The sequence below is a fragment of the Acinonyx jubatus genome, chromosome B4 (assembly GCF_027475565.1).
Source record: "Acinonyx jubatus isolate Ajub_Pintada_27869175 chromosome B4, VMU_Ajub_asm_v1.0, whole genome shotgun sequence".
Taxonomy (NCBI): Eukaryota; Metazoa; Chordata; class Mammalia; order Carnivora; family Felidae; genus Acinonyx; species Acinonyx jubatus.
This window is the reverse complement of record NC_069387.1, coordinates 77,213,236-77,281,919: the sequence shown is the minus strand read 5'-3', so window position 1 is coordinate 77,281,919 and position 68,684 is coordinate 77,213,236. Positions and strand designations below refer to the sequence as shown.

Below are 68,684 nucleotides of genomic sequence, written 5' to 3'. Positions count from 1 at the left end.
TGTGTCCTTGTCCCCCTTCCCTTCACAACAGTGGTGGAGTCAACCATCTCTGGTGGCCATGGCAGTGCCGGCAGTGTGGGCAATAGCTTAGGCCTGGGTGGAGACAGTGGCTACTCCTATGGCTTGGCTATATGCTAAATAAAATGCAAGAAAAACTTCCACAAGAAAAACAATAACCAATGCTGTTCTAATAATATTTTGCTAATTTGAAGCCATGGCAGAGACCCATCCCCCTGGGTCATGAATCAAATGGCAGTCTAGCCTTATTCCATGGTTGTCCATAGGTGGGTAATGGTCTGGCTGCAGATCATGTTGTTAGGCAGAAGTTTTGTAACTGGGGGAGGCTTCTGAATATCAGTTACCTCCCTACCACTCTATTATGCAGCTCTAGAGTTTGAGGACAAGGACATGGTGGAAGAAAAGCTTAGGAACTGCCATGCTACAGTTCCTGCAAAATCCCAAAAGCTGACAGGGAAACTTCCCAATGAGCCAGGCTCAGACTCTGGTTCTCCCTCCCCACGTGAGCAGTTCCGGGACAGCAGTTACCTACAGGCCTCCTTCACACCCTTGAGTAAAGACCAGATGAGTCCCCGGTTCTATAGAGGCCAACTATATGCTAGCAGGCATTGTTATTCCAGTCGCCTATGAGTGGGCCACGCAGACAAAATATGCAATATACAGTTAAATTTTAATTTCACGTAAACCACATAAGAAATTTAGTATAGGGTGGCTGAGTCGATTGAACTTCTGACTCTTGATTTCAGCTCAGGTCATGATCTCATGGTTTGTGAGACTGAGCCCTGCATCGGGCCCTGTGCTGACAGCATGGAGCCTGCTTGGGATTCTCTCTCCCCTCTCTCTCTCTCTGCCCCTCTCCTGCTCATGTGTTTGCTCACGCTCTGTCTCAAAATAAATAAAATAAACGTTAAAAAAAATGTTATAATTATGTCTCAAATATTACATGGAACATACTTATGCTAAAAAATTGTTTGTCATTTATTTAAAATTCAAATTGAACTGCACATCATGTGTTTTTATTTGCTAAATCTGGCAAACTTACCTGAGAAGTAGATCTGCCATTATATTGAACTATAGACAAGGGCACTCACTAGTGGATGGGTTGCTGTTCTGAATTTCTACTGTAAAAGGGCAAACAGTAGGCAAGAACCAAACTTTAGGCCTTTCCCTCCACCCTACCCTCTCCTTGCCACCTCAGGCTTGGGCTCCAGGCTGCAACTACCCACCTGCCCCTATAATCAGCTCAAGTAACTTCGGACCCTCCCTGGGCTTTCTCACAGTTTTTGCAATTGTCATTGGTAGTTCTTAGTATCCATGCCTTCCATGTGTTTCTATAATTTCTTAGCATTGATCCTGAGGGAGAGAGACAAACCAGGACCAGCTGGTTGGCCATCTTAGCAGGAACTTGAGTCATGAATTGTTTTTAAAGGACACTGCGTTTATTTATTATGTATATGATTTATTAAAAGATGTTAACACGAAGGGCACCTGGGTGGCCCCAGTTGGTTAAGCATCCGACTCTTGATTTTAGCTTAGGTCACGATCTCATGGTTCATGAGATCGAGCTCCGCATCGGGCTCTGTGCTGACAGCACAGAGCCTGCTTCGGATTCTCTTTCCTCCTCTCTCTGCCTCTCCCCCCACTCTCTGTCTGTCTCTCAAAATAAATAAAACACATTAAAAAAAGATGTTAATGTGGAAAAAAGGATGAAAGCAAGTAAGTTAAAATAATAATAGTGATCGATTCTAAAAAGTGGGAATTTGGTAATTGTTCTTTTCCTTTTTGTACTTTTCTGCTACATGAAGATAAACATCCTCATTCCCACTCATGCATATTTTTTAAATAAAGTAAAAATTAAATTTTACTTTGTTTAAAAGTGAAAAATACCATTTTTATTAGATGCTGAATTCATACATTTTCTCTTCTGGTCATTGGTCTCTTTGTATGACCACACCACTGTAATTACTAACGCTTCCTATTCCATGATGCTTTCTAACCCAGCAATTTCTACTCTTTGTGTATTGTTTGATTTTAATGTTTTCTGGTTATTCTTGAGCATTTTGTTTTATTGTAACTGTTACTGTCAGGTAGCCCTAGGTACCTCCGAGTTTTTGTGATGAATGAGAACCCTTTCTTTTCTGTCATATTTTCTAATTACTGAAAGGCAGTGCATGAGAATTACTGATTTCTGTACCCACTTACATCACTAAACTTTATCCTGGTTATAGTGATGAGGTTAAATGAGTAAGAAGTAGAACCAGCATCCAAGGACCGACCTGCCCCCTTTCAGAATCTGTCTCTTCTCTGGTGTTAGGGAGGTTCGTGCAGTCTTGCCCAGGACTCCAGCTCCATCAGTTCCCCCTCTGGCCACAGGGACAGGTGCAGGAAAGGAGGAACCGACCTGGCATTCCCCCACCACTCCAGCCCTTCCTTGCTTTGCTCGCCCTCTGGTGGGGGTGCCACTACCCTGGGGTGCTGCCTCACCTAGTTGGGGCATCTGTCCCCATCTACCATATGATGACATCAGCTGGTGACATACTCACACGCTGAGGGCAAACACCAAGCAGTGCTGCCCTTGAGCTTGAGAATCCCAGCCCACACTGGAAGGAAGAGGAATGACTGCTTTTGCCCAAGCTGGCAAGCTTACTGGTCTCTCCTTCCCCAGCTCTGGACTCCATCCAAGCTTTATTTTGCCTTGCCTTTTCCTGAGAGCCCTTACGAGTCTCTAAAGCATTATGTCCTCTACTCAGACTTTTCATTCATTCTTTAGTGATGAGGGAGTGATGAGTGGAATGTGACTGTCTTTAGCCAGTGCTACCCTTGCCTCAGAAAGTGTCTTCCAAACCGTATATATGTCCCATGTGACTCAGCAACCCAGCAAAGTTACCCAGCAATACAGTTTAAGATGATCTGTGGCATAGCTGGGTTGTAGACACTGCAAATAATTTTTAAAAAGGCGGATACACTATTAAGTTCATGTTGGATTCAATGGAATTGTGTGCTTACCTTTCAAAAAATCCCCTCTTACTCATAAGAGAGAGAACACCTCCCCCCCCCACACACACGTGCACACATGCACACACACACACACAAACCAGAAGGCAAGGACAATGTGTGCAAAGTATGAAGGTGTGTGAGCCATGGCAGATCCACTTTGGAGAGGCCAAGTGGAGGTCAGTTCCATCAAGGGGAATTTTTAAAGATGTAGGAAAATCATATTTTAAAATTAAATCCTTAAATACCATGATGTCTAAAGAACCTTATCAGGGTACAGAGTATAGGTACTCATCTTATAGAAACATCAAATGCTTCGAAAACTAAACAAAACAAACAAAATTCCATTTGTTGCAGAATCACACCTTCTAAATCATTCCAGAAAGAATCTACAGAAACCTCACCCCTTCTCTGGAGAGAGGATTTCCCTGTTTACCATCAAAGCACAGAGGCCCTTTGATTCTGAGTTGAATTCTTCTCACTGAGGTTTAAGTGTATTCACTGGTGGCTCCAACAACAACCAAGAAACTGACTGGTTTCCTACCCTAATGTCCGTCCCTGCTCCCCACACCTCCCATTTCCCAATTCCCTGCTCATATTCATTAGACTCTGGGCTCACTCCAAGTTGGTCAACTCTTGCTTAATAAACCAGTCCTCACGGGGGAAGGGGAGGAGGGAATGAAAAGCACTTTGACACATTCCTTTAAAGGAGTTAGTGTCTCTCATTGGCCCCATGGGAGCATATCCAGAATACCTACTGGAGGAAATCACTTGGAGGCCGCTGAGACACCTGCCTGTGAGGTCACACCCTTTTTCAGTCCTTTTCCAGGAAGGGAGGTGACAGCAGTGTCCTGGCTGCATCACACACGGTGCTGGCCCGTTCAGTGGCACCTGCTTCATCCCATTGGATTCCAGAAATCTGCCTGGTTTTGCACCTGAGAAGCCCCTCTGCAAAGCTACATATCAATCCATTGCTCTTTGAGTGCACACAAAGAGAGCCAGCTAATTCAGAGTCCTCCGCTGAGTGGCTCCTCAAAGAGATGAATTCTTTTGTAATAATGAGTCATTAATTGGGCCTAAATTTTCACCCCCTGCTCTGGGCTTTTGAATGTTTACCCCTCTTAAAACAGAGCACAGAGAGATACCCACTCTCCAGTTTACCTTGAGTCAATCACTCCCAGCTTAATGGCTCTCGGTTTCCTGACATCATCATCATTGTCAGTGTCCTCATCATCCGTGTGTGCTCACGTGGGGCCCACAGGTCAGCTGGGTGTCAGGCAGCCCAGCATGACACATGTCATGAGGCAGGGACTCCTAGGCCACAGATGGATGCACCAAGGGCCCGGCCCTCCAGAGGATAGTGGAAAACACAGTCCCACATCCAGAAGCTCCTGCCCATGGAAAGTCCCAGGTAAATGATGCATCAGAGATGTCTCAGACAGGAACACAGCTTTACAGACAAGGTGGGTGTGTGTTCAACAGATAAATGCAATCCCACCTTAAGTATCCATGGATGGATTCACTCTGTGATTTATCCATGAGAAATGTTAAACCAAGCCAGTTCCCCCAGCCTCTCCCTTCGTGCTCAGGCTGTATCCTCATGTGTGTGTGACAGAAACGTGGCCTTTGGAGCCAACAGGGAGAGTAAGGCACATGTGAAACCCTCAAGGTCCATCCTGCGATCATTCAGGACACTCACTGTCTGGACTGCATTTTTTTCAATATAATTTAATGTCAACTTGGCTAACAAACAAAGTGTACAGTATACTCTTGGTTTTGGGGGTAGATTCCCGTGATTCATCACTTACATACAACACCCAGTGCTCATCCCAACAAGTGCCCTCCTCAATGCCCGTCAGCCATTTTCCCCTCTCCCCCACCCCCCATCAACCCTCAGTTTATTCTCAGTTTTTAAGAGTCTCCTATGGTTTGTTTCCCTCCCTCTCTGTCTGTAACTATTTTTCCCACCCTTTTCCCCCATGGACTGCATATTTTAAATTCTGTTATATGGCATCTAAGACGACTTTCACTGTGCCATATGTGTCCATCTTACCTTTCTCACAGCCCGAATTAAAATATTGTCTCCTGGTTTTGCAAGTTATCCCAAGAGGTCAAAATTTTATTAAAAAAATATAAACAGAATGAAGATATTGTCTCCTGGTTTTGCAAGTTATCCCAAGAGGCTAAAATTTTATTTAAAAAATATAAACAGATTGAAGATATTGTCTCCTAGTTTTGCAAGTCATTCCAAGAGGCTAAAACTTTATAAAAAAATATAAAAAGAATGATCTTCCTTGAAGCCCAGCAGGCCCCTGGGGGTGAGAAGCATACAGAACAAGGACTGTATGTTTGGCACATAGGGAGCATTGTGGCCCAAGCTCTGTGCGGGGGGACAGGAGACAACAGTCCTAGCTCCAGCTTTACTCTCAATTCTTTATGGGACTCTGGGCCTCACTCTCCTCATCCAGAAATAGAGAACCTCTTTAAGGTCCACTTCGTGAGCTTTTCTGGAGCTGAAGGTGAAGAGCAAGGGCCTGGGGTCTCAACCCCAGATCACACCTGGCCTCTGAGGAAGACGTGTCCCTATCAGGTGTCTCTCAGCTCCCCATGCACATGCTGCACCTACTCGTATGCATATGGTAACCCTCTGTCATAATGGTTTATTTCCCTGAAACAGTGCTGATGATGGCACCTCCTTCACGGTCCTTTTCCAGGACTTCATACATCGTGGGTCCCCATGAAGATTTGTTGAAAGAATAAATGAGCAAATGAACAGATGCATGTTGTATGAAGTCTCCAGTCAGCAGTGCCTCCCAGGGATCACTCGGGGTAAGAGAATGACACTAGAAAGCAAGAAGGAGGGAAGAGCTTCTGTAATGTCCAAGTTTATGAGATACAAAGGTGATGCCAAGCCTGGTATGGCTTCTGGTTGCTACTGCCCAGCAGATTACACACACCCCAGACCTCAATGGGCACCCCCGAGCCCTGGAAGGAGCCAGAGGATGGTGTCAACAGCCTCCCACCATGCACCAGTATCACCCAGACCACCCAGCCTATGTCCACAGGCCAAGGCTGCAAGCCATGTCCATCTGGCCGGGGTCTCTAGGTATCGAGTTCTCTGTTCACAGAGGCCCAGGAAGAGCTACGGGGGTATTCCTTTTGTCCCCCACTTTTCTCTCGCAATAGTGTCCCTGTTTGGAGGCTCCTCTTCAGCACCAGCCAGAGAGACTTGGTGAAGCACCCTGATCCTGGGAACAAATGAAGCCATTAAAGTGGTCGGAGGCAGCTGGCCAAGACACACCTGAAGCCGTTCTTGTCTAAATCCCTTCACCTGCTTTCTGCGGGGGCCCACGGCGGGGGTGGGGGGGCCCTTGAGACGCTGGCATCACACCACCCCCTCCCTCCAGGAGGGGCCCCAAGTATGCTTCCCAGGCAACAGGTGCTTTTTGCACTGGCTATGATGTGAGCGAAGCTCCAGGCAAATGTGAGCGTCCAAAGGAATCAGAATTCCAGCCTGGGTACCAAATGGCTGCATGGCTTTTGACAGTTCTTGCCCTGGGTTTCCTTCCTCATCTCTAAGGTTCCTTCAGGCCCCAAATGCCTGACTCTGCCCCTTCATGTCACTTCTCTACCCAGATGCACCCAACTGCCGCCATGTTGCATCTAGACCATTGTTTTGTGAACGTTCTTAAGACATGTGTGTCCATGTGTCCATGCTTTGCATGTCTGTTGGATGTGCCTGAAGAACTTGATTGTGGAGGGAAGGGGGCTGATCCATCTTCTCTCAGCCACAAGCTTGAATGAAAAGAACACCCCATTTTCTTGCTAAAATTGACAGAAGGGGACTTGAGGGCTGCCTGCCCACCTGCACAAGGCTATGCATCTGCCCATCAAACCACAGCCTGGTTATGTTGGCAGAAGGGAGCAGGTCAAACGAGGTTTTGTCCCAAGTGGATGTCCCAAGTCGTGAATCTTGGTGATTTCTTAAGATTGACTGCCACATGCAGTGCCCTTTGGAGAGCAATTATTGCCACTGAATGCAGGAGCAAAGGGAGCCGTGGGGTGGAGGGTCCGACCCCCTTAGAGGCAGGTCAGGTGGTGCCTCTTAGAGGTACCAAACATGAAGGAAGTCAGCTGCCCTGGCATGCATGAATAGCCAAGGTGGGAAAGTATTCCTGCTTGCTTTGTCTCAGGCACTGCGACAACAGAATTATCTTCTCTCCTCTCAGCCCCTGGGGGCTGTAACTGGCAGAGCCACCTGTGACTGCCCCTGAAGCCTCAGCTCCCCTCTCTGCCTCAGTGTATACTCCAGGAAGAAGCGATTGTGTCTGCTTTGTTCACTGATGTACCTCCCATGCATCTGGCACATAGTAGGTACAGGGAGCATCTGGCACGTGGTAGGGACTAATAAATAGTCATTAACTAAAGGTGGGACTCCCCAAGATAGTGGGAGCGGTCCATCCCAGTGTATTGAGCCATGGGGGCTGGGTGGCTTGGGGCCTGGGTACTCTGATACTGTACGCAGGGACTTGGCTCTGTGCATCAAAACAGTCTGCCCTAAGGAATGACTTAATCCTCTCTGTCCCCATGCAGCCTGCCCTTCTCTGACCTTGGCCTGGTTGGAAGTCAAAGCTCCTTGGGGTGCCCCTCTCCCCACTCCTTTGGCCTTGGGAGGCGTGCCTCCATGCCTTCTTCTCCTTCTCTACCCAACTCCACAGCCCTGGTTGCCACCCCAGCCCAGTCTCCTTGAAATTCACCACAGCCAAGGGCCTCCGTGTCACCTAGGGGATGGGAGAGACCACCCTGAGCAGGATGGGCAGGGAACAGGGACATCACAGAGTTTGGCCTCCCAACCTGGGGCACCAGAGCACACACCATAGTTCTTGATCCAGCACTCCCCAAAACTTCAAGAAAATTCCTCCAGACAGACCCAGGAACATTGAGTTGGAGAGACCCTGGAGAATCGCAGAACAGAGACAAATATGTAGCTCTTCTCTAAACTAGAGAACCCAGGGGAGCCTGGGTAGTTCAGCATCCGACTCTTGATTTCGGCTCAGGTCATAGTCTCATGGTCATGAGATCAAGCCCAGTGTCGGGCTCTGTGCTGACAGAGTGGAGCCTGCTTGGGATTCTCTCTACCCGCCCCTCTCAAAATAAACTTTAAAAAATAAAAATAAAAAACTAGACAACCTAGCTTGGGTGAACTTCTGCCACATTCCATTTAGGGTGCTAGGAGGCAAGTTGGGGAGAAAGAAAAATACCCTTAACCCTCAGAGGTAAACCAGCCCCCAGATCACCAGAAAACCATAGCGGTGGAAAAATACACTGACCTGCAAGCCAAGCACAGAAGGTCTCAGGAAACAGGGATAAAGGGGTCAGTACTTGGGTGCAGTTTATCTGAGAAGCCTTCTTGGGGGTGAGTTTTGGGTGGAATTATAAACGAAGTGAAAATCAAAACAGAAAACTTCCCTTGGCAGAAAGGAAAGAAGAAGGTATTAATAATCTCAAGTTCTGAGGCTTTAAAGGGGACGGTGACGCAGGCCGTCAGGGAGTCCGGGGTGTCCTAGGTTATTCATGTCAATGTTGTTCACTTGGGAAAAATGTCACACTGAAGGTCAAAGGTCATAGACAAGGGAGTGAACCAGGAAGAGAAGTGAAAGACTTATCCATTTCCTTCTATGTCACCAAAGTCAGTGAGCGAGACAGTCCAGCTCTGGAAACAACAGTCCGAGTAGAAAAATTAGGGAGAGGAAGAATAGAAAGAAGTGGGCAGCCCTGGATGAGAGGCAAACGGAAACAAAATGTGTGGGCAATGCCTGGGAATAGGGCTCCCAGGAGAGGCCATGGGGAAGAAAGGAATGATCCAGGAAGGAAGGCAGATAGGAGTCAGCTCCCACACAGGAAGCGTGATGGGAAAAAGCGGTGGTGGGACCCGTTCCCATGGGCATGGGCTAGGCACTCCCTAAGCCCTGACCCTCCACCGGCCTTTGTTCCATGGAGAGCTCTGAAGGGCTTACTCAGCACAGGTCAGGAAACAAATGCCTCTTCTCTGGGAGAAAAATTATCATGCAATGAATACAGAAAACAAAGACAATTATTTTTTCCACCCCAGATGCGTGCACCACCCGGCTGGGACCTAGGCACACTGGCAACCAGGTGAGAGAGCGCCTATGCTCCTCTTGCCCTGTATCAACAAAAGCTATGATTCATAGGTTCCCTGTGGAAACTGAGACTCTCAAACAATCTCTCGATGGAGGCGAGCCTCCCCCCCACCCCTCCCGCCTCAGCCCCAAGGAGGAAATAGCTCAGAGAACAGAGAGCCACCGCTCCAAGTGCCAAGCTGCCATTCCAGGCAGGTGAGAGTCTGCCAAGCCATCATCACATGTGTGTCTCTGGAAGGACACCTATGTGGGAAGATCATGGAATCTGGATCTGCTTCTCCATAGCTAGGCACCACAGGTTTTGCTCGATTTACCATTCAGGGGCTCAGTTTCAAGCAGACTGAATGCATTTCGGTTCCTCTCTCACTGTGCTATCTCTCAAAACCACTTCAAGTAGCAAGAAGCCAGCCAGATCAAAGAAAATCGAACAGTTTCTCTGTCTGGCTTCCCCCTGCGGTAGAGGCAGGGAGATGAGGCACAAGAAAGGAGGAGATAAGGAGCTTGGAGACTTCCTATTGGTTTAGACTGACGGGGAGGTGCAGCTCAGTCAACAAGATGAACAGGGGAAACAACACAGGTGTCTTGGGCCCCCTCCACGCTGCAACCACTGGAGCTCTTCTGGTGAAGATTGAGTGCCAGGGAGCAGGGGCCAGTCTGGGAGGCTTCTGGAATAAGGCAGCCTCAGACAGAGCTGGGGGGGGGGGGTAGAGCTTTATAAACACTTTTATTGAAAAAGCACCTTTTTATACATTAATGTGCCTCAGTTCTGTCTTCCCAGCAGGACCACGGGCCTGTTACTAAAGAAAAAGAATGTATATTGTGTTCCTTTTGAATCCCCACCAGAATTGCCATGGGATGGGCTCTCTTCTCATCTGTGCTTGATGGTCCCAGAGGGAGAGAAGCCTCACCAAGCATTCACTCAGCATTTGCACGCCCCTAGGCCTTGCAGAAGCTGTTTTCGCACATGAATCCTCATCACAGACCCCACTTCACAGATACCAGCACTGAGGCTCGGAGGAGGTTCGTGACTGGCCCAGGGTGCCGCAACTAGTAAGTGGCGGGCCGGGATTCAAACCTATCTCGGTCCACCCACAACCTTCCCCAGCAGACAGAGGGTCTGTTCCCCAGAGCACCATAGGGGAACAGACAGGACGTACGTGTGCGTGCACGCACAAGCTCCTGCTGCAGAAGGTCAGGTGTGACCTGCACAACGGAGAGGGCAGCTTCTGAGGAAAAGAAAGGGGCAATCAAAACCGGGTGCTTTCCCAAGAAAGATGTGTGCAGCGGGCCTTTCAGGACCTGGAAGGCCAGCTGCGGGAGGGGGCGCAGGCGGTAATTCCCGAGGAAATGCTCAGGAACAGGACGCCCAGGCCAAGGAAGAAGGCCTGGGAAACGGGGAAGGGGAATCGCAGTCACTTGTTTTGACACACAATGTTTGCACAGGAGGGAGTGGGTCCCAGGCCTAAGAAAGCGGTTTAGAAATGAGGTGGTGTTTTTAAAGCCCATTAGGAGATGCATGATTAGGACATGACTGAAAGCAATTAGCGTGCCTCTCATTCGTCTGCTGATCAAGTTGCGACTGGAAAGCAGTTTCCACGTGGGGGAGGGATGCCAGGGGAACCAACCAGTGGCCTTGCCGGTGTTTCCGAGGGGCGCTGAGGGTGAGCTCAGGGTTGGCGAATGCCTGGGGGATGCCATCAGAGGCCTCCATCAGCAGTGCCCGCCCCTCCCCGAGACCCATAAAAGCCCTGGCGGCCCGGGGCGCCCCAGATGCCCGGTCTCTTCCATCCCCCTTCACGCGCACCCGTGTCGGGAGCTCTCGTTGCCAGCCTCGCTCAGCCACCATGTCCAGGCAGTCCAGCATCACCTTCCAGACCGGCAGCCGCAGGGGCTTCAGCACAGCCTCGGCCACCACCCCTGCCACCGGCCGCTCCCGCTTCAGCTCGGTCTCCGTGGCCCGCTCCACGGGAGGCAGCGCGGGGCTGGGAAGAATGAGCAGCGCTGGGGCAGGCTTCGGGAGCCGCAGCCTCTACAACCTGGGGGGCACCAGGCGGGTCTCCATCGGGGGGTGCGGCGGCAGCTTCCGGAGTGGCTTTGGCGGCAGGGCTGGCAGCGGGTTTGGGGTCGCCAGTGGATTTGGCAATGGGGGCGGAGCCGGAGGAGGCTATGGGTCCTCAGGCTTCCCCGTCTGCCCCCCTGGAGGCATCCAAGAGGTCACCGTCAACCAGAGCCTCCTGACTCCCCTCAACCTACAAATCGACCCCTCCATCCAGCGGGTGCGGAAAGAGGAGCGGGAGCAGATCAAGACCCTCAACAACAAGTTCGCCTCCTTCATCGACAAGGTGAGGCGGGGGCTGCATCTGTGCCATTGGGTCCGGGTAGCAGGAACTCTTGGACAGGCCCCCACCAGGACACCCTATGGAAGAGCCGTCCGCTGGACAGGTCCCTTGCGAGTGGGGCCAGATCACCCCACAGGTCCTTGTGGAAATTTCCCTCATCCTCCCTGGGAGCCACCTGGCTGGTTCAGCCAACTCTGAAGGAAGAGTTAACTTGTTCTCCACAGGAAGTTTCCACTGAGCAAACTAACCTAACCCAGAGCAAGTGTTGTCCAGACCCTCAACCCAAGAGTAGAGTCTCCCCAAAGAGACCTCTGAGCTGAGCACACCAGTTCTATGGAAGCCCCAGAGAACTGTGGGGGTAGCTTCAAGGGCTCTCTCATTTCCATTTGGAGATGTCAATTATATAGCTGACAGATGGGTATCAGGTAAAAAGCATATTTTTCTTCTCCCCCTTATTAACTGGAGGGTCTGGCTCTGCCTCCCCAGTTTCTCAAGATTTCCTGCTCCCTCCCTGCAGGTGCGGTTCCTGGAGCAGCAGAACAAGGTCTTGGAGACCAAGTGGGAGCTCCTCCAAGAGCAGGGCTCCAAGACGGTGAGGCAGAACCTGGAGCCCTTCTTCGAGGCCTACATCAATGACCTCCGCCGGCAGCTGGACAGCGTCACCACTGAGAGGGGCAGGCTGGACGCTGAGCTGAGGAATATGCAGGATATTGTGGAAGATTTCAAAGTCAGGTAAGTGGGAGATGGGCTCCTGGTCACACACAGTCATCCCAGGGCTCCTATTTATAAGGACCAGCTGGGTGCAAAGGAGCCAATGCCAGTGCCAGCAGGGTGATTTGGAACCTGCAGTCAATATCCCGTGAGATGAAGACAGCATGGTGTGGGATAACAAACGGACTCCCATCTCATGCATCACTATTAAGAAGTCTATTTTAATCTGTCCACATGACCTCAAAGGGATGTGTGCATCATCAAACACAACATTGCTACTCTGGAAAGCATAATACTATTTCACAGCCAGCATATTCTTTAGTTCTGCTGGATGTGGGTTCTACTATTGAAAAGGTGCATTTCCAGGGCAAATGCTTTTGAGTGTAAACAAGGCGATCCTCCTGGGGGAGGCAAAATTTCACTGGCCATCATCCAGGCTGCAGTACTTGAGGTATCCAGCAAAAAGGGATGATCCTCCCTAACCCTTTAGCTGGCTTACCCTTGGCTTCTGAGGTGGAGCTACTACTCTACTTACTAAAAGCATACTACTTACACAGCTGCTCTGAGGTTTGGTGAAAAGTCATCAGAATCTTCCAGAACAGTTTCCTGAACAGACAAATTTTACCTCATAAAATTAGTTTTTTTTCTTTCAGAGAGAGAACAAGCAGGGGAGGGGGCAAAGGGAGAGAGGAGAGAGAATCTTAAGCCCGACGCGGGGCTCCATCCCACAACCCTGGGATCGTGATCTGAACTGAAATCAAGAGTCAGATGCTCAACTGACTAAGCCACTCAGGCACCCCTACCCCACAAAATTTTTTTAAATATTGGAATTGTGCATCTCTAAGACGATGGAGTTGCATAAGTACACATTTCTATTCCTATAAGTTCCATGCTCACCTTCTAGTCTTACAAAAGAAAGAAGAAAAAAAACTTCTGGCAGAAGAAATGATTTCCCCTTTTATAGAAGGAGAAATAGAGGTTAAGTGAATCACCCGAAGTCACACACAGGCCAGTGGAAGAGCTGGAAAGGCTTTGAGGTCTCTGAACTCTTGCTACACCAGAAGCAAGGGAAGATTTCAGCCTGGAAGAATTCAACCGAACACTTGCTCAACATCACGCCTCCTCTTCTCTGTGCTTACAGGTACGAGGATGAAATTAACAAGCGCACCACTGCTGAGAATGAGTTTGTGGCCCTGAAGAAGGTAGGTGGAAAAGTCTCTCAAAGGAGAAGATTCGAAACTGAATCTTGGAGTGTGGGGTGACTCAACCCTTGGGACTCCCAAGAAATGTCCCATAACCCTTGACAGTATCTGGAGAGCTCAAACCTGCCAAAAGGCTCCCTCTGGATTTATGGTCCCACTGACCCTGCTTGGGTTTCTGTGAGCTCAGGCAACTCAAGCTCCCATTCTCTGCAGTAGCCCACCCCAACCCCAAACCCCAGACTCAGAGTTTGCTAAAATCCAACCTGGAAGGGCCAGGGAGGAGTCCGTCCAACTTCTTCTGGACTCACTGCTTGGGGCTGTGGTGTCAGAGAAGGATCCTGTGCTGTTGTTCTAGGACGTGGACTCAGCCTACATGAACAAGGTGGAACTGGAGGCCAAGGTCAATTCTCTGACAGACGAGATCAACTTCTTACGGATGCTCTTTGAGGCGGTAAGAGCCTGCAAATGTTTTTGTCCCTCCTAGGTCTGGAGCCTGGAAAGAAAAAGATGCTGCAGACGTTATCTATATAGGGACTCCACCCAGCATCTTGCCCAGATACTCTAAGATGGGGCTGGGGTGATCATGGGGACCTGAGAGAACTGCTCGAAATCTTGCCCCCTTAAACCCTACTCCAGCTCCAAGGCTTCAAACCTCCACCCCATAGCATAGCAAGGAGGGAGTGCCAATTCTCGAATCCCAAGTCCCTGGGTAGCATTCCCACAGAATTAAGACCACCTCTCCCTCTCCCCTCCCAAAAAAGTTCAAAAATGCCAACTGCCCCTCAGCTCATTGGTCAGGGTGCTTCTTGCCCCTGAAGATGCCTCATTCTCAGCACTGCCACTGTGAAGGCAGAGACCTGGGTCTTTAAAGGGGAGAGAGAAGTAGAGAGTGATGAAGTCACATTGTATGGGGGGCAACAGGGTCCTAAACCTCACTCTATCCTAAAGAAACATTTTATGCTGGCATATCAATCAACATGTCATATTCAGCTTAGTATAATTTGGACCAGAGAACACTGAGCCACCCTTCATGCCCAAGGAAAACACACAGGTAGGGGTCTTGGGAAGCTATGCTGGGGGACACACCCCCATCACACTGATCTGTGACCCAGAAGCTTCTCAGCGATTGGCATAGGAGTCCATAAATAGCTGTGAGTGCCCAGAGAAGGGTTGGAAGAACCCCTGCCAGGGATGCCAAAGAAAGGAGTCCTGACCTAGAAGGGTAGTCAATTGTGTGATTTCAAGATCCCTCCTTTTCATGCCTTGGTGACGCTGAGTTTACTGGCTCTGCAGGAGCTGTCCCAGATGCAGACCCAGGTCAGTGACACATCTGTGGTCCTGTCCATGGACAACAACCGCAGCCTTGACCTGGACAGCATCATCGCTGAGGTCAAGGCTCAGTATGAGGACATTGCCAACCGCAGCCGGGCCGAGGCTGAGTCCTGGTACCAGACCAAGGTGAGTGTGGGCACCTCTATGATAGGTTCTGGGACTAGTGTTATCAGAAGCCCCAAATAAGCATGTAACTATTAGCCACAAACCTCGGGAAATACATGAGCATTTCTGTTTATTTCAACATGGCAGATGTGTCTGGTGCTATGCAAAGTCAACCTGAAATGCGTATGGAAACCCAACCATACACATTAATATGTGGTCAGGCAATGTTGAGTGCTCAGGACAGCCATCGTCCCCACGTCACTTATGATTTCGTTGGGGCTGGGTGAGACTCCGAAACAACCAAGAAATAGTCATAAAGCTATTTCTAAATGGCTTATTCATTCGACACATGTATGTCAAGTAGGGTTACAGAGTTGTAACTAAATAAACTGCAAACAGTTTATTTTTGGTGTGAGAGACCATGAAGTAAATGGAAGGGGGGGGGCGTCAAGAAAGGGAAAAGACCATGTTAATAAAAAGCCTCCAAGAAGAGGTGGGTCTTCAGTCCATTTGGAAGCATCCAGGGACAATAGCTTACCAAGGACGGAGATGTTATTTAAGGCTGAAAAAGCAGTCCTGTGGGGCTAGAAGGCAGAAATGGGCACTTAGCCAAGCAAGAGAGGTTGTATCAGGAAGAGGGGTGTGGGGATGACCACGGAGAGCTACTGTCCAAAGTCACAGATGGCCAGAAGAAGGTTTGGCTTTGGAGGGTGTGGTAGACTGGATAGTCCAATCCATGAGATCAGCTCCCTGACAAATCCAGGCCCCTTTCAGACTCAGGAGCTCACTTGCATGTGGCATTCCTTCTTTTGCCACGCTCAGTGTACTGCCTTAGCCCCTATCCCTGCAACGTGGTAGGAAGGAAGGAAGAGGGTGTCAGGTGCCACGTGTGCACAGAGTGGAGGCAGAGACAAGACAGTGAGTGGAGGTGGGATGCGCTTAAGCTGAAATTCACAGTAGCTGATTTACAGTGAACAATTCTCTTTGGGGGCGGGGCCTGTTGTTCCCTTTAACCGTGTATATTTAGAAACAGAGCAGCTGGGCCACTCAGCGCTTTCAAAGCCAGACAGATCTTCCTTCCAGCAGGGACTCTTCTTCCTTGGTAAAGGTGTGGGCAAGAGACAGGGGGCGTTTGTTTCTCCTAAATGAGTGCATCCTGGATATGCACCACCAGATGGAGAGCTCCCTCAGATGCGGGATTTTGTTACAAAGTCTTCAGAACTGTGCCCCCCAGCCCGGCTCCATCCAACACGGATTCCCTGCAGCACACCCCTGCTCCCCCAGCACTGACATCTGGAGGGCTACCAAAATTCATGGTCACATTGGTCTGGATGTATGCCCCTTGACTGAAAGCCCCAAGGACAGTGACCAAGTCACCTTCCCACTCCTACAGTTCACCATGCTCCTTCCTGCTGTAGGGTCTTCACACAGGCTATTTCCCCTGTCTGGAATGTTTTCTCCCCAGCCTGTGACTTAGGTCACCCCTTTCCATCTTTCAACACGAAGCCGGAGCACCCCCATCTTTGGAAGGACTTCCCTGGGCTCATCCCCACAACTTCCATATCTGGGTCAGATTCCTTTGTTACACTCCCCTGTTCACTTCCTAAGAGGAACTTATCCCAATTTGGAAATATCAACTCAATAATATGCTAATTTATTTAAGGTCTATCTCCCCCAATAAACTCTAAGCAAGGGTCTGATTATGCTCTCTTTGATATTCCCAGAGCCTAGCACATGCCTGGCAAGTAGATGTGCCTAAGAAGTAGCACCTCAGTGAATGAGCGAGGGAATGTGTGAATGATCAGTGAATGGGTGGGCCTGCTGGTGGCACTGAGAGCCAGGCTGTGCACACAGGGAGTGCCCAGCCCAGGCGTCTGATGCAGTGACTGAGTCTGCTCTAATTCCATCAGTACGAGGAGCTGCAGGTCACAGCGGGCCGGCACGGGGATGATCTCCGCAACACCAAGCAAGAGATCTCGGAGATGAACCGGATGATCCAGAGGCTGAGAGCCGAGATCGACAGCGTCAAGAAGCAGGTGGAGTTTGGGGAGAGCCGAGAGCTCCTTGCACACTCATTTCTCCTGGGTCGTTCTGCCATGCTTCCAGGACCCCTGCCCAAGAAGCACTGCACCTCCAGGGGCTGTCAGTAAAGCTCACGGCTTCCTCCTTTTCTTACAGTGTTCCAGCCTGCAAACGGCCATTGCTGACGCAGAACAGCGTGGAGAGCTGGCCCTCAAGGATGCGCGAGCCAAGCTAGTAGAGCTGGAGGAGGCCCTGCAAAAGGCCAAGCAAGACATGGCCCGGCTGCTGCGGGAGTACCAGGAGCTCATGAACGTGAAGCTGGCCCTGGATGTGGAGATTGCCACCTACCGCAAGCTGCTGGAGGGCGAGGAATGCAGGTGGGGGGCTATGCACCTGCTCTATTCCAGCTGCCGGACCATTCCTAGGGGCTCGGGTTGCTGTGGCCCCCTTCTCTCCTGGAAAAGGGAGCAGAATGCAGGTGGAACTGGACTATGAGAAAGAAAAAGAAAACAGACATAATTTCTTTCCAGGCCAGTAAATCATTATTTGAAGTACAACTGCTTTGGGCACCCGTAGAAATCTAGGATCTGATCAGGTCCTAGGCAATCAAATTCTATCAAAGGAGAATTTGGGTTATGTGGCAGGTCTGGATATGTGGTATGAAAGGCTCTGGGCTGAGAATAAATTGTCCCGGGATCTGGGCGTACAGACCTACCACAAACTAGCCGCATAACCTTAGGGAAGTCAGTATCCCTTCTCTGGTCCTCAGTTTATTCAGTGATGGAATAAAGAGGCCAAACCATCAGAGCCCCAAAGCTCGGTGGGACCTTTGCGCTCTGCCAATTACCAGCTGTGTGACGGAGGGCAGATTACTTTACCATTCCATTCCTCATCTGTAAAATGACGATAACCATGGTTTCTATTTCTATCTCGTACGTTATTCAGAGGGTTGAAACAAGGAAATGCACATAAAGTTCTTGGAACAATGCATGGTACATAGTAAGTGTTGAGAAAATCTTAGCAATCACTCAGTTTCGTGGCCGGAGATACGGGCTTTGGACTCAAATGAGTCTGGCTTCAAAACTGGGCAACTTTGTCAGCTTCTCTGTGCTTCCATTTCCCTATCCATCAAACTGAGATCATAATACCTACTTAATGGGGTCACTGAGAGAATTAAACAGCATAATGTAGGTAACAGGTCCTTTTAATGTTCTAAGTATGTGTTTATGAATGAATGCCAGTTCTGTCCTTAGCATGGTAAAGCAAAATTACTCTAGTTGCTACAATAATAGGCTGATTATTGTTATTGTTATGTTTATGACTCAGACTCTTCTCCACACCTATAATCACCTCAGCACTGCCCAGTGCATGACAACAGTCCATTGTTGAGAGAGAAATCTCCTTGTTCCTTAACAAGCCCTGCCTTTCCAACTGACCCTAGTGTATGATTAGCTTTAATTTTCTCCAGGTGTCTACCTAGTTTGAACCAAAAAAATGTGTCTTTGAGATTACAGGGTTTACTCCTAAGAACCTCAAACTCCACATTATTTCATTCATTAGATTATTGTTTTCAATACTACTAGTATTTAAATAATTTCAACCTCCATTACTTCTGCAATAAAAATAATAAAGGGTTCTTGAATGCACTTAATTGCAGAAATGTTGTTTCAAATGCCCACAAGCTGCTGGACGTAATAGTAACCTTCCTTCTCCCCCTTCCTCCCAACCAGGCTGAGTGGTGAGGGTGTTTCTCCAGTTAACATCTGTGAGTATGACATCCTCCCACGTCATTTGGTGTGCATGTGGTTGGGAACAGGCATCGTGTGGGAGGGTGGAGGGCGTGCATGTGGCATTGGAAGGGAGCCCACGAATCAGGTTCATTTTGAGGTCTGAGGTCTTAACTTCTTTAAAATGAGAGCCATATTGGGAGTCTTTTTTTTTTTTTTAAGAGAAAGTGTGTGTGAGCATGCAAGGTGGGGAGAGGAGGAGAGAGCAAGACAGAGGGTCCAAAGCGGGCTCCCCACTGACATCAGAGAGCCCAGTGTGGGGCTGAACTCCAGAACCATGAGTTAATGACCTGAGCTGAAACCAAGAGTCAGATACTTAGAGGTCTGAGCCACTCAGGCACCCCTGCAATTTTTTTTTAAGAGAGAATCTTTGATGTCCCAAGTCTAACCTCTTTGCAAGTGAAAGACACCACAGTCTGCTGGAACTCTTCTGCATGGGTTTAGAAAACACACAGCTTCCACCCCCCACCTCCCGGGATTCCACACCTTTCTTGCTGGGGGTGCAGGTCTAGCTCAGAGATGAACATTTAGCACAGACGGGATTTATGAAACCCTGGTCTGCCCTTGGCCCTCAAAGGGAGCTTTTGCACTGGGTCCAAGGTCCTTGCTGTAAGGCAGCCCCTTTCCGGAACAGTGTAGAGAGAAGCCCTACCACTCAGTTATGCTCTGCAGAGCATAAACAACAGAAGGTTACCAAGGTTTTCCAAGGTAGTGAGAGCACATAAGACAGGGCATTTGGGTGCCACTGCTCAGGAACAAGGAAGGGTGTTGGCAAGCTGGAATGGCCCGGCAGTGTGAAGAACACTCATTCACAGAGCTCAGTGCTGGCATCGTGAGGCTAACAGACATGACTTTCACAGTGTATGAGTGAGTTTGGTTTTCATTAATGCGGGATTCACAAAAGCACTGATTATTATAACCGATGATTCTAGAAGCCAGAGCCCTCTGAACTACCCAGGTGTCCTCCCTCGCTGATACCCTTGGCTAGTGGCTCCAGAGACCCTCAAAGCCAGTTTTGGGGATGAATGGTATAACCTCTAAAGATTCTTTTCTCTTGAAAGCAACTGAAAGTCTCTGTTTGTTATCTAGGGCAGCAACACAGTACCACAAACTGAGTGGCTTAAAACAGAAATGTAGGGTCTCACTGTTCTAGAACTAGCAATTCAAAGCGGAGGCGTCGACAAGGCCTTGCTCCCTCTGACACTTGGAGGGGACTCCTTCCTCACCTCTTCCTAGCTTCCAGAGGTGGCTGTCAACTCTTGGTGTTCCTTGCCCTGCATCATTCTGATTGCTGTCTCTGTAATCACCTGGCCCTTTCTCTATGTGTCTGTCTTCACATGGATGCCTTTCCTCTTCTTAGAAGAACACCAGTCATACTGGGGTAGTGCCCTCCCTAATGATTTTCTCTTAACTTGATTCTGTCTGCAAGGTCCCATTTCCATATAAGGTTTCATTCACAGCCATGTGTTAAGGTTTCAACACATTTTTTTGGAAGACACAACTCATTCTATAACAGAGTCCATTTTTATTTTAGTTTCCCTTCTGAAGAGCCCCAGATAGGGTACTGAATATTGAAGGTGATTGGGTGGTTATAAAAGTTAGGAAAAGACAGGTTGGAGGTAGAATGGGAGCAGAGTTGGCCAGCCAGTGGGTCATCTGTCCCTCAGTCTATCAAGATGACTCCAGCCCCACTCTGGGATTCAGGGTGTGGGGGCTGGGAACACTAAGGGAGGCATGTACATGCCATTGAGAAGGAAAGGAGACACCAGAGCCAGGCCCACGGAGAGAGACGGGGACAGAGCCACAGGGGAGTGTGATGGGATAGCGGCCTGGAGGACAGAAGTCTCCATTAAGTTCTGGAGGGAAGCGAGGCACCAAGTAGCAGAGGGGAGGCAGGAAGACATTCCAGACTGGAAGGCTGCCTGGCATTACAGCCCAGGGAAAACGAAGCTGAGCACAGGACAGAGATCTCACCAAGTGGGCAGGGAATAAAGCAGCCGCCTGACCAGACAACCCTATCCCCACCCCCACCCCCACCCCCCACCCACAGACTTAAGGGCACAAGCCCTGACACCCTGGGTGTCTTCTCTCCTGCCCTTGATTCTGACTATGTCTCCTCTCCTCTGGCAGCTGTGGTCACCTCCACCGTTTCCAGCGGCTACGGCGGTGGTAGCAGCACTGGAGGTGGAAGCCTGGGTCTAGGCGGGGGCAGCGGCTACTCCTTCACCACCAGCACCGGGCACAACTTGGGTGCAGGCCTGGGTGGCTCCAGCTTCAGTGCCAGTAGCAGCCGGGGCCTCGGGGGCAGTGGCTCCAGTGTCAAGTTTGTCTCCACCACATCCTCCAGCCGGAAGAGCTACAAGCATTAAGTGCGGCCACCTCGCTTCCTCACCCCTGCCCTGAAGCCTGCCTGCTTGCAGACCTGGCCTGCCTGCACTCCCAGACAGGATACCTGGGTCCTTCTCCTTCTTCTCCCCTTCCACAAGGCCTGCCTGTGCTGCTGGGAAGGAAGCCCGGTGCCCTGGCTAAACCCCATTCCCCAACTTAAGCCAGCCTCTGCCCTCCTGGCAGTCCCCACAGTGCCCCTGTCCCCTCCCTGTGCCACTGCCGCCCTCCTTCAAGATTCACATTCAGCTTATCGTGCAGAGACCTCCCCCGCTTCAGCTCCTCCTTCCTTCTCCCCACCTTCCAGTTGCAGAGTTAGGGAGTTAGTGTTTTCCAGGCCATCTCAATGCCAGGTTGTCAGCCCCACCTGTCTCATGGTGCTTATGAGCTGCCTGCTGGGAGTGAGACACATTCCCTCCCTGGAATGTGTCTATTAAATGCATGTGGAATGTGTTCGGTGTCCATCCCTCTGTTTGGAATGGGGATGCAGTCCCCAGTGCACATCAGACCCTCCCCATTTCCCTCAGAACGGAGAATGCTGGACTCGGGAGATGGGAGGGATGGAGGGGGCACCAACTGCTGGCTAGACTCCTTCCTGGTCTTTCTGCCCATTTCCTCTGGCCTCATGCTGGGATGCCTTCCTTGAGAAGCCCAAGCCCCTGGGCAGAAGCTGTGTCCATCCTCCCTACTCTGTATGTCATTCAAGGCGATACCATCTCCTCCCAAAACCAGACTGTTTTCTGAGGACACTGACGTAGGGTGGGCGGCCCAGCCCTCCTCCAGCAAAGGGGCTGATTGTTCCCTGACAGCTTCAAACTTGCAGACCTGAGCAGAGAAATAACAGGCCAGGAGAGGAGTTAAAAGTCAGCCCTGGGGGCAATGCTTTCACCAAGCAGGGGAGCCATTTAGGCCCATAATTGCAGGCAGCAGTGAGACATCCAGGATGTCTAACCCACATTCCTGAGTTTAGTCTGCTGAACCCCTCCCATAAGGCCTGAGCCCGGCATCACCCAGACTAGGGACAGCCCATGTGGGCTCAGAGGAAGTGGGCTCCAGGCTGAGGACCACGCTAAGGACTGGTGGGAGCTAGGAACTGGGAGTCTGAACCACAATCAATGAGGGTGCTGTGCAAGAAGCTAAGTGGCAGGGGGGAGAGGCCATGAACCAAGACAACAGAAGACGAGTCTAAAACCAGGGGCTAAAATCAGGAAGGGCTGGGAGGGATGGCAGGAAGAAGAGAAATGACTCTGAGGGCAATTGTTAAATGTCCCTGGTCCTCACGGACGAGAGAAGACGAGGGGACAGGAATGTGGCAAGAAATCCTGTGCCTGCCACCCTCAGATAAGCCATCTCTCTTCCACCAGTGTCAGGTGCAAAGATCCAGAGTAACCTGCCGTCAGACCACTGCGCCCTAACATCGGCTCAGCAGGCATGAGCCACGTGACCTCAGCCAAGTTTCTCAATGACTCTATGCCTCAGTAGCTTCATGAGCAAAACAAGAATAATAACGGCTACCCCTGGTGTTGCATGGTGATTAAATGAGAAGACAGGTGTAAAGCAGCCACCTCTAGCAGCTGCTCAATACACATTGGCAATTACTATTGTCATCCACACTCACAAGGTTATTATGAGAATCAAGTGACATAACACTGGCAATAACCAACCACATGGCCTGGCACAAATGGAATCCTCAGTAAAGGAGGTTTCTTTTCCTTTCCCGCTGACAGGAAGGGCCTAATCAAGTTCAGAGTCTAAGACCTGGGAATCCAAAGAGAGGAGCAGCTGGGAAAGAGTGGGAGTGTCTGCAGCGTGAGCCTGAGAACCTGGGTGGGTGGGGGGCTCGGGACCTGGTCCTGAGCAGGACCTGGACCAGGCCTGGTCCTGCCCTGGGTAGGGTGTTCCCCATGATGATTAGGGGGCAGGAAGATGGGCTGTGACCAGACATGCCATTGAGATGAACTCAACAGAGTGGTCTTTGATGTTCTCCGGCCAAGCCCAGTTCTCGAAAGGCATAAAAGTGAAGGAGAGCCTGGGACAGCTAGACTTGGAAGGCTCCTCGTTCCTTTGATACTTTCGCTCCTCTGCCTCTTTGGCACCAGCTCCCACCATGACCCAACGATCTTCTGTCACCATCAAGTCAGGAGGCACTCGGAACTTCAGTGCTTCCTCGGCCAGCCTCCTCCCAGGCTGCCGGCCCAGCTTCAGCTCTGTCTCCGTCTCCCAGGGTGGAAAGAGCTTCGGGGGTGGCTTTGGGGGTGTCTTCGGGACCAGGAGCCTCCACAACTTTGGAGGCAGCAAGAGAATCTCCATCAGTGGAGGCTACCGCTCCAACCGGGCCAGCGGTGGGGGCTCTGGCTATGGGCTGGGTCTCGGAGGCATGGGCTACAGGGTTGGGGGAGCCTTCGGTGGGTATGGATTTGGAGCTGGGATGATGCCTGGCTCTGGGGGCATCCAGGAGGTCACCGTCAACCAAAGCCTCCTGACCCCCCTCCACCTGGAGATAGATCCCTCTCTCCAGCGGGTACGAAAGGAGGAGAGGGAACAGATCAAGACCCTCAACAACAAGTTTGCCTCCTTCATTGACAAGGTGAGAGGCAAGTGGTCCCCACTGGGAAAGTTGCTGGTGCCCAGGGTATGTGTCCTTTCTGTGCTTTTCTGAGGTCTACTGTGACTTGCCCAGGACCTGTGATCCTGGGGGCTGGGGAGACTGCCGGCCAGATGAAGGAGGGAGTGATTTCCCACCCTGTTGCGGTGGAAGCAGAAAAATGTTCATCTCTACACTCTAGAGCTGTCTGACCTACTGCAAGGACATTGTTCTTTTGATGGATAATGAATGTGTACTTGGCTTAAAATTAGACAGCAAAAATGGATCGTTTTGAAGGGAAAAGGACGAAGGAAAGAAAGGTTATGAGTTCAGTTCATGGAAGTGGGCTGGGGTCACTTCATCCTGTGCAGTTAATAGAGGCAGTTCCTCCTGTGGTGGCCTCCCTGGTGATTTGGGTATGTCTGTGACTGGCGAGGGGCCGGCTTTCCCACTTTTCTTCCGGTGAGAGCTAAGCTGTGATGTCAGCCCTGAGTGCACCCTGCTGGATGCCTGGACTCTTAGGGGTTTCCCCATGTCCAGGGAAAGAAGCTATTTTGTTTTGCACCACCACCGGTTTACATCTGAGCTGGTTGCTTTTGTTTGGGAAGAAGCTGTTCAAGGGTCTGGAAAGAAGAGTGCCAGACTCTTCCAGCCCAGGCTCTACTGCTAGGAAAACATTCCCTAACTTCTTGGGCCTTGGTTGGGTTGGACAGACAGACTCCAAGGTGACTGTGCAGGTCTAACAGGCTATGAAATGCTTCATCATATGGTCCCATATCTAACCAAAGGGACTGTTGAAGCAGTGCTTCTTGAGTTTTATCACCCATGCCAGCCCACTTGGCCTGGGGTTTGTACCAACAGATGTGAGATTTCCAGGAGGCCGGCTCTGAGGGGAACCGTGGGCCCTCCTTTTCTTGGTTTATCTGGAGGATAGTGGAGAAAAGGGGATGTGCTATGGAGGGACTTGGAGTCAGGATTGCCCTCCGGCCTGTGACAAAGGAAGAGACAAAGGTGGGAAGGGGGAGTAGGGTGTTTGTTAGAGGCTCTCTGTAGGCACACTGCCATCTTCTCTGTTTGGGAGGCTCCTCTGTTCCTTCATTCTGAGACTGCGTGTCATTCCAGCTGCTCCCAAAGGAAGGACTTTGTTTAGCGAGAAAGTATTCACATATTCACAGGACTGCCTCCCAGACAAAGGAGCAGATGAGTGCAACTTAAGAAAACCAAATAAGTAGCACAAGACCACAAGGGACCTGGGTGCAGAGGGGGCTTGGCAAGGCCACACAGTTGGCTGTCGACATGGCTGGGATCGTGCCCAGTTCCCCTCAACGCGACGTTAGAGTGACCCATTTCAGCATTCTTGGACTGTATGGGCAACTGAGTTCAGATTCTAGATCTAGAGAAATCACGTAAGAAAGGAAGCGGACAGATTTCATTTTCTGCCAAGAACCTCCTGCCCATTTAAGGGGAATCAAAATCCCACCCAGGAACATGGTGGTGGAGTGTTCTTTCCTTCAGCTACCACACATCAGCATGATTTGGTGTATATGGATGATTTCTAGCCTCTCTGGTCCTGGTCTTACTTCTCCCATCTCCAAACCAAGCCACCACCTGCCTCCCAGGCCATTGCACCAACATTTGGGTGGCTCTTGACATTCCAGGCTCCTTCCAGGATGAAGGAGAGGAGCCTGCTACCTGGACTCCAAGGTCTTTCAGGGCCTCTCTGCACTGCTGGGGGGTCCTGTAGCCCAGAGCCCTCTGGGGAGGCTGCACAGGGCAGCCCTCACAGTTTCTCTCCTCTGGCTGGGACAGGTGCGGTTCCTGGAGCAGCAGAACAAGGTCCTGGAGACCAAATGGAGCCTCCTGCAGGAGCATAAAACCACCAGGGCCAATATCGAGCCCATGTTTGAAGCCTACATCAGCAACCTGAGGCGGCAGCTGGACTGCCTGGGTGGAGAGCGGGCACGGCTAGAGACAGAGCTCAAGAACATGCAGGACGTGGTGGAAGACTTCAAGAACAAGTGAGTGGACCCTCCACCAGCTTCTGGGAGGTCCCTGCCCTGAGGCTCCTGGGAGGCCCTGCTCTCTAGAAGTGTCCAGTCCAGCGGAGAAAGGGGACACAGGCTCAGGGCAGTGAGATGGAATCAGAAAAAGCAAGGGGACCCTGTGGTCAAGATTGTTGAGGCTCTGGGGAGGGGTGGGGCTATAGAGGGTGGTAACTGACATGATCACAAACAGCAGGATTTGAACAACAATCTGGTAAAGTCTGCAGACAGGAAAGTAAGGCTCTGAGATAGCAACTATTGTATCCAATGTGATACAAGGGGCAACTCATGAGTTAGGACTGAAACCTCTAGAATCTCACCATCACATTTGTTCCCACTCAGTCCCACGGCTAATTTGCACAATGTTTGGGCATCCACCCCAACCCTGGCCAAGGCCACGATCAAAGCAAGAGGAGACCTATCTTCTGCCTCCTCCATGGAACCACACACACACACACACACCCCACTAAACGTGATGGCATGTTCATGCCTGTACATTCAAGCAGCTCCTTATTTTTATTGATTTCATTTATTTCTGATGTTCTTGGTCCAAACAAAATAAGTAATTTCCTAAGCAGTTTTGGTTATGCTTTGAATAATGTAATGAGAGTTCAGGTCTGAACTGAGTTGAAATGGTAGCCACTACCCACATGCAGCTATTTTAATTTAAATTAATTAAAATTAAATAAAATTTGAATTTAGCTCCTCAGTCACACTAGCCACATCTCAAGTGCTCAGTTGCCACACGTGGCTAACGGGCCCCATAGCCGATGCAGATAGAGAGCATCTCTATTGTCGCAGGAAGTTCTACTGGACAACACTATAGACTCTAGAGTCAGTGGATTTAGAATCTTGGCTCAACTGCTTACTAACTGAATGATCTCAGACTCTCTGAACCCAGGTCCTTTGTCTGTTAGGTTAAGTGACCTGCCCCTGGTGACTCAGCTGGTAGGTGGAGGAGATAAAGCCCCAACCCCAGCTGCCCAGAGCTGCTAAAAAGGGTGGGGTTCACTGATGCTCAGGAGGGTTGGGAGGAAAAGGATCACCTAGAGCAGAAGGGGAGCTTCCTTCCCAGAGGCCAGTGTCCCCTAGGGGTGGGGCGAGTGGGGCTGCTCTCGAGGGCCAAACTGAAGAATGAGAAACCTGGGCAGCTGCTGGTGGGAGGGACTGCTTCCTCTCCATGGTTCAGTGCAACTAAGAACAGAGCGGCAAGGCCACATGAGGGCAACACAGGCCGCAGGAGCCAGCCAAGGCCTGGGACTGTCTGCCCTGGGTCAGACCATCCTCTCTGTTCTTCTCTTCTGTTTGGCTTGGGGCGATACCAAGGGGGTGAAAAAGGAGGCATTCTGGCCCCTTTATGCAGCCTCAGCCCTCTAAAGATCAGAGCCCTGAGAAATGCAATCTCAGGAGGAATGAGGGGGTGACTTTGCTTCATTGTTGTTTTGGGTTTGAGTTTTGTTCGGGCAGAGGTGGTTGTGTGATTGATTTGGGATGGGAGTGGGGCATGTGTAACAGGGGAGCTATGCTCCAGTAGCACGTCCTCTGTGTCCGTTCTGGAGACCCACACTATCTACCCACCTACAGCACCCACTGTTTGACCTCACTCCCAGAACCCTGCTCCTAACACCAATCCACTTTTTAAAAATTGATTTATAATTAGTATACAATATTATATTAGTTTCAGGTATACAACATGTTAATTCCATATTTTTATATGTTACAAAATGGTCACCGTTGACAACCCACTTCTTGATCCTTCCCACAGGTATGAAGAAGAAATCAACAGGCGCACGGTAGCAGAGAACGAGTTTGTGGTGCTCAAGAAGGTACGGGGACAGGGTTTCTCCCTCCTGATGCTGAAGCCCAGGTAGCCCCTTCTGGGAGTGACAGCTGCCACTGAAGCCAGTGGCCTTACAAGTTTAATCTGTGCAACTAATTTTTGAAGCAGGTTTTACTTCATTTTTTAATGTTTTTTAACGAGAGGGAGAGATTGTGTGTGGTGTGCACACTCATGGTTGCATGTGCACGCACGTGCACGTGTGGGTGAGGGAGAGACAGAGAGAAAGGGAGAGAGATCTCAAACAGGCTCCATGCTGTCAGCGCAGAGCCAGATGTAGGGATCAATCCAACCAACTGTGAGATCATGACCTGAGCCAAAATTAAGAGCCAGACCCTTAACCAACTGAGCCACCCAGGGGCCCCAAAGCAGGTCTTACTTTAGAAGTGAGAAAACTCAGGCTCAGGCAGGTTAAGTAAATTGCCCAAGTTTACCCAGATCATCAGCAGTGAGTCAGGATCTGGGACTCCAAAGTCCCAGCTGTAAATCATGACACCAGCTCCTCCCCATGTGGAGTCCCTGTGGGGAGAAACAAGCAAAATGGACCCTGTGCTGAGCTGAGTCTCCAGGACATCAAGTCAGGCTCAGGAGGACAGGGGCAGGACAGGGATCAGCTCCATGGAGTTATGGATCCTTCTGCTCAGCGGGGGCAGGCAGAGGGAAGGGACACCAGCCAGAGCGGGGAGAATGGAGCAGCGGTGTGTAAGGTGCAGGGAGCTGCTGAGAGTGTGAGGAAGGGGGGAGGCCACGGAAGGCGTGGGGAGAGGCTGAGAGAGCCCAGAGGCAGCAGAGGCCCAAGGAGCCAGGATGGGGTTGACCTGATCACATGCAGGTGACAAAAGACATCTGTTCATGTGGCACCAGCTGATGAGTGAGTGGGCATTCCCCAAGAGCCCTGGTCCCCACAGAGTATGGGCCCTCCTGCAAGTTCCACTCCATATCCTGGAACAAAGAAGCACCCTCATCCCCGGGAGATGAACTTCTCCAGCCTAACTCCCAGTCAGAGAGGCTGGCTGACCCATGAAGGATGGGATTCAGAGTGACAGCATGTTCTGTGCCCAGGACGTGGATGCTGCCTACATGAACAAGGTGGAGTTGGAGGCCAAGGTGGATGCCTTAATGGATGAAATCAACTTCCTGAGAGCTTTCTATGATGCGGTAAGCAGTGCCAGGTGCTCTCCCCACAAGCGTTGGAGGCTGGGGTCCTGGGCTGGGCACAGAGACTGACAACTCCTTCCTTCATCTTCTCTCTGCCCTCCACCCCATCCCTGGGCTGGAATTCATGGAACAGATGCTGCCTTCCCTACTAAGGAACAAAATGAGGTTCCCTCGGGCAGCTGGGGGCTCAGATGAGGTGAGAAATTCCACCTTGACCATTTGGACCAAACATGTCTGTTGGTCAGACAAAAAATCCCTATCGTTGAATTATACGTGATTTCCACAGACATAGCTGAGCAGCCAGGCTCACCCAGTCCAGCTCAGACTTATCAGCTACTCTTCCTAGAGAGGCTGTAGGGTGATGCAATTTCACAAACCAGGTCGCCATCAATGAGCCCTTGGGTGCTTCTAGAAGCACACAGCACAACTGCCTGGCTCTTCTGAAGACACATGCTGTCATGCACTGCTGTATGCCAGATACTGTGCTAGGGGCCACAGGGGCAGGGCTGAGCAGACACAACAAGGCGCCTACGTTTTTGGAGCTTCTGTGACAGTAAGGGAGACAGGCAGCACAGGGAGGATCGGAAACTATACCATTTAAGGCATAGCAGGGGCAATGGAAAGAAACAACAAGGAACCGTAGCAGGTAGGAGGTGGGTGATAGTTGAAGAGAAGCTGAAGAACTGAGGATCAAAGAATGCCAAGAGGAGGCCATGGTGGCTGGAGGAGAGTGAGTGAGGTAGAGTGGTAGAGATGGGGTCAGTGATGTCAAGGCAGGGGTGCAGGGTGCATTGTGTGCCTCCAAGTGGGCCTGGTAAGGACCCGTGATATGCCTGTGCATTGCATATGTTTGGTGTCCAACAGAAGTTGGTCATGTTCTGGGAGCAGAAGCATGGGCTCCAGGTAGTTGGACGGGCTCAATGACCACCCTGCAGCCCACATAAGGCACAAAGGCATCATCTTTCTCTTTTTTTTACTCGCTTCAATGCTGACAGCTGCAAGCATGTGGGCTGAGACCCCCTGAGCTAGGTCAGCCATCTGTTGGGAAAAACAGATTGTGAAACAACAATGAAATAATAATTTCCTAAAGCAGGAAATACATGAGCGGGGAGAATGGAGCAGCAGCGCTGTTTAATTAAACAAAGGAAAGGGATAGCTTCACTTAAATTTCTGCTTTGGACCGATGACTCTCAGGTTTCAAAGTGTGTCAGAATCTTCTAGACATCTTGTTAAAACACCAGTTCTGATTCAGTAAGTCTAGGGTGGGACCCAAAATGTTGTACTTCGAGCAAGTTCCCAGGTGATGCTGCTGCTGCTGGTCTGAGGATCCCATTTTGGGAACCACCACCTTAGATGATCCTGGAACGTGATCATTAACAAACTGATTGTGGTTTACCTTTTCAAAAATCGTGTTATGTGGATATGAGTTGATTTAATCCTCACGGAAAGCATATGAAGCAATTCTAGGATGAGCCCCTCTGAGACTCAGAGAAGCCATTTAACCTGCTTGGCAGACCTGAGACTCGAATGTGTTGTTCCGGTGCCCTTTCAGCTGTCTCGAGCTGATTTCCATTTCCCATCCCTGAAGGGAGGAAGGAGCCAAGTTGGGAAACAGGATTGAGATGCAGCAGAGTTTCTGGCTCCTCCTGACTCAGTGTTCTGTCATGAGAGGATTTCTTTTTCTGGTGTGAAAGGCTGTGTTTTCTCAGAACATGAGACATCCTGGCACTGACAGGTCACAGCAAGGTGCACTCCCTTGATAGTGGGAGTGACTTCTGGAGGATGCTAGCTAGAGTTACTGTGAGGCTGCTCTCTGCCTGCAGATGAGGTGATGATAAGGCTATGGCATAAACTCAGCCATCTTCCTAATGTGCCTCCCATCCCTTCGGGCCTAAACAAGGTGCTGCACCCCAACAGTGCAAGTGAGGTCCTTGATGCCGGGGTCTGTTCCCCTGGCCACCATCTCCCAACACACACACCCTGCTTCAGCTCTTTATTTTGGCCCCCAACACAGGAACTGGCTCAGCTTCAGGCCCAGATCTCAGAAACCTCCGTGGTGTTGTCCATGGACAACAACCGCAAGCTGGACCTGGACAGCATCATCTCTGAGGTCAAGGCCCAGTATGAGGACATCGCCAACCGCAGCCGGGCCGAGGCCGAGTCCTGGTACCAGATCAAGGTGAGGGGTCAAGGCCAAGTCCATAAAAGAATCTTAGAGAACTGGGATTTCAAAGGCGAATTAGGTCAACAGCCTTGTCCTCTCAGGTGTCCCAGTCTGATGGGGTCAAAGGGATATGCGTTCAGCCTGGGGCTGTCCCTCCATCGGGAGCACCCCTTGGGCAGCACTGTCAGGACCTGAGGGAACAGCCAGATGCAGGCAGGAGGCGGTCAGTCCTCTGCCAGGGAGGAGGATAGACATACCTCCAATGCCCTGTGGAGGACAGCAAGGGACAGCTGGATGGTACCACCCATCAGTGCCAGCAGGAGCAAGACAGGCAAGGTGGGAACAAGAACAAGGCCTAGTCTCCTGGATCCATAGAAGAGAGGTTCAGCTGGCAGTGGCTGAGGGACTGGGAGCAAAGGCTGGACATGGGCTACACAATAAGATCTTCCAGGTTAGAGCTGGGTGGGGGTCACAAATGTGAAAAAAGCTTTAAAATCAGAGAGTGACACGCACGCCTGTATGCTGCTGAGCTTCTGAGGATAAGACCCCTGATGTGGAGGGACTTCCAGGCACAGACAGGAAGGGTCCAGCTGTGGGCTGGAGCCCGCGGACATGGAGAGTGAAGGGCAGAGCCAAGAGACCATGCAGATGGAATTAGATGGAAAGTAGCAGTGGGGGCAAAGGGAGGCACCGCCAAGCAGCGCGCTGGAAGCCTGTTGGGCCCTGAGAAGCCACGGCCATCCTTTCTCTGGCCTGACGGCCCCTGCCTCTTGACTCCCCTGCCCCCAGTACGAGGAGCTGCAGCGGTCTGCGGGCCGCCACGGGGACGACCTCCGCACCACCAAGATGGAGATCTCCGAGCTGAACCGTGTGATGCAGAGGCTGCGCTCTGAGATTGATAACCTGAAGAAACAGGTAAAGCTGAGCTCCCAGAGGACAGTCTATCCATGTACCTGCCCGCCGGCAGACCTGGGCCTGGTCCCAATTCAGCCCATGCACAGAGAAGCCTCCCCAGATACGTGACTGCCCAGGAATGTAACTGTGCAGTCTTCCGCCACTCCAGGGGCATTGGGCCCCCCTCTAGGGAAGAGTCTGTCCTCTGGGGGCATACAAGACAAAACTATCCAGAGAAGCGTGGCATTGGAAAGGACCCCCCCCCCAAATCATTTTATCCATTATAGCTAAGTCTCAGATTATCCAAGGAGGACAGAGATTGCTCTCATTTTTATTTTTTATTTTAATTTTTTAATGTTTATTTATTTTTGAAAGAGAGAGATAGAGCATGAGTGGGGGAGGGGAAGAGAGAGAGAGAGAGAGACACAGAATCCAAAGCAGGTTCCAGGCTCTGAGCTGTCAGTACAGAGCCCAACACGGGGCTCGAACTCACAAACCACAAGATCATGATCTGAGCCAAAGTCGGACGCTCAACCAACTGAGCCACCCAGATGCCCCAATTATTTTTAAAGATGATGAGGCTCCCACCTCCTTTGCATGAAATCCATTTCAGGAAATCCTCCCATATTTTTAACCTAAAACGCACATCTTACTGCACTGTCTGTGGGCGAGCTCACAAACCCCTGTGTGCTCCTGGCAGTGTACCACACTCCAGAACGCAATCGCTGATGCCGAGCAGCGCGGGGAGCTGGCCCTCAAGGACGCCAAGCACAAGCTGGCCGAGCTGGAGGATGCCCTTCAAAAGGCCAAGCAGGACATGGCCCGGCAGCTGCGGGAGTACCAGGAGCTCATGAACGTCAAGCTGGCCCTGGACATCGAGATCGCCACCTACCGCAAGCTGCTGGAGGGCGAGGAGTGCAGGTGAGAGGCTCAAACAGATGCCACTAGGGCAACAAACACCACAGACACCAAGAGCCCTACAGTGTCGGCCCCAGACAGAAAGTACAAGGGCAGAAACGAGGTTAAAACGCAGCTGCTCCCCAGAGGCACCCTGCAGTCTCAGCCATTCCTATAGTTCCTTTTGGACCCACGGCAGAGGGTCAAGGAGACAGGTGTCGGGGAGAGGTGGCCCATGACTACCTAGAAGGCCATAAGCAGAGCCGTTCCAGCCCACACCCATGACAAATGACGCCACACAGTCGTTGAACCTCAGGGGCTCTGTGTTTGCCCAGAGATACCTACAATCTGACTGCCCCTTTCTAGTGAACACATGTCCTTCCCCATTTCTCTATGCACTTTCCCTTGGTCTGTCTTCTAGATTTCCCTCACGGATTCATATTAGCTAGATGAACAAAAGGCTTGCTAAGCACAGGGCCTGGCATACAGAAAGCACTCCGTGCTGACAGCTAGAAATGCAAAGAGCCCAGGGCTCATCAGCTTCTCAGCAAATTAAAATGTCTCTCTCTCTTCCCCCCTGCAACAGACTCACTGGGGAAGGTGTCGGACCTGTGAACATCTGTAAGTAAATGTCTTGGGATAATAGAAAAGTGGGAGTCAAAACAGAAAGCAATAGCATCACTACCAGGGATTTGGTGATAGATGTGGGCAGGGATGCCTTTAAGACCCTCTCAAGGGCTCTGTGAAGACCCCTTTCTTCTTTGGCCTTTCCTTTCTGGGGGGTCAAGAGAGACCTGTGGTGATACCTCACCCCCCAGGGCCTGTCCCAGTGTGGTCACATGTCCACAGGAAGGACTCTACTGTGGTCTCAGAGGACCTGAGCTACAGGACAGGACAGACAACTCGCAGAGTGATGGCTTAGCGAGTTCTGGCAGGAAATCAAACGCACCCAGCTCACAAGAGGCTACCAAGCTGGTTAAATGGAAGGAGGCATATCTAGAATTGAAGCAAATTCACCAAACAAATAGAGCAGTGACTGACCCGGCTCGGCCTCGGCTCGCAGAGGGGAGAGCAGGAAGAATCATCTCACGGAATAGTCCAGCAGGATGAGGGGACATTCAGGGAGCACTGAGTCCTGGGCACGAGAATTAGAGTCTCCTTGGGCCCCGTGTGGCTCAGACCACCAAGGGAGGCCAGAAAGCCAGGCTGGGGAGAGCTCAAACCCAGCTGATAACAGGGACGGGTTTGCTTCACCTGGAGAAATGGACACACAGAGGGGAGGTCAAAGAGGCATCTTCAAATGTTTGACAGGCGGTGGGGAGCCACATCCCAAGGTAGTGAGCTCCCCATCGCTGAACATATTTGAGCAGGTACTACAAACCATTGACTTTCAGTGATGTGGCATAGGTGATTCCAACTGGGGGAGGTTCATCTGGATGGCCTTTGGGCCTGTTCCAGTGGGGAGCTTAGGATCCCGCCTAGGAGAGGAGAACTCGTGCTCCATCCAATAGGAGAGGCCCATGGAGAGGAGGAAGAAGCACAGAGCAGGTGTGACCCTGGGCAGGCTGCCTGATGTCTCTGTGCCTCCGTTTTTCCTCTGTGGCACGGAGGCGATGGGAGTAATAGTGTCCTCTCGGACACGTTGAGATCAACGTGCTCACAGCTGTGAAGGTGCTCTGAAAACTGCGCAGTCCCTCAATTGGAATGCTCAGTGTGGAGCAGTGTGTGACGGGGACAGCGAGTCCATGCCCACCCTCTCTGACCCCTGCCCCGGGTCCGAGGAGATTCCTGTTCCCTAAGAAAGCACCGCAGGAGGGAGCCCACCTGGGCTGAGAGCCAGGGAGGGGATCTTGGGGACTCGGAGGAGAGTGCCAGCGTGCCCTGTGCCTTCTCTCCACAGCCGTGGTCTCCTCCACCGGAGGCACAGGCTACAGTGCAGGTGGCGGTGGCCTCTGTGTGGCCGGAGGCGGCTACAGCAGCAGCCTGGGCTACGGCGGGGGCAGCGGCTTTAGCTCCACCAGTGGCCGCAGCATGAGTGGCAGCAGCTCCAGCATGCGTATCATCTCCAAGACGTCATCCACCAAGAAGAGTTACAGGAGCTAAAGGACCCTGCCAGCCTCGGCTGCCCCCTCAAGGTCCCCAATGCCCAACCCTAAGGCCTGCCGCTTTGCTGATGCTCCATGCACACAATCAACAGCCAGAGGCGAGGGGAGTGGTCTGTGAGTTCTAAGGTCACCTTGCCCATCCCTCTGTCTCAAGGAGGTACCCCCCTTGCTCCTCATCCCAGAGCCCTCCAAAGTCCCCAAGCATCCAATCCAACTAACGCTGACTCAACTGCCCTGTGCCAAGACCCAGGCTAGGACTTTGCCCGTCAGTGGCTTCCAGAGCAAGGGTGAAGAAGTAGGGTCTTCCTCTCCCCATCCGAGCCGAGTCCACTGCACCCATACTCCTTTATGGGGGAGGGGTGAGCTTAGGATTGACCTTGGTACCCCCAAAGAAGTTGAGTGTAATCTCGGCCAGAGTTCACACATGTGTGCTCTCTCACTGCACACAGAACCATCTCCTACATGCCCCCCTCACACCAGGGAATGTTGCCAAACTGGCCGGCGTATTGTGTCCTCACCTCCTGCCTTCTTGTCCCCACCCAGCCACCAGCCACTTCCCCTGACAACTCCCACCATCAGAATATTGGAATAAGAAATCAACACCACACAAAACATTACCAACTCAATTATTCATGCTAGAATAGAATAATTTTATCAAGAACCCAAAAGTTCTCCATGGCCTAGGACTATGTTCCATGATCGTTCATAGCCAAACGCCTTCAAATCAGCCTCATTGAAGCCAATATTAGAATTACCGCCCCACACAGAACCGCCCTGCTGCTGAGTGGGAGGGAGGCAGGCTCACGCCAGGCTGTGGGAAGGCAGCGAGGCAGAAGGTGCACCAGGTAAGGGAGTCCAGTTGGCCTGTGTTAGAACTGCCCTGAGAGAATCCCCCTGCAGAATAATCCTCCGGGCTCAGGAGTCTTTCTCCATCCTCTGTGGTAGCCATGTCCCTTTTCTGGAAAGTTCTCTTTCCTGCTTACTTTTCTCTTTCCATCTTCTCATCCACCCTCCCTCCTTATTCTCCTCCTCCCCCACCATATGTGATTCCTCCCCCGATCCCTCCTCTCCGCCCCTTTATTTCTTTTCTCCCTCTCCCATTCATCCGTTTGGCAATAGATCTCCTGCTCCCTCCTTGCTGACCTTTCTTTCTCTCTCTCCCTGTCTCTGAAATATCTACAGTGTGGATTTTCCTGTCCCCAGCCTTGGCTACAACCACAACTCTTAAGGCAATCCACCAAACCCCCTGCCCCACAGGGAAGACCTAAGAGGGCAGACACGGGAGAGGGGCAGTCCTCCCCCTGTGTCTTTCCTCGCTCTCAGAGGATGCTTGCTCGGCCTGTGAAGGAAGCAGAGGTAGGGGAACAGTGGAAGAGGGGAGCCACGTAGGCACAGAGATCTTCCCCTACTTGAGGAGCTGTGAGCCTTCCCAATGCCTGCCACGTATTCAAGACCAAAATGCATTCCAAAAGCAGGCAGGGACTGGCTGCCAGCTGTAGACATGAAGACAGGAGAGAAAAAAGTCACCCCGCTCTGATGGTCTCAAACCCTTCTGAACTGCCTGCTCCCCATGCCTGCCTATTTCCTAAAATCGCTTCAATAAAGTGTCACCGAGCTCTCTAGGTCTTGGTGGAGTCTGCGTCCTATCTCACATTCTGGGCAACATTGGACCTGGTGTTATCCTGGAGCACTTGCCTTCCACCCACAACAAATCCAGGGAAGTATCCTACTCTCTGTTCCCAAGCTCTAGTCCTGGGCTCCAGGGAACCCAATGCATCATGGCAACATACTCTGGTCTACCTAGGGGTGGAGGGGGAAGGCTCTCCAGTCTGGCTTCTTGGTGTCTCCAGCACTGTCTCCTGGGCCCACCTCTGGGACTCTTACCCGAGGGTGGAATGGGAATCCCCTTTTTCTGACATCATGCAACAAGACCCACCCCACCCCACCTCTGCCTCCCACCATTGCCCACAGCCCCTTGTTATACCCCTGACATCCCCAAGCCCTGCTTGCCCTCCCCAGCACTCTAGGACCCAAAGTTAAGACTATGAAAAAAGGAACTGTGTGAAATGTCACAGTTAAACCAAAGCTGTGGGGTCCCAATCTCCTAATTTACAGGTGGAACCAAGAAGTCATAAGCATATTGGCAGGAGCCTCCATTCTTTTTTTAAATGTTTATTTATTGTGAGAGAGAGAGCACATGTGGGGAAGAGACACAGAGAGAAGGAGAGAGAAAATCCCAAGCAGACTCCATGCTGTCAACACAGAGCCCCCATGAGGGGCTTGAACTCACAAACTGAGATCATGACCTGAACCGAAATCAAGAGTGGGACACTTAATTGACTGAGCCACCCAGGTGCCCCAGGAGACCCCCATTCTTAACCAGGCTTCTCTCCACCAGAGCAGCAGAGCATGGTGATGTCAGAAAGAATAGGGTCGAATCCCAACCTACCACAGATAAGCTGTGTGGTTTGGGGTACTTTAATTAAGTCCTTCATCACTCGGCTCCTTACTTTCGTCATCAGTAAGGCAGAAACTGCTCCACGACGTCATCATACAATTAAATGAGATAATGGATGTAAGGCTTATGGTGGTCTCAGCACACAGGAAGCACCCAATAAGTTGCTATTATTATTATTGGCTTGATTTTGACCTGGAGAACAGCCAGTGAGGGAGGGAAAGACAGCTGGCCCCAGCGGAGGTCTCACTGATGGAACTGACAGAAAGGGAGGAAGGAAGAGAATCAGGGGGCATTTCAAACATCTCCAAAGAGCTGTGACCTGGGTGCTGGGGAGAAAGCCTATATCCCGCATACACCTGAACAATTCCTGAGGGCAACAAATGTCCCCAGAAATGTCCTCAGGCCAGAGCAGACTCTGTCTACCTCAGGGAGACCAGGGACGGGGTGAGGAGAAAAGGCAAAAGAGTAGTGACACAATAGTATTGATCTGATGGTTGACCACAATGCGTCCTTGAGGGCCCAGAGATTCTTGGGGAGAGCATCCCTTCCTCTCCCCTCCTCAAGCACAAAGCATCTCCTCTGGAGTCCCCTGTAGGCTTTTTTTTTTTTTTTTTTTAACTAAATGGGCCCAAAGACAAGAGTCAATGTCAGGAGCCCTCGTGGCACTGAGTCGAAACCAGTACCCGCCTGGCCTGAGCCTGTTTGTGGAGGCTTCCCCCACCCCAAATCCTCCCTCCCAGAAAGCCTCTAGGATCACCTAGGAGCCCATGATGAGCCTTGCACATCAGCAGAGAAGCAGAAAAGCAGCCTTGGGGAAATAGAGCATCCCCAAGCATAGTTAATTTGGCCTCTAGTCCTGGGGCAACCGGAGGGTATAATTCCTCCCCCACATATACCATGAAGTGACGTAAAGTCCCAACTCTCCCTTTCCTTGAGGCTGAGCCACCCAATATGCCCACCGTCTGGCTGGCTGGCCCCTTTCATCACCCCCATAAACGAGGAAAGGGGACACCAGCACTGCCCACTGGCTCCCTCCCTTTGCTCTCTGCTACCCTAATTATCCACCTTGGTACTTAGCTGCTGCCAACAGCCCAAGCTTATAAACCTGTTAATGGTGGTTTGGGCTTTGACCCTGCCCAGCCCTCCATCTCCCACCAAATAAAAGGGCAGAAGCTGGGCTGACCTGGTAACTCGCATCACCCGCTCTCCGGGCCAGCCACCTCTCTGCCTCTGTCCCGCCATGTCGTGCCGCTCCTTCCAGCAGGGCTCCAGGTGTGGCAGCCGGAGCTTCAGCTCGTGCTCAGCTGTCCTTCCCCGGATGGTCACCCACTACGCAGTGAGCCAGGGGCCGTGCCGGCCCGGGGGTGGGGGGGGCCTCCGTGCCCTGGGCTGCCTGGGCTCCCGGAGTCTGTGCAACGTGGGCTTCGGGAGGCCCCGGGTCGCCTCCAGGTGTGGCCTGCCTGGCTTCGGCTACCGCACAGGGGCCGCCTGTGGGCCCTCAGCCTGCATCGCCCCCGTCACCATCAACGAGAGCCTGCTGGTCCCGCTCGAGCTGGAGATCGACCCGGCCGTGCAGAGGGTGAAGAGGGATGAGAAGGAGCAGATCAAGTGCCTGAATAGCCGCTTTGCATCCTTCATCAACAAGGTAATAGTCAGGCCCCACACTCTGGGGCTGTGGGATGCAGAGAGCACCTTGTGTCGGGTCCAGGCAGGCAGGGACAGACCGGTGATGGAGAAGCCACAGTTGATTGATTGGCTCTCCTGAACTGTATGACCGCTAATCGTTGAAAGCTGCTTACATCAGGCTCAGCACTAGACATCTCTGCCTGCTCGCTCGTTCTTTTTTCACGATGTCATTTCTCTCTCAATATTATCTGGTAACATCACCAAGGCTGCCTGAGGTCAGACTACAAGAGGAACTTCCAAACAATGACAGATACTGAAAAGAAAAACCAAGGAGGTAGATGAGGCTTTAACAATAGAGCCACCTTCTGGGGCACGTGGGTGGCCCAGTCGGTTAGCCATCTGACTTCCCCTTAGGGCATGATCTCCCAGTTCATGGGTTCAAGCCCCATCCTGGGCTCTGTGCTGACAGCTCCGAGCCTGGAGCCTGCTTTGGATTCTGTGTCTCACTCTCTTTCTGTCCCTCCCCTGCTCACACTCTGTGTGTGTCTCTCTCTCTCACACACTCTCTCTTAAAAATAAATAAACATAAAATTTACGAAAAATACAAGAGAGCTGTCCTCTGAGTGCCTGAGCTGGCACGAGACCCTTGGGCCTGGATTTACCACCAGCAAAGGCCCAGGGTGAGGAGAAGACAGAGAAGTCAGAGCTGGGAACACAGGGAGCTAGCTGTCACCAAAGCCTTGTCTCTTTCGTCCTCAAAGCCACAGCTCTAGAAGACTACAGGGAATAATGGTGTGCTGCCTTTGAAAGGCACTGAACTGACCAAGTGGAAGTTCATGCAGCTGCCTCCGTACCTGTCCGCATACCCAGGGAGGCTCTCGGGATGAAGATACATGCCAGGGGCTGAGCCAGCGTTTCTGCTGACCCCAACGTGTAGGGCAAAGAATCCTGGGTCAGCAGTCGGAAGGCCAGGGCCCTGGTGTCGGCCCTACTCCCGCCTGACCCCGAGGCCCCGTGCAAACCTCTCACTTCCCAGCCTCAGGGCCCTTGCTGCCCAGCAGGGAAGGGGGCCGTGATGGTGGAGAATCAAAGGTGGTAATACACATAAAAGTGCTCCAAAAAGAAACTTATTTCACTAAATGGGAACTGTTACACTTACAGTTTTATCTTTAAAGCTCCTTAGGTTCTGGGCTCTGAGCTTCAGCAACATCACTCTACCTTCTGTAGGTCCGGTGACCAGAAGTAGGGCAACATTTCTTCCTCTGCAGGTTTCTTTTGAGGATTGGATGTCGTGTGCCCTCTGCCAATGGCTAATGGGGTGGCAGTGATCAGCTCACCCAGCTCCTACTAATCTTGGTTTCCAAGCCACCGAAAGGGAGAAGCTGGGCCAGCAGACCTCCCCATTGCTGTGACAGGGACAATTTTTGGATGCAGCCACGCAGGGTGCAGCAGAGTCGGGGAAAAGAGCTTAGAGCCCTAGAACTAAGCCTTTACTCTGACCTCCCTGAGTGCCCCTGGGCTGTGACCAAAGAAAGCCTGAACTCCGAAGCATAATGTCACCAGCTGACATTAGTAGGAAGATTTCTGAAGTGCTTCCCATATACAATACCAAGCAGGAAGCTTAGGGCCAGGATGTCTCGGCCAAGGTTACCAGACTAGTGGGAGATAGGCAGGCAGGGCTGGAAGGGGAACCTGTCCCAGGCCTCTTGGGACAGTAGCCCTCCCATGACAATATGCAACCCCTGGGTGGAAGGTGGGGGGAGGGTCCCATAAGCTCCCCGAGGCAGGGGAGAGATGGAGATATGCTGCGGTGCCAGTCTACACGGAGAGCCTCATCTGAAAATGTTAGCACACTGGCAGCAGTGTGTTGGGAGTAAGAGCACACGCTGATCCCACCGCCCGTCCACCCCACCACCACCGCTTACTCTCTCCTGGCCGTGGTCCCCAGGCTCCCTGCTCTCCAGTGACAGCCTGTTCTTGGCTACAGGTGCGATTCCTGGAGCAGAAGAACAAGCTGCTGGAGACCAAGTGGAACTTCATGCAGCAACAGAGGTGCTGCCAGAGCAACATAGAGCCCATCTTCGAGAACTACATCAGCGCCCTGCGGAGGCAGCTGGACTTTGTGGCGGGGGACCGGGCCAGGCTAGAGTCAGAGCTCGGCAGCCTGCAGGACGCGCTGGAAAGCTACAAGAAAAAGTGAGTATGGCCCACTTTCGCCCTGCCGGGGGACCTGGAGCAAGCTACATAAACCACCTGGGCCTCAGTTTCCCCATCTACAAGATGAGAAGCCTAAAGCTTAGTTGATTAGGTGGAGGAACAGTGCAGTGGATAAGACAGGCAGGGCATTTAGACACGGCAGAAGCTCTGAAATGGTGTTTGCCTTCACCACCCTTCCCGCCACCTTCCCTCAGTTAGGCCCTCCTCACGTCTCTGTGATACAAGCTCTTTCTCCTGCCTTCTTCCCGCGTTTCGGGGCTCTGTTCTACCACTCGTCCTGCCTTATCTTCCATCAGTCCCCGTTCAGATCCGGAACTACTTCTTATTCCCCGAACAGGCCCCCAAACCCTCTTCCCTCCAAACTTTTCCTCCCGCTGTCCCTTCCCCCTGATAGGCCCCTCTCGGCATCTCTTCGGACCACATCCAAGCTAATGCAGCCCACAGTTCCTCTCGCTCCCCGACGCTCAGCTCCCCGGACTTCCTGCCCAGAGCTGGAAGCCACCACCCGTCGGGGCTCCACGTCCCCAGTTCTTGTGGTCAAGGTTATGTAGACCTGCTACACTTGCCCTCCCTGAGGGCAGCTCCTGGCCTGACTCACAGGAGAAGGCAGCTGAGAAGGGTTTGCAGGCTACTAGGTCCAATGCCCGCAAGAGGCTTGAGGCCCAGATAAACTGCCTCACGGGTCCTAGGTGGGTCTATCCAGGTCTAGGGTCCCACGGGACCACATGTTGGGCGGGGGGGGTGGTTTGAGAGAGACACATTTCCATAGACAAGAGGCGGTGAAAATACGCTCAGAGCAATGGTTCCTAAGGGATGTGGATCAGTGGAACGGAGCCACATGGGGGACGCTTGTGCTACAAGTGTCAGTCATATGCTTACTTGGTGCCAGACACTGTGCTGAGCTGGCTCCTTCCCTCACGATACCCCAGTCCGGCACAGACCCCCATGCACCCCCACCCACAGCAACAACAGGGTACAGGGCAGAAAGAGAGAGGAATACCCAGAGAGTGAGAGAGCAGGCAGGGCCCAGGGAAGCTTCCCGGAGAAGGTGCCATTTGCTTGGGGCTTTGATGAAGTTTCATTCCAGTTGGGTCTTCCAAAAGGGGAGTCCAAAGTAGACCCTAGGGAAGAAGAAGGGACAGGAGCAGGTGACAGGAGGGCCAGAGTGTGCCAAGTGACACAGGACAACTCAAGCAGACTGTGACAGGTGGGACATGGCAAGGCCAGCCCTCTCAGCAGGAGCAGTGCCTTTCTCGGTGGGTAAGACACAAGATGGTCAGGAGACATGGTTTGCATCACAGGATGAAGACTTTGGATTGGGAAGGTGGGGAAGCATAGGAGGAGTTAAATGGTGTTAACTCACAGCAGCTCTATGAAGCCGCACAAGTGTTCCTCTCTTGCTGTACATGATGAATGCGAGGCACCAAGAGGCCAAGTCCCTTACCCCAAATCACATGACTAGCACCTGACTGAGCTGGGGCTCACACCCAGGCAGCAGGCTCCAGCTTCCGGTGGCCCTGCTAAGGCCGAGCTCTGCCACCAAAAGGAAGGATGGGCGTCAGGAAGCAACGTGAAGCTTTTAATGGATCAGTGTCGCTCATCAGACTGAGTCATTCCAGCCAGACTGAACCTAACCTTGATTCCACTGCCCAGGGGGGCACTGAGTGGGCGAGGAGCTCCCTGGGAGCCTAGAGGAAAAGGTCAGGCTGTCTCTCCAGCTCTGGTAAGTGGGTCATTGCTACCTCTGCAAGTGAGCTGCAGGTAGAGGCAAGGCTCCGAACTCTCCTGGAGGGGAGGGGCCCCGGGTCGGCTGCGATTTCAGTGACTGTAACCAACCCTCAGAACAACTCAGAGAGGACAGCTGAACCAGCAGCAGACAGCCTACTCTGCACCACCTTCCCAGAGGAAACAACTCTGGGACGAAGTGGGCTTCCTTAGCAGCAAGATAGAATGCAGGTAGTCTTAAGAAGGACTTCCCAGAAGATGACTGATCATAGGAACAGCCTACTGGGGAGCAGGGAAGGAAGTAAACATGCAAAGTGGCTAAAAAGAGGCTATGATGACAACCATCTGTCCTGAGTGGCTGGAAGAGCCAGAGGTGTCCAGTGATGGGGACTGGACCTGGTGGTTCCTTAGGGGATTAAGCCAGTGAGAGGCAGATCTGTCCCAAAGTCCCCCTCCCTCAGGCTGGATGCCCAGGCGGCTTCCAAACGGCCCCAAGACAGACTAAAACATTTCTTCCTGCTCACCCGCCAGGTACGAAGAGGAGCTCTCCTTGCGGCCTTGTGCTGAGAACGAGTTTGTCGCCTTGAAGAAGGTGAGGGAGGGTGGCACAGGGAGAGAGAAGGCCCCCGGAGCTGGCCCAGCCGGCCTTGCCACACTCGGCCCCTGACCGTGTCCAAACATGCCTGCAGCCCACCCACCCACCCCCAACAGGGTCTCTCATCCCTCAGCCCCCGGGGGCCATCCCCATTGACCCTGGGAAAGAGGAAGGCCAGCCCCCACCCACTTCTTACAGAAGGGCAGCGATTGACCTGGCCTCCACCTCCCAACTCATGGGGGTCCAACCCGGTTAAGGGTTGTGTCTACACCTGCCCAAGAAGCTGGAGATATGGCGAATGCCAAATCAAATGCAAAACAAGAACTCTGCCTCTAACCACAAAAGATAAAAACAATAGCAATGGTTTTTCAGACAGATGCCTAGGTACTTTATGGCCCATGCCCTGCACGGTGGGCTTTGAGAAGCTGCATTCAGGGCTCCTTCAAAATGCACTCCCTCAAATCCTTCACCCTCAGGGTGCCGGGCCCAGGCATGGGGTCCTGGGACTGGGGCCCCTCCCCCTATCCTTGGCTCTGTCACCTTTTCACTTCCACGTGGGTCCACACATGGATCCCACACTGCCACCAGCTTGCCTGGGAGGTGGCCCAGTCGGTGGAGGGGGTGGCCTTCGCATGTTCCCCCGGCCCCAGGTTATGGCTGTCACTGCTCTGGCCGCAGGACGTGGACACAGCCTTCCTGATAAAGGCTGATCTGGAGACCAACGTGGAGGCTCTGCTCCAGGAGATCGACTTCCTGAAAGGCCTGTATGAGGAGGTACCCACAGCCCCGTTGCCCGCAGGTGCTCAGTCAGGGCCAGTTCCGTGGGCAGGACAGAGTAGGGGAGCTCCAGCAGGGACGGCCCCGGGCTAGCTGACTCCAAAGTAAGATGGGGAGACATCAAGCAGACAGCTTGTGAGACCCCCAGAAGACACAGGGCCCAGACCTTGGCTCTTGGGTCTACGTAACTAGAAGGGGGACAAGGAACAGGTCGGTGATAGAAGGCTTGGGACAGCCTTTCAAAGGGCTGTGCAAATCTGCTATGGGAGGATCAGAGTTGCTTCCACCTCTCCCCCGCCCCCACCTTTATCCTCAAAACGCTCACACACTCCCATCTGGGGCCCCCACCCCCAGGAGATCTACCTGCTGCAGTCTCAGATCTCAGAGACCTCCGTCACCGTGAAGATGGACAACAGCCGGGAGCTGGATGTGGATGGCATCGTGGCCGAGATCAAGGCCCAGTATGACGACATCGCCAGCCGCAGCAAAGCCGAAGCCGAGGCCTGGTACCAGAGCCGGGTGAGGCCCGGGCAGGGCGAGGCCGGGGGGTGGGGCTGGGGGACCCCAGACCCCCTCTCCCCCAGGAAATGAGTGAGGAGATAATGAAGGCAGAGGGAACCCCATAAACCCAGTTCCTGTTGTTCCTGCCAGGCCCCAGGCCAGGGCCCTGCAGAGCGTGTGGGAGGGGACCCCACAGACAGCCCAGGCCTGTCATCAGGGTGTCAGCGCACCCCAGCTTTACCCACCCACGGACCTACTGCAATGTTCCTCTAAGCAGCATTCAAGAAATGCTAATTGGCAATGACTGCAAAGAGGGGCTGTGGGCACTAATGGCAGGGCAGGAGCCGTCATTAAGGCGGCCCCAGACTTAGGGAATTAGGGGCTGGCTGGGAGGGAAGGGGATGCCCCCAAGGGCAACTTGACTTCACAAATATTTTCATGTCTGTCTCACCTGCCCTGTCTGAGAAAGGCACCACGCACTCATTCACTCATTTATTCATCCAGTAACTTCATTGCCACGCACTGTTCTAGATGCTGGATTCCAGCAGAAAACAGAATAGACAGCAATCCCTGCCTTCGTGTCACATTCATCCCAGAGGCAGGGGCGGGGTGGCAGGTGCAGACAAGAAATGAGGTGAATAAGTACAGTGGATGTACGTTAGATGGTGACGTGTGCCATGGCGTTACTGAGGCATGTGGCACCAGGATGATGCTAAGAGTCACACCATCCCTGTCCTCAAAGAGGTTACAGAAATAGACCATCCACAGGTGACACGGGGACTCTATGTTGCCATCAGGGACACAAGCTCCTTCTAGCTTTTTATGCTGCCACCCTTAACATGGCTTTAATCCTCACGGTTGCCTCATGTCCCAAGAAGGCTGCCATAGTGCTAACTTCACATGTTCATTCCAAGGAGGAAAAAGCACACAGGGCAAAAGAAGCATGCTGAATGAGTCATCTCCCACTTTAAACAGCTTTCCTGGAAGTATTACCCATAGAATTCATTATGAAAGGGCCAAGAAATATTCTCTTATCTGGGCTCACTGCCACCCCAAACAAAAGGAGAGTTCTGCTTGAAGAAGAGGAGAGTGGATATTTTTTAGACAGCTGCGGGCTTTGTCACAACAGCCAAACAACAAAAGAGCCAAAGGAGAGTGATATGTGCTTACCACTTGTTTTGCCTTCTCTATGCAAAATGCTCCCATCCATTATGTGCAGAAAATCTAAAGTTGGCTGCTTTTTTAATCTATAGGTGTAGTCGATAAGACATTATTCAGAAATTGAATTCAGAGTTGCATAGGTTTAAAAGAAAATGTTAAGCCAAAGTAGGAAGTAATATTGCATTTCGTCTTCAATTGTTTTGAAGGAGAATAGACAAAGGTACTCACCCTGGTGGTCTGTCCTCACTCCCAGATGTGTTAGGCATCCCAGGCTGAGCACAGAAACCCCTTCTCAGGTCCAGAGGGAAATCTAATAGGGAAGGAGCCCTCAGCAGACCCCCGGGGCGGGGGGAAGATGAGCCACAGAACAGCTAAAGAGAGAAAAGGAGAGCTTGGAGAAGCCTTTAATAAGGCTGAAGGTCCAGGGCTGGGGAAGGAAATAAGGAGAAGCCCAGAAAAGGGCCAGAAATGGAAAAAGGAATGGGGGAGAGAGCAAACATAAGAATCCAGAGAGCCCTGAGCTAGGAAACCACTGGAGAGACTCAGGACAGTGAGAAGGGGGGCTGCGAGGCGCTACAGGGTGGGCGTTGTGGCGTTCTGACCTCCCCGGTCCCGGCAGTATGAGGAGCTGCGGCTGACAGCGGGGACCCACTGTGACAATCTCCGCAACCGTAAGAACGAGATCCTGGAAATGAACAAGCTGATCCAGCGGCTTCAGCAAGAAACTGAGACCGTGAAAGCCCAGGTGAGGCCAGAAAGATCTTGTTTCGAGAACCCCGTTAGAGGCTGCCCTGCCGGTTGGTCGGTGGGGGGGTGGGTCCGCTCTCCCTGGGAGCATCTCAAAGAGGCCATGAACTTGTGCTGCCCTCGCTTAAGAAGGAACAAGCCCTTTCCACGAAAGCTGACCGACAGCAGGAACAGCCTCGGGAAACAGCGAGATCCCAGCATAGGCTAGGCAGCCTTCGGTCACAGATGAAACAGCAAGGGTGCTTCACTAGATGGGGGCTTAGAAAAGATGCTCGCCATGGCCCCTCCCTACCCAAAGGCTCCAGTCCTAGGATCCTACAATTCATGACTCCCAGGAGTCCATACACGTGGCCCCACTCCATTCTCCTAGGCTGGTGAAGACCAGCCAGACACTCCAAATCTGTTAGCCTCTAAGAATTCGCTTGGATCTCCTTGAGGTGTTATAGATGGAACTGGCCCCAGTTCTCTGGAGTTCAGCTGTCACAATCCTAAGACGAAACGCACAGCAGCTGTGAATCTGGCACATCACCATGACTGAGAAGGAAACCTCCCTCCTCCTCCTGTGTGTCCCTTTTACTGTCACATTACTCCCACATGCATGAAGTTGCTCTCACAGCCACCCCAGCTGGTGCCCAACAGTTCCATTCAAATCTGACACTACCTACCTGGAGAGAGGGTCAGATCCCACAGGGTTAGGGCTCAGTCCCACACAACTGCCCTTGTTTCAGATGCCGATCGTGAGTCCCACAGAACTCAAGAAAACAGCTTGCTTATGTTTAGCAGTTGGTATAAAAGGATATGATAAAGAATACAGATGAACATCCAGAGGGAAGAGACACACAAGGCAAGGGAGGGAGGTGGGAAGGATCCAGAGCTTCCGTGCCCCTCTCTGGGCACGTGATGCTCCCTATACCTCCTCATGTACACCAACCTGGAAGCTGCGTGAACCCCATACTTCGGGGACTTTTATGGAAGCCTCCTCTCGTAAGCGTGATCCATTATTAACTGCATTTCCAGCCCCTCTCCCTTCTCCAGTGAAGGCAGGGGGGACTGGGGCTGGAAATTCTAAGCTTCTAATCATGGCTTGGTCTTTCTGGTGACCAACCCCCTATCTAGGAGCCATCCAGGACCCACCCAGAGTCACCTCATTAGAACAAAAGACATTGCTCTCATCCAGGAATTCCAAGGGACTCGGGAATTCTGTGTCAGAACCAAGGGTCAAAGACCAAGTATTAGAACAAAAGATGTTCCTGATGCTCTTATCACGTGGGAAATTGCGAGGATTTAGGAGTTTTGCACCAGGAACTGGGGCAGAGACCAATATACATATGTTTTATTATCTCACAATGGCCATGTTCTCCCTGTCCTTCTGAGAGTCAGCCTCAGGCTCCAGGGGCCCCCAGTAATGCCTTTCTGTGCCCGTTCCCCCAGCGCTGCAAGCTGGAGGCCGCGGTGACCCAGGCAGAGCAGCAGGGCGAGGCGGCCCTCAGTGACGCCAAGTGCAAGCTGGCAGGGCTGGAGGAGGCCTTGCAGAAGGCCAAGCAGGATATGGCCTGCCTGCTCAAGGAGTACCAGGAGGTGATGAACTCCAAGCTGGGCCTGGACATCGAGATCGCCACCTACAGGCGGCTGCTGGAGGGCGAGGAGCACAGGTTAGTCAAGGCGAAGCACCGAGGACGACGTGTTCCCCTGCCCTCTGGTCGCTGGGGCTACGATTGCGCGTCCTGCTAGTCAGGGAACATCCGAGACAGTGCATAATCCACAGGCCCTTCTCCTTAACATAGTCCACGGTGGGGGCAGGAGAGGGGTGCCCCACATTCATTGACTATGTTCTCTGTGATGCAGTAACCTTGTGCCTTCTTCTTTCCACTCCAGGCTGTGTGAAGGCATTGGGCCGGTGAATATCTGTGAGTAGACCAGCACTCCCGTGGGGCTCTGGGGTTGTGGGGGCTGATCAACCCAACAAGGACAGACCACTGTCCTGCCCAGACTTCAGCGTGCCTCCCCCACCCCCAAGGAAGGGCTCTGTCTGCCAGGAGCTCCTGGGCGGATGGAGAAGCTCTACTTCAGGACTGTCCAAGTCTTCGGGAGTCAGAAGTAGGAGCTGACATGCAGCAGGGCCTCAGTGCTTTGGGGCCCAGACGCTGCCAGGAACCATCATGACAAGGAGACGCCTCTATGGAGGAAATAGTTCTGAAGCAGGCTCAGACAAGTAGAAACTGACAGCATGAAGTGGAGGCCAAGGCTTTGGGAAACAAGGAGAGGCAGAAGGGGGGCAGAAGGGGAAGAGGCAGAAGGCTAAGCACTTTTTATGGCTAGAGTGGGAAGTCGGTGGCTGGCACAGGGGTGTCCTTATTGGTGAGTGGCAGCAGGTGGGGGGCATGGCCTGGTCTAGGGCAACGCCCTTCCAGCCTCCCAGTGCAGGACCCTGAGCATCCCTCTCTGTTCCCACAGCCGTGAGCAGCTCCAAAGGCGCAGTCCTCTACGAGCCGTGTGTGGTCAACACACCCGTGCTGAGGACCGAATACTGCCCGGGGGGCACCAGTGTCCTCAAGAGCAGCGGGGGCTGCAGCGTCGTGGGCACTGGTGAACTCTACATCCCCTGCGAGTCCCAGGGGCTACTGGGCTGTGTGAGCGGGAGGAGTTCTGGCATGAAGCTGGGGGCTGGGTGCGGCTCCTCCCGCCACAAGTGTTAGCATTGCCCCAGAAGCTGGAAGCCCAGCGACAGGGCGCTAGCCCCCAGCCTGGATGTTGTCCACCGATCAGCTGAAGACAAGGATATTCCTAAACCCCTTCCTGTATTGACCACACGTTTCCCTCCTGTTTTCACACTGGGAGCCGCCCCTCGGGTATCTTTAAGAGTCACCTTTCACTTGGCTATGTGCAGACCCTGAGCGAGGCCTTGGGGGTGGACACATTAAAGTTCTGCTTTGTGGACTATCCCCTGGAAGATTCCCTACAAAGCCAGTCTCCCACCCCCTACCCCTGGAAGTTCCCCACCTCCCTTACCTCTGGCTCTCACGCACTTAAGAAAAGAGAACTTCTTTTAACCCCCAGCTAACACATGCACTATCGCAATTATCAAAAAGAGGCACCACCAAATCTCCCATTCTGAATTCCAAAGCCAAGTGCCAGCATTTCAGGATCACTCCAGACCTGTCAACGGTTCTCTCTGGTACACAGAATCAAGAGGGGGTTCTTTAGGGCAGTAGATTTACCTGCCCGTGTGTGCTAAACTCACACTATGAAAATACATTTTTTCCTGAACTGCGTCGGCAGCTGATGGGCGGGGAAATGTCTAGAACAAGGGCAAGGGAACAAGGAATACTTACTAGACAGAGAGAGTCAAGACCTCTTGACTTGACAAGAGTCAAGGACAAGCCCTTCCCCCACCTTCTGTATATAGCCCTCCCCTCCCCACCCCATCTACCTCCAGTCCTGCTCCTTCTCCCCTTAGGTCCTCTTGCTTTGGGTCTGTTATAAATGTGTTTTCCTGGCTACGGTGATGTGGGGCTGCCCAGAAACTTGGAGGCTTTGGCTCAGGGGCTGTCACAAGGGGTTGTGCTGACCCCCTCTCCCCAGAGGTCCCTAGTGCTGCATCGGGCAGTAGCGTCACCCATCTAGGGAGCCACCACCTCTGCCATGAGCCTCTGGGTTTGTCTGTTCCCAATAAATGGACTGTTCACAGGTGGCGAGAATCAGGATTTTTCCCCTTGCCTTGTGGGTACGAGAAGGCTGAAGGGGAACCAATGAGCGGCCTTTGGGGTCTGGGTGCTGGGAGGCTTGGGAGTGGAAACCAAGGCTATTATACAAACGGAAAAGCTACCTATGAATAATTTGCGAGTAGCCTGTGGAATAAAGGTGGATCCACACAAATCACATTTAAAACCGGCATATCCCACCCCTATAGACTGTGAGTCACTTGCCTTGTTGAAAACCATGGCCTTATGCACATAGGCTTCCTCACCACATGGTCACCTGCACACCTCCTAGAGAAAGCCTGTGGGCCCCCTATCATAGCTACACTCAGTGGCCTCCAAGCCTTGGGCTCTGTGCCCCGCCCCATCCTGGACCAGTCTCTGTGCAGATCAAGTGATGGCCTGGGGACAGCAGTGCGGATGGGCAGTAACCCACCCAGTGGGGAAGACCCCCTAGTCTCCTCTCCCTCCTAGGGAGCCCTAAGACCTGCAGCTGAGGCTTGGTGGTAGCATTTCCACCCTCTGTGGGGCCCCCAAACCCTTCCTGCTGCCTCACTCATGTCCTGTAACAATCCCCTCACCACAATCCCCTCTCCTGAGTGTTAGGGAGCAGCTCCCTTTTCCCCACAGCCCCATGCAGAGCATCTATTCTGTGCCAACCCCTGCATTAGAAGCTGGTGATACAGAGGTGACTAAGACACTCTCTTAACCCTGGAGGGACTCTTGACCTCACCGAGGAGTCATAGATAATGAGAGACAGCGAGCATGGAAACAACAAGAAAAGACAACTAATGATCATGCCCAGAAAGGGGGTCAAGAGAGATGCTCACAGAGAAGATTGTAAGGATAGAGCCTGGGTGAAAGCGTAGGGCAGCATATTCAAGAGAACCCATTCATTCACTTTTTCATTCCTTCAATACACACTTAGGAATCACCTGCTAGGGGTCAGGCCACCCAGGGGTGCTGGTGACATGGTGATGAGCAAGATAGCTCCAGTCAGGGTTGACTTACTCAGCAGATAGGGTAGATACAGTTCCTAGAGCCCACAGCAGGGCCTGTAAAATGGTGCAGGCACTTTGGCAAACAGTCTGGTGGTTTCTCCAAATGGCAAATACAGACCTGCCATTCGACCCAGCAATTCTACTCCGAGGTATATACCAAGGAGCGATGAAAACACGCGTCCACACAAAAACTTACATGTGAACACTCATAGAAGCGTTATTCACAACAACCAGAAGGTGGAAACAACCCAAACGTCCATCAATGGACAAACAGCTCATCCAAATGTAGTGTGTCCACACAATGGAGTATTATTTGGTCATGAAAAGGCATGAAGTACTGATCCGTGCCACCACACGGATGATCCTTGAAAACATCATAGTAAGTAAAAGAAGCCAGCCACAAAGACCACATGTTCTATTACTCCATTCCTATGGAAGTCCAGAATAGGGAAATCTATAGAGACAGAAAGCCAACTAGTGGTTGCTTAGGGCTGGAGGGAGGAGAAGATGGGGGGCGGGGGGTGATAGCTAAATGCTTCCTTTTGAGGTGGTGAAAATGTTCCAAATTTGGCAATGGTGACAGTTTCGTGAGTCTGAGCATAGACCACCACACTGTGTATTTTTAAGTGAGTGGATTCCGTGGTATGTGAATTATATCTCCGTCGAGCTCTTTCGTTTTTTTAATGAGGCCCTGGCCCCAGTCCGTGCCTCCCAGGGCGGACAGCCTAGCAGGGCATAGAGACCTGGAACGGGAGATTACACATGTGAGAACTGCTCTGGAGGGGGTCATAACTGAGGGTCCCACCCAGCCCCAGGCTTCGGGATGGTCCCCAGGAGGAGGGCAGGCAAACTGGACCCTGAAGGGAAGTAGGACTCAGGGGAAGAAAGCCCGGTGGCAGTTCTAGGCCAAGGGCCTGGCAAATGTGAGCCAGAGCGCACCGTGCATGAGCCGGTGAGAGTCAGGAGAGCGGGACATCCGCACAGGGGGCAGGCAGGCGGGCACGCAAGAGCAAGGCCTCCCAGCATCCGTTCCCACTTGCAGCCCCGGCACTATGGGCCTGGCCCTAGAGCCCTGCTAAGAAGCAACTTGCTGATGAATATACAAAGCTCTGAAAACTACAGGGGTGCTTTGGCCTGGAGTCAGCAAAAACAGAGATTCCAATAGACCACCCACCTCCAGCTCACAGATGGCTCCCTGAGGCCCAGGAAACACCCCACCGGAATAAAGGAGGGGACGGGTTCCCCACCCTCACTGTGAGGTGGGCTCCCACATGCCTACCGTCCCTTTGGGACTTCCCTTTCAGAGGGCAGAGGCCCAGGGAGAGAGGAGGCTATCTGAACAGTCCACGAGGCAAAACTGGCCCCAGTGGTGGGAGACCCAAGCGCTGTCCTGGAAGGGAGCCCAGAGGCGTGGGCCATCCCCCTCCAGACCGCCCGCCATGCAGTCCCCCTAAGTGTTGTGCAGCACCACCCCCATTCTTCCTCCCTCCCCCCACTAGGAGCTGACTCAAGGCAGATGGGACAAAAGTGCCTCCTGGTGGTGGCCCGGTGGTTCACATTCCATTCACCTAGGCACCTGCACCCAGGGCCAGCCCTGTGCAGGGAGGGTGCTGGGATACAGACAGGATCTGCGAGACCATCGTCTGCCTGATGTCTGAGTTTCACTGCATCCCTCTGGGCCTCGGGAATCCAAATCCTGGCCTCTTCCAGAGCACCCCTGTGAAGACAGGATGGGAACAGCCCAAAGGGGCCTGGGGACAGTGGAAGTACCCAGAATGAAGCTCCTTGTTTCCTTGTCTGTCTCCCCAGAATGTCTCCTATTTCTTTGTCCCTCTCCTCACCAGGACCTCTCTTCTCCCCACGAGGCCCTTCCCAGCCCCACCTCCTCCTCCCTCAGGTCCCCTCTGCCCTGCCCCGATGGCCCCTTGTCTGGCCAGGATCCCTTCCTCACCCCAGTCCTCTCAGTGGCCCCAGTGCACCCGACACTGCTGCTCTCCACCAGGGCTTGGACTGGGGGAAAATGGCCTCTGAAGCAGCCCTGCGAACAGACCAGGGAACAGGATCGCTGTGTCTGCTGGAAGGCACCCAGCTGGGCCCCAGCCATCCCAGCAGCTAAACGCGGTGCCGGGCACACAGCAGTGCCCAGCAAGGCTGTAGAAGCGCCTTGACCGGTGCACCTTCCAGGAGCGGCATTTTCACCCTGGTCAGGTCACAGCTGCCTGGGCAACGTAAGGAATTGGGATTACACCTGAGAAAAATCCTCCTGCCTGGAACAGTGGGGATCCCCAAACAAGAGGGGTGCTCTGTCTCTCCGGGGGAGGTGTTTAAATTCCATCCAAGTGTCATTAGTCTGAGAGGGTAGAGGAGTGGAAGGCCTAAGCAGGGGTGGGCTCAGCCTCTCCCCACCACTCCCCTCTTTCTGCTGGGGGACTCCCAAGCTTCCCTTCCCACAGCGGGGGTTGCAGGTCCTAGCATGAACACCTCCCAGGGAGTGTCTTTTTCCAGCACAAACTTGTCTCGGGGCAAAACGGAAACATTTGGAAGAAGGCGGCTTTAAGCAAAGCCTCTCAGCCTCTGGGATTTCCCTGTCCTTCCCTCCCACACGCGCACACAGCCACAGCACGCCCAGGGTTCCCAGACCCAGGACAGGGCCTCTCCCCATGCTTCAGGGGCTCTGCCTCCCCCCACGGCACAGAGGGCAGATCGCTGGCACCCGTCCCACAGCCATCCTGGGAGGAGCCGTGGCGGGGCTCAGCCCCCAGATATGGGGATTGCACCCGGACTGACAGCAGCAGGAAGGAACTGTCAGGGCAGCAAAAGCTCCCGCCAGCCCAGAGTTTCCAGGGCACCTGCTGCCTACGTGCCACCCCCCTACCCTGAAGAACCTGCTGAGGGTTGTGTTCTGCATCGTCTGGTGGAATGACACCTCAGAACTATAAACTGCTGATGGTGATAGCTCATTCCAGAACCGGAGTTATGCCTGACTGGTCCCACCCGCCCCGCCTGGTCAGGCCCACAGGAAGCAGAAGCCAAGGACAGCCCCAGAATGGCTGGGCTGGCAGGTGATGAAAGTGAAGTGTGACTGTGGTGCGGGAAGAGGCGGTTGCTGGATAGGAACAGGGGTGGCCGTCTAGCAGGGAGGGGAGGCTTGTGCAAAAGAGATGGGAGGGGCAGAGAGAGGGAGGGAGGGAGGAGAGCGAGGGGGAGAGATGGACGGCAGTGACCACACCAGCTGCCACAGCATTGCCCCAGACATTTTCACATGTATCCCCACAATACTGTGAAGGAAAAGGAGGTGTCAGTCCATTTTACGGATGAGAAAACTGAGGCTTAGAGAGGTTAAAGGACTTCCCCCAGGTCACCGGTATACCCCAGAGGGGGCATGTTTGCTGCCCAACACTGTTCGAAACGACCAGTGAGCAGTGATAGTAACAAGCAGACTGACATGCAGTCGGTTGTATTATAGTTTTGAAGTTCTCTACAGACAAGAACCCGCAGCAGAGCCCTGTTCCCCATCTGCCCTCGGTGCACCACCGTCCAAGGTCACTCTGCTGGCAGGTGGCAAAACTGGGAATGAACCCAGGTCCATCTGACTCCAAGGACTGTGTCAAGTCCCTGTCGTTGGCCTGGCACACTCACCGGTGTTCTCAACACCTCTTTCCCACTTTCACATCCCCAGGGGTCCTCCATTCTCCTTCCCAACCACCTAGATCCCCTTACTCACAGCCCCAGAGGCCAGACCTGGAGGGCAAACTGGGTTGGGTCCCCAATAAGCACTTGAGATTCTACCCCACCATCATCCTCAGGGCCATGCCTGTCCATTTTGGAGCCCAGAGTCTCCTCTTCATGAAATATCTCCAAAATTAAATGCTCAAATTCCTCTTCTTCCTACTTCCTGCTCCTTTCTCCCCCTTGTCCTGCTTTGAATCTTTGAGGTGTATTCATGCATTCTACAAAACTAGGCATTCCCATCATGTGCCCCACTCTACTAGGCCCTGGGGGCACAGAGTGCACAAAATGCACAAGTGCCTGCATCCTGCAACTTGCATTCCAGCCAGGGAAGGCAGAAGACCAGCAAGCAGACCCATACAGGAGAGGCCCCCTGATGGCAACAATGAGAGGAGGGATCGGGAAAGCTTGGGGAGGGGACTTTAGGGGATGACCTGTGAGCAAGGACCTTGAAGAGCTGAGGAACTGGGCCACGAAGCTCTTTGAGGAAAAGAAGTTCCCAGTGGAGAAACAGCACATGGGAAAGTGTCAGGCAGGACTTTTCCTGTCTGTTTCATGGACAACCAGGAGGTCAGGGTGGCTGGAGCCTGGTAAGCACCCAGATGGATAGAAGGAAATGAGGTCAGTGAAAGGGGACCATAGACTTCTGCATGCCATTTACTCAGTGGGATGGGAAACCAGGAGGGCATAGAAATGACATGATCTAACAGGTTTTTAAAGGATCACTCTGTGCTGTTAAGAAAGACTGAGGGGGAAAGGGAGACTAGCTGGAGGGCACACCAATGGGCCCTGTGAGAAGTGATGGGCTTGGGCAACATGGTAGCAGTGGGGTGGTGAGAGGGAGTAGGAATCCTGGAGTAGGATTAGCCAATGAATTGAATGTGGGCTATGAAAACAAAGCAGAGGAACCAGGATGATGCTCAGATTTTTGGCCTGAGCTACTAAAGGGATAGTGAGCTTGGCAAGTAGAATATATTTAGTGGGAATGGTATTGGGAAAACAGTGTTGGATACATTAGATTGAGACACCTATTTGATATCCAAATAAAGATGTTGATTATTAAAATGTAAGCGTGAAGGACAGAAAGGATGTTCACCATAGCAATATGTCTTGGTAGTCATCAGTGAATAGACAGTTTTAAAGACATGAGACTTGGGATGCCTAAGTGGCTCAGTGGGTTAAGTGTCCGACTTCAGCTCAGGTCATGATCTTGCGGTCCATGAGTTTGAGCCCCGCGTCGGGCTCTGTGCTGACAGCTCAGAACCTGGAGCCTGCTTCCGTTTCTGTGTCTTCTCTCTCTCTCTCTCTCTCTCTCAAAAGTAAATAAACATTTAAAAAAATTTTAAGACATGAGACTGTATGATGTCACCAAGGGAATGCATGTGGATAAAAATGTGAACAGGTACGAAGCTTGGGCCCAAGGATGCTGCAGTGTGTAGAGGTTGGGGATACGATAAGAAACTGGCAACTGAAAAGAAGCTGTCAGTAATATGGCAAGACAATCAGGATAGCATGGTGTCTGGAAACCAAAAGAAGAAAGGATTTCAAGGAAAGGGAAATGATCAACGATGGCAAATATAGCTGAGAAGGTAAGTGAGGGCTGAGGACAGACCACTGAAGTTAGCAACATGGAGATCACCAGTAATCTTCACAAAAAGAATTCTCTCGTCATTACTTTCCTGCTTCTCTCTTTACTCATGCACCTGATAGCTGGGTCTATGGAATGGAGTAGTAAACTAGGAACAGAGGGAAACTTCCTCAATTTGATTTTTAAAAAATCTACAAAAACCTACAACTAACATCATACTTCATGGTGAGAAACTTGAAGCTTTCCCACTAAAATTAAAAATAAGGCAAAGATGCCCCCTTTTACCCCTGCTTTTCAACATCATACTGGAAGTCCTAGCTAATGCAGTAAGACAAAAGGAAATAAATGCTGTAGAGCTTGGAAAGGAAGAAAACAGTGAAGCCTCAAGCTGGATAGCTCAGGGCAAAAGCACACACCTCCCTCCAAGTAGAGCCCCAAGCATCCTAAAGGATCCCAAGCATCCAGTCAAGCACAACAACCACCAGGCACAGGGCAAGTAGAATGAACCGTGTGTCACACTACGATAGAAAAGGCAAACACTTGTCTTTGGATCCTGAAAGAGCTGCAATATTGATAACAATGATAATATCCAGTTGCTTATAACTTTCATTTTCTGTCCAGATGCTTGTTCTTTGTCTCCCATCCAAGTACTAACCAGACCTGAACCGGCTTAGCTTCTGAGACCTGATGAGATCAGGAGTATTCAGAGTGGTATGGCCATAGGCCAGACACTTATAGCTTTGGATCTCTCCAGCCTAACCAAAGATTCATCAATAATGCAAGAAACCTGCACACAAGACTATAGGTCAGCCCTAATGTGTATTTGGGGGGTTCAAAATCATGTGGTTAACTTTCCACACAGGTACATGGCCAAACCATTGGCATGCTTTGGCCTCAAATTATGCCATGGAAGTATTGACTAGTGGAAGTCCTTAAGCTAACTCTTCCCCCACCATTGAGACTGTCTATCTGTGTTCCCTCAGCATCACGCACATTGCCTGGGACAGAGTAGGCAACTGATGATTTTTGAATGAACTAAAAATTAGTGAATTAATCTCTTCTGAGTATCTCAAATCAGACATGCGTCTGTACTAACCCAAATGAGCTTTCCTGAAGGTTCAACTCTTACATAGGCAGCCAGACTGGAGCATGGAGAACAGATAAGGCAGTACAAAAGGTTTTTGGTCTATTTAATCCATCTATAGAGATGCAATAAACCATATTCTTGCCATACCATTTGTTACTCGGAACTGTGCAGACCCTGTCTTTTCTGTACACCCCCATCTATTCAGGAGTTTATATCTGTATGGATGCATCCTTTTGAACCTCTTGCTGGAGTTGTTACCAACCTAACTTTCTGGTGGTTTGCCACAGTAACAGTGAAAAAGTCTATTGGATTTATGACCAAGGCAAATTAATGTCCCCATAATGGCAATTGTGGTGGACTTGTGGGAAAAAATAAGACCATAATGTTTGTGTTTATGTGTTTTTAATGTTTATAGGTTTGATGTTGTAGCCCTGATCTTGAGGAGAATAGGTGTGTCTGAGATTAGCTCATTATTAATAAACTTACAGGCATGAAGAGTTTCTGCTAACTACCCAAGCTCATAAATGTGTCCAAATGGATTTTTTTTGTTTTTATGGGGCCAATCCTCAGATCCCCAGACACATAAAAGGGGAAAGAGGGATCCACTAGCCTCAGAGGGACTCCCAGCTCAAGCCTGCCCCACTCTGCGATCCCTGCTCTGTCCTCACCCAGGAAGTCATCATGTCTTGCCGCTCCTACAGAGTCAGCTCTGGTCGCCGCATGGGCAACTTCAGCTCTTGCTCAGCAGTGACCCCCCAGAACCTGAACCGCTTCCGGGCCAGCTCTGTCTCCTGCAGGAGTGGGCCCAGCTTCCGGGGTCTTGGAAGCTTTGGTAGTCGGAGTGTCATCGCTTTTGGATCGTGCTCACCCCGGATGGCAGCAGTATGCCCTCGTCCCATCCGCTGTGGAGTTGGCTTTGGTGCTGGCAGTGGGATGGCCTTTGGCTTTGGTGATGGGAGTGGTGCTGGTCTGGGCTTTGGGGCCAGCGGTTGTGTTGGTCTGGGATTTGGAGCCAACAGTGGCCTTGGTTATGGCTTTGGCGGCCCTGGCTTTGGCTACAGAGTTGGAGGAGTTGGAGTCCCAGCAGCCCCATCTATCACAGCAGTGACTGTTAACCAGAGCCTGTTGACCCCCCTCAACCTGGAGATTGATCCCAATGCCCAGAGGGTGAAGAAGGATGAGAAGGAGCAAATCAAGACCCTCAACAACAAATTTGCCTCCTTCATTGACAAGGTACTTATAACAGCTCAGTCTCTGGGTCTGGGATGGTGAGAGCTAAAATGCATTGGGGTGTCCTCTCCCTTAAGAAGAAACAGCCCAGGCCTGGGGAATCAACCTTGACCCAGAACCTTCAGGCACCACAGTATGATTTCTGGGTCACTCTGCTGCAAAACAAGGACAAACTTGAGGAAATGCTGCAAGGTGGAATAGACTAAGACAGAGGTTGTGTCTTCTTGAGGAGAGAGGAGCATCCAGCCAAATCTGAGGGAATCCGGACAAACTAAGACCTACCATCTAGTCACTTAGAAATATCTCCCAAATAAGCTAGAAATTAGGACTTTGGCCAGATGTTGGCTACATGTTTAAAAGGTTTTATCCTTTGAGATCTTGGTGCCCTTTTTGACATTGTCATAGCTTCTGAGGCTGTGTGACCACATCTGTTCAGGCTCAGGAAAGTGGAGTATGGAGTAATTTTTGCACAAAACAAATAACGTATACTCCCCATGTGGGGTACCCAGGTTCAGCTGAGTTGCCTAGATTGAGAGAAATAGTAGGGAACTACCAGAGGAAGTCATGACGGTCAGACTCATGAGAGAAACAATGATGTGGAACTGACATCCCACAAACCATGTCTCCATGGAGCAGGAATGCTCTGTGTCTGAGAATAGAAATTCACCTCTGTGAGCTTCAGGCTCCTCATCTCTGAAACAAAGTGTTGGAGCAAATGATCTCCAAGTTCTCCTCCAGCTGATGGAGCTCTTCAATTCTCAGCTGATGGAGTATCCGGGATGGTGGGTATGACTTATGACCTGAGAATTCCTACCTCCTAATGCTTTATCCCACCTCAATATACTTTACTTTGCTCCTCATTCCCTGTGAGAGATGGCCAATATCAGTTTTTAGATACAGGTAAATCCTTGCTCCCCTTTCTTGGAGGATAGAGGCAAAATGGTACTGTGGTGCTTTGGTTCGAAAGTTTCTGTTTAGCTGCGCCTGGCTGAGCATGAGGAGGGGGTCACAGACCTACTCTTCCAGCTTTTACTGAGCTAGAGGATGAATGAAAAGCCAACAGGCAAGAGGACAATGTCAACATGGGGCTGAGAGTCATCTGTGGCCACCTGAAGAGCCGGTCAACGTGTAAGCGACTCTATCAAGCTCTTCAGGTGCCATTTCTTTGACCCTGTGGATTTAGGTGCGGTTCCTGGAACAGCAGAATAAGCTCCTAGAGACCAAGTGGAATTTCCTCCAAGAGCAGAAATGTGCCAGGAGCAACCTGGAGCCCCTCTTTGAGAACTATATCACCAACCTGCGGAGGCAGCTGGATGTAGTGAACAGTGACCGGGCCCGGTTCGAGGCTGAGAGAAACCACATACAGGAGGTCCTTGAGGGTTTCAAGAAGAAGTAAGTGGCATCTGGACTGCATAGACCAAGGATAGGCAGGGTTTGGTCCCCAAAGCAGCTGCCAAGTTCAGATAATAGCAGCTGGACAGATCAGAGTTGAATGCTGGTTTCAATACTCAGCCTAGAGATAGCAGTGGGGGAAATGATATGTAAGACAGGAGGGGGATGCCCTCTGTGGTTCCTGAGTAAAAACTAGTCTTGGTATTGGGCATGATTTGTCCCTAGTCTTGCCTGTGGGAATGGGTCCATTGACTCCAGAAAAATAGTACTCAGGTGCAACAATGAGTTGGGTCCTACATCCTCTATGTTCAAGTGCAGTGACTCTAAGTCTTTTCTAGCAGAGGAGCATAGAGGGTCCACATTTTCAGACCCCAAATCTAATTTGAGAAAGTAAAAAGAATTTGGAAAAACTGAGGGTCACAGGCTCATAAAAGGTCTTAAAGATGAGACAAAGATGAGATGTGAACATGTAGGTGCCAACAAGGACCCGTGCTCCTGGATGCAGCAGAGAAGTTTCAAGAGGCTCACTGGGGAGAGGAGAGTAACTGGCTCTCAGTTCATAATGAGAATGAGAATTCACCCTCTCCATCCTTATCATCCAGGTACGAAGAGGAGGTAGGATTCCGGGCCAACGCTGAGAATGAGTTTGTGGCTCTGAAGAAGGTAAGGGAGAGCCTTAGGTCCAAGCAAACTTCTCCTCCAGACAGCAGAATGTTCCAAAGATACCTTCTGCCCTGGAAACTGCCCAGGAAGCCCTGTGGAGTCTGGGACCACTCGCACAGAGTGGGACCTCTAAGGTCATAACAGGTTCCCTTTGCAGTTCCGATTTGGCCTCAGATTATTTAGGACTGGGTCTTCACGAGAGCAGAGGTCTGAAGAGATGACCTTTTAAGAGTCTTAGATTATCCAGATTCTCCTTGCCTCTAAATAAGCATCAGAAAATGTCTACAGCCCCCAGGGGAGTTTTCATGTTGTAGTAGGGAGAAGAACAATGGTCACTAAGCTGCATTCCAAGGACTCCACCATCCATCGCAAGGCTGGCCTGGCCCAGTGGGGACTGGCCTGATTTTTCCACCCATCTCCAGACCCTGCCAAGCTTAAACGGTGTACAAGTAATGGCCATTTTATCCTTCTCTCTTTTATGTAGGATGTGGATACATCTTTCTTAAATAAGTCTGATCTAGAGGCCAACGCAGATACCCTAACTCAGGAAATTGACTTTCTCAAAGCCTTATACATGGCGGTAAGCATTCATCCCCTTCTGAGCTAAACAAGGAGATCAGTGCTTGGCCTGAACTCCCAGGAGGAGGTGGGGGGGGGGGTTCATCTGGACTGGCATAATTTCTAACATTTGGTATTACACATCTTCCTCTCATTCAAATCTATATCCTCTATATGTTGATGTGTCTACAAATGGATAAGGGAAGGTAAGCAGGCAGGCTTCTTGGCCACCTGACTCAGCTCTATGATAAATTCCTTGGATCTATGATCCAACTCCTTATTGGCCAATCCAAAGACTGGGGTCTAGGAGTTTCACTTCCTCTCTACTGGTCAAAAGACTCTGGAAAACTGATTTGCTAGGAGGTGTAAGAAAAATTGTGGTTGACCTACTTAGCTGGATGAATTAGTTACGTTTTGCTTTGCAAGTGGTCTGTTTGGTCCGGTACAGAGCCAGCCAGTGCTAATGTCTGGCTCCGAGTGGAAAGGCTGAAGAAAGCTCCCTCTGGAGCCCTTATAGTCCAAGCCCCTGGTTCTATTAACAACTTGGGATATAGGAATTCCTAGACCACCATGTTCTAGAATATTATCAACTCTCAATGATCCATGAGCAGCACAGCCACTTTGTGGATATGCCAGGGAGAAGTTTCGGCCCTAGCACGGCTCTCACTCCCCTCCACTGAGCTCCTAGGCACCGTGTATTCACCTAAGCAAATGAAGTGTGAAAGGGAGTCTTCAAGTATATAATGAGGGTTTAAATTCAAACTGAAATGGTTTGCAGTTCATGTCCTTTCCTTTGCCCTCGGTTTGGATGGTCCACTCCGTTGCTTTGATCTGAAAAAAGGAGCAATGCTCTCTGCTCCTAAAGCCACTCCTGGGGCCCCTGGGGCAGAGTCCCGGCCACTGATGGGATACTGAGCCCATCTGTCTCACTGATCCCCCAACACAGGAAATCCAATTGCTGCAGTCACACATCTCGGAGACATCGGTCATCGTGAAGATGGACAACAGCCGGGACCTGAACTTTGATGGAATCATCGACGAAATCAAGGCGCAGTATGAAGAGGTTGCCAGGCGCAGTCGGGCTGATGCTGAGGCGTGGTACCAGACCAAGGTGGGTGGCGGAATGGGGGGGGGGGCACTGAGGAAGAGGTGTGGGCAGCCTCAGAGTAAGACTCATGTACAATGGAGTGGACGCAGCGGAGGTCTAAGGCCCCCATCTCAGCTGGGGCTGTGGTCTTGACTCAGACTTTGGATCCTCATAACATCCCTCGCTTGCCCCCAGTACGAGGAGATGCGGGTGACAGCCGGTCAGCACTGTGACAACCTGCGCAACACACGGGATGAGATCAATGAGCTGACCCGCCTGATCCAGAGACTGAAGGCAGAGATTGAGCACTCCAAGGCTCAGGTGGGCAAAGGAGAGGGGAGGAGACAGAGGGGGCAGTGTTTCTAGCCCCACCTGGGGATCTGCTAGTCCCTGCCAAAGCCCACCTGCACGCTGCCCTTCCTGCAGCGGGCCAAGCTGGAGGCTGCGGTGGCCGAGGCAGAGCAGCAGGGCGAGGCGGCCCTCAATGACGCCAAGTGCAAACTGGCGGATCTGGAGAGCGCCCTGCAGCAGGCCAAGCAGGACATGGCCCGGCAGCTGCGAGAGTATCAAGAACTGATGAACGTCAAGCTGGGCCTGGACATCGAGATCGCCACCTACAGGCGCCTGCTGGAGGGCGAGGAGATCCGGTGAGAGCTCTCCGCGGGAGTTAGGCATCTAGAAAGACTCAGTGGGGGAGGGGCCCAGGTGAAGAACTGCTAACTTGAAGTTAACAGTCTCTTCTCTGCAAACCTTAGTCCCTTTGCCCTCACCAAGGAGTTAGAAGATCGTTCTAGATTTTCGCCCCCCAAATGAGAGTTTGTAGACAGGCTGCACCGGAATCACAGGGAGTTCTGCTTCACTGATTATCTGTTTAAAAACAATAATAATAACACATTTCCTCAAATATTTTGATTCAGTGGTTTTGGGGCAGAGTCTAGGAATGTGTATGTTTTTTTCAAAGTTCCCAGGATGCTTGTACAGCTAGGGGTAAGAACCCCCGGTCCACTCTGCCAAGAAAGCCCTTCGGAGAGCGAGCGGGTTTTCAGGGAATAGCACTGCCTGTGAGCTGACTTATTCCTTTCCATCCCCAGGATCTGCGAAGGTGTTGGACCAGTAAACATATGTAAGAACCTTAAGTCTTTTCCTCTTCACATTTCTCTCCCGGGGCTCTGCAAATTTCCTTTCAACCCAGGCCCACGTTGGGATCAGGAGCCCATGGCTGGGCTGGCCATGACAGTCAGGGAAGCAAGGACCAGCAAGCCCCTGGACTGGGGACATCGCCTTAGCTGAGGTCCAAGATCTCCCCAGAGCCTTCCTTCCCCAGGGTTAAGCAATCACAAAGGTTTGCAGGGCCTAACAGATGGGAGAGCGTTCTGGAAGAGAGTCCGCCTTTTTCCTTTGAGTGGTCTTGCCCTTCAGGGACAAAAGCCAGAGACAGAATGAAAAGATCTGTGCCAACGAGTTGCCCCATGCCCATGGCTGGGGATGGGACAAGAATGAGCGGATGTCTCCCTGTTGCTGCTGCTGCTGCTGCTGCCAAAGTATTGTTTGTGGCCGAGCGTACAGGGGGTTATGCTGGCACTGCAGGGTGGGGGCACAAAGACCAGGAAAGACCAGCCCCTGCTCTCTAAAATTACAATCTTCTTTGGAAGACGAGCCCTCTCCACTATCCACCTAGCCCTCAAAGCCCTGAGGAGATGAATAGGCATTAGTACCCCCTTTTTTATTCACTTAGAGGAAATATGTGGTTTGCCAGAAGCCACAAAGCTAGATTTCTGATCCAAAGGTTTAAATCTACACAGGTGCATGGTGGAGCTGAATGCTATCCTGGGTGGGTCAGGTAGTCACAGCTACTTGTCCTCGGATGTCCCTGCCGTCAGAGAGGGGGAGGCAGCAAGGAGTGGCTTTCTGCAAGAGGTCAAGCTTGAGTGAAGGTCACAGATGGTAGGAAGGATTCTGGTAAAAGGAGAGGAAAGGAGGGGCGCCTGGGTGGCTCAGTCGACTCAGCATCTGACTCTTGATTTCGGCTCAGGTCATGATCTCATGGTTCATGGGATCGAGCCCCGTGTCGGGCTCTATGTTGACAGAACAAAGGCTGCTTGGGATTCTCTCTCCACCCCTCCATCTCTCTCTCTCTCTCTCTCTCTCTCTCTCTCTCTCTCTCTCTCTCAAAAATAAATAAACATTAAAAGAAAAAAGGAGAGGAAAGGACTGGGAGCCCTCTCCACAGATGGGGCTGAGCTAAGGAAGCTTTAGTTGGATTGGCATCCTGGGGTACAGAGGCAGGCCCAGGGGATACCAGAAGGCTACAGAGCAGAGCCATCAGTGGGTGGGAAAAGAACTGACTAGCGACTCCTGTTGGAGGGACAATGTGGGGACCACCAAGGGGCATGATATAATCAGGAGAGAGAAGCCCCAAGCTTTATAGGAGCTACTGCTCCGGTATCTGGATAATCCAGCTCATGCCCAACCTGACTTCAGCCATATATAAATGACAGCCAATTTATGGCTATATGCAACCTGGGGGATTGGCTGAATTCTTCCATTTTAATCTGAATATTCAACTTCAGTTGAGTCACGGCCTTTGAGTCACCCAGACAAGAGAAGGGAAAAATGGGTGTCATCTGTGTGGACGATAGGGACCACTTGGCCAGGCCACTTCCCCTGATGTCACCAGTCCTGTCCCCTCCTCCGCCCCCCTCAGTGGGGAGACCACTGGAGGACTGGGCCCCAGGAGTGGGCAGCCCACCTCGCTGACAGTTTCCCCTCTCTCCTACAGCCGTGAGCAGCTCCCGGGGTGCCGTGGTGTGCGGGCCTGAACCCCTGGTCGCCAGCTCCACCCTCTCCCGTGGTGGGGTCACTTTCTCGGGCAGCAGTGGCATCCGGTCCAGCAGTGCCTGTGGCTCCAGCCTGGGTGGGACCCGGATCGTCACAGCCGGCGGGGACCTGCTGAATGTGGGCTCCCGGGGTGGCTCCGTGCTCACGGGTGAGGCCTGCGTCCCCAGCGTCCCCTGCCCGCTGCCCACCGAAGGGGGCTTCAGCAGCTGCAGCGGGGGCCGCGGCAGCCGCAGCTCCAGCATCCGCTTCGTGTCCACTACCACCTCCCGCCGGACCAAGTACTGAGAGGCCAGTGCCAGCCAGCCACTGCCCAGGGAAGAGCCATCTCACTGTCACCTGCTTCTGTCCCCAGAGGCGTCTGGACTCTGGGCCAGAGGGGACTCCAGCTACCCCTCCTGCCAGGAGGCCGACACTGCCCTCCCCAGGGATTGATCCGCCCAGCCCCTGTCCTCTGGGGGGATTTTCTCACTACCTAGACGCTCTGTCCGCAGCCCCAGTACACTGGCTTCTCCCTGACTCCCCATTCCTGTCCTTTGAATCACTCTCCACCATTGAACAGCCTGAAGAAATGCGCATTCAATACAGTCACACAAATCAGTGCGCCCGGGAGAAAAGGAACCGTCCAAAGCCAAAAAGAATGTGCTTGGGTAGCAATGCCACCCATGCCTTGGACTAATTTGGAGAATGGAGAGTTGGCTGTCTACACTGCAGGCGTCTTTAGCCCACTGTCCTTTGCTTCCTTCTTCTTCCTTTCCCTGGCAGGAGAAGGTTCTTTCCTTCTCTTCCTCCCCCAGAAGGACTCCCAGTCCTTCGTGGCCCAAGGATCTCTAAGTCCCCTGAGATGGTTCTTCTCCAAGTGGCAGATGTCCTAGCTGCTTCTCTCCCAGGGTCATTGGTTTAATTCCAGCATGTGAGTGCACGAGGTGGGTGGGGTGCAGATGGGGAGGTGGGCTCTGCTGTGTTGCATGTGCCCCGTCCCTGTGGGTGGTGTGAAGGAGGCCCAGCCCTGTCCGCTGTAGCGGGGTTTATGTCTACAAGCTCCAGGGAGGGCCTGGGTTGGGGGACAAGGTGCCTGTTTATACTTTTCTTTGCGTTGCTGGGTTTTCAATAAACTTGCCAAGCTAACATCACCAGGACTCTGGCCTCTCCTTCCAGATCACACTGCTGATGGGGGGAGACTGCCTCCTAGACTCCACCAGCCCAGCCCCCTGGGGACTTGCCGAGGGCAGAGGCTGCTGTCATGGGCACAGGGGAGGCACAGAGGAGGCACAGAGGAGGCACAGAGGAGGCACAGAGGAAAAAGGGCTCGGGACCCTCCCTGGAGGACCTCGCAGCTCAGGGAGGGAGAGGAAAAATGCAGCAAAGGCCCTGAGAACAAGTGCCCAGCAGCCCACTTCTCTCCTGGAGAGAAGTCCTGTACCTCATGGCCAACACGAACCCTTCTACCTGTTCCCCAGCCTCCCCAGCCCCACTTCTTCTGGGATCATTACAGGACCCTCATCCTTCTGTCCTCACTCTTGTCTCCAACCGGCTCACTCACCATGATGCTGTTAGGAAGGCCTTACTCACATAGAAAACTGATCATGGCTCTCCCCTACTTATAGCCCTCAGTGGCTGCCCATTGTCTTCTAGTGAAAGCCCAAACTCTTTAACATGGCGGAACATGAGCGTTCTGCGCATATACTTCCTCCCTCGCCATCCGTTCCATGCACCCCATGCTGGCTCTCCTCTTTTATTCATTCATCCACCAGACTTTTGATAAACGCTTAATACACGTCAGACACAATGCTGAGAAAACAGCAGTGAACAAGACTTCGTCCCTGCCCTCAAAGACCTTATAGTCCAGGCTGACAGATGGACCGGTAAACAAGCACTTATGACTTGATATGCTAAGCGCTGGGTTAAGAGTGGAATCCATGCTGCGATGCACGGAGGAGAGGCCCGACTTAGACCAGGAGCATTATTAAAAGCTTCCTGGAAGATGTCATGTCAGAGCAGAGATGTGAAGGATGATGAATTAGCTGTACTGACATGGAGGAAGTACTCCAATCAGAGGAAACAAGGTGTGCAAAACCCAGGATGTCGGAGAAAGCACGCCCAGTTTGGGGATCTCACTGGGGCTGAATATAGCATAGCCTGCAAGGGACAGCATAGGTGGGGGCAGGAGGCAGCCCAGATGCGCTCTCACCTTGAGAGTCCTCCTTTTCAGAGAGCAGGAAGCACACCCTTCATCTTTATAGATACTGCCTTGCCCACTCCTCAGCCAGCAACCTGAGAACTTGCATGTTGTTCTGCTCACAGCTGAAGGCCTATCTGGCCCTGGACTCACCAGCCACCCACCCTCCTGCTTGCAGGAGCTCCATACCACCTCCACACCGGTAGGCATTTCCAGAGACACTGGAGACACATTGCAGGAGTAGGACTTTCCTTCCATTGATCTCTCTCAACAGCTTCTCTACTGCCAGATTCCTGCACCCAGACAGCTGCTGTAATGTCAGCCTCCCACAATGCACAGCAGCAGCACCCAGCAGCCAGGAGCTTCCCCGGCACCCTTCGTGGGAAGTTTCATAGCCAGTGCCCCCCTGCAGAACACCTCTTCCTAAAAAGCTTTCCCCAGCACCCTAGAGGGTAGATTTCTCCTAAGTTCTGGATGGGAGATTTCCAGCAAGTTCCATTGATGTGGCATCTCAGTGACTTCCCTAGAATCCAGTGAGCAGTGGCAGTGCCCTCTCCAATGAGACCAGGAGCTCAATAATGGCTTTTCCTTGGGGCCCTAGAGGTAGTGACTGTCCCTTACATCTGTCCTTCCATACTCTCTAGAGTTCTCTGGACTTCTTACTAGCCACTCTCTCATGACTCCAGTCCTAATATTATCTATATTAAGCTTCCCCTGTACAAGTTGCTGTGCAGTATTATCCCCCAATTGGACCCTAACACATGCCCCTTGGACAGCATGGCTTCCAATCTCTAAGACCAGACAGCAAGCCAACATGGGGACTCCTCAGGCTCCAGTCATTAGTTTCATCTCTTCTCTTTCTATCCTACCCCATAGGTGATCTCACCCAGTCAGTGTTATGGCTTTAAATGTCATCCATACATCAATGACTCCTGAGTTTATATCTCCAGTCCACACCTCCCATTAACTACAGGCTGGTATATAACAGATTGCTTATTGACATCTCCATTTGTGTATCTAATGGGCATCTCAAACTAAACACATCCAAAAACAAGCCCTTCTCCTTCCTTCTTCCCCCTCCATACTGTTCCTT

At 51.9% G+C, this 68,684-nt stretch overlaps 4 protein-coding genes across 4 annotated transcripts; all 4 read left to right on the top strand.

The window, feature by feature from the left end:
* The first annotated feature begins 10,849 nt into the window (after positions 1-10,849).
* Positions 10,850-21,509, top strand: LOC106986423 (keratin, type II cytoskeletal 75). Its single transcript, XM_027036217.2, has 9 exons — positions 10,850-11,515; positions 12,030-12,244; positions 13,365-13,425; positions 13,781-13,876; positions 14,719-14,883; positions 16,773-16,898; positions 17,041-17,261; positions 18,615-18,649; positions 20,802-21,509. Exons 1-9 carry the CDS (start codon positions 10,865-10,867, stop codon positions 21,038-21,040), a joined length of 1,809 nt encoding a protein of 602 aa, XP_026892018.2. The 5' UTR covers positions 10,850-10,864; the 3' UTR covers positions 21,041-21,509.
* Positions 21,510-22,909: 1,400 nt separating this feature from the next.
* Positions 22,910-36,346, top strand: LOC106986452 (keratin, type II cytoskeletal 5-like). The gene is made up of 9 exons (XM_015084616.3): positions 22,910-23,643; positions 25,450-25,658; positions 27,448-27,508; positions 28,582-28,677; positions 30,692-30,856; positions 31,631-31,756; positions 32,436-32,656; positions 33,219-33,253; positions 34,533-36,346. The coding sequence occupies exons 1-9, from the start codon at positions 23,164-23,166 to the stop codon at positions 34,733-34,735; spliced, it is 1,596 nt and encodes a 531-aa protein (XP_014940102.1). The 5' UTR covers positions 22,910-23,163; the 3' UTR covers positions 34,736-36,346.
* A 2,031-nt stretch (positions 36,347-38,377) lies between these two features.
* On the top strand, positions 38,378-50,240 carry KRT82 (keratin 82). The gene is made up of 9 exons (XM_027036224.2): positions 38,378-38,840; positions 40,809-41,017; positions 43,295-43,355; positions 44,037-44,132; positions 44,490-44,654; positions 46,417-46,542; positions 47,976-48,196; positions 48,420-48,451; positions 48,999-50,240. The coding sequence occupies exons 1-9, from the start codon at positions 38,436-38,438 to the stop codon at positions 49,238-49,240; spliced, it is 1,557 nt and encodes a 518-aa protein (XP_026892025.1). The 5' UTR covers positions 38,378-38,435; the 3' UTR covers positions 49,241-50,240.
* An 8,011-nt stretch (positions 50,241-58,251) lies between these two features.
* On the top strand, positions 58,252-66,452 carry KRT84 (keratin 84). Its single transcript, XM_027036229.2, has 9 exons — positions 58,252-58,880; positions 60,061-60,269; positions 60,872-60,932; positions 61,417-61,512; positions 62,437-62,601; positions 62,773-62,898; positions 63,004-63,224; positions 63,669-63,700; positions 65,357-66,452. Exons 1-9 carry the CDS (start codon positions 58,329-58,331, stop codon positions 65,698-65,700), a joined length of 1,806 nt encoding a protein of 601 aa, XP_026892030.1. The 5' UTR covers positions 58,252-58,328; the 3' UTR covers positions 65,701-66,452.
* The last annotated feature ends 2,232 nt before the right edge of the window (positions 66,453-68,684 follow it).

What these genes read in the sequence shown, in the direction of transcription:
- KRT84 (XM_027036229.2), top strand. Translation starts at nt 58,329, where the DNA reads ATGTCTTGCCGCTCCTACAGAGTCAGCTCTGGTCGCCGCATGGGCAAC. An exon ending in TTGCCTCCTTCATTGACAAG is followed by an intron (nt 58,881 to 60,060) that starts GTACTTATAACA and finishes CTGTGGATTTAG; the next exon opens with GTGCGGTTCCTGGAACAGCA. An exon ending in TGTTGGACCAGTAAACATAT is followed by an intron (nt 63,701 to 65,356) that starts GTAAGAACCTTA and finishes TCTCTCCTACAG; the next exon opens with CCGTGAGCAGCTCCCGGGGT.
- LOC106986452 (XM_015084616.3), top strand. Translation starts at nt 23,164, where the DNA reads ATGACCCAACGATCTTCTGTCACCATCAAGTCAGGAGGCACTCGGAAC. An exon ending in TTGCCTCCTTCATTGACAAG is followed by an intron (nt 23,644 to 25,449) that starts GTGAGAGGCAAG and finishes TGGCTGGGACAG; the next exon opens with GTGCGGTTCCTGGAGCAGCA. An exon ending in TGTCGGACCTGTGAACATCT is followed by an intron (nt 33,254 to 34,532) that starts GTAAGTAAATGT and finishes TTCTCTCCACAG; the next exon opens with CCGTGGTCTCCTCCACCGGA.
- KRT82 (XM_027036224.2), top strand. Translation starts at nt 38,436, where the DNA reads ATGTCGTGCCGCTCCTTCCAGCAGGGCTCCAGGTGTGGCAGCCGGAGC. An exon ending in TGAAAGGCCTGTATGAGGAG is followed by an intron (nt 44,133 to 44,489) that starts GTACCCACAGCC and finishes CCCCACCCCCAG; the next exon opens with GAGATCTACCTGCTGCAGTC. An exon ending in CTGAGACCGTGAAAGCCCAG is followed by an intron (nt 46,543 to 47,975) that starts GTGAGGCCAGAA and finishes CCGTTCCCCCAG; the next exon opens with CGCTGCAAGCTGGAGGCCGC.
- LOC106986423 (XM_027036217.2), top strand. Translation starts at nt 10,865, where the DNA reads ATGCCATCAGAGGCCTCCATCAGCAGTGCCCGCCCCTCCCCGAGACCC. An exon ending in TCGCCTCCTTCATCGACAAG is followed by an intron (nt 11,516 to 12,029) that starts GTGAGGCGGGGG and finishes CCCTCCCTGCAG; the next exon opens with GTGCGGTTCCTGGAGCAGCA. An exon ending in AGTTTGTGGCCCTGAAGAAG is followed by an intron (nt 13,426 to 13,780) that starts GTAGGTGGAAAA and finishes CTGTTGTTCTAG; the next exon opens with GACGTGGACTCAGCCTACAT.